The sequence below is a fragment of the Tachysurus fulvidraco genome, chromosome 23 (genome assembly GCF_022655615.1).
Source record: "Tachysurus fulvidraco isolate hzauxx_2018 chromosome 23, HZAU_PFXX_2.0, whole genome shotgun sequence".
Classification (NCBI taxonomy): Eukaryota; Metazoa; Chordata; class Actinopteri; order Siluriformes; family Bagridae; genus Tachysurus; species Tachysurus fulvidraco.
In genome coordinates this window covers 2,707,547-2,779,635 of record NC_062540.1, presented here as the reverse complement: position 1 = coordinate 2,779,635, position 72,089 = coordinate 2,707,547, and the positions used below count along the sequence as shown (strand labels likewise).

General features: G+C 39.4%; 5 protein-coding genes and 1 long non-coding RNA gene across 25 annotated transcripts in view; 2 read left to right on the top strand and 4 right to left on the bottom strand.

The window, feature by feature from the left end:
* The window catches only part of cc2d2a (coiled-coil and C2 domain containing 2A), an 18,683-nt gene extending 13,816 nt beyond the window's left edge, over positions 1-4,867 (bottom strand). For 2 of the 7 annotated variants that reach the window (XM_027145098.2, XM_027145107.2), the window contains exons 1-7: positions 4,765-4,867; positions 3,513-3,613; positions 3,011-3,086; positions 2,638-2,694; positions 2,060-2,140; positions 1,791-1,929; positions 712-803 (exon numbers count right to left, since the gene is read on the bottom strand). In XM_027145098.2, the coding sequence (XP_027000899.2) occupies positions 712-803; positions 1,791-1,929; positions 2,060-2,140; positions 2,638-2,694; positions 3,011-3,086; positions 3,513-3,526 (459 nt within the window). In that variant the 5' untranslated portion in view covers positions 3,527-3,613; positions 4,765-4,867. Of the gene's footprint in view, positions 1-711; positions 804-1,790; positions 1,930-2,059; positions 2,141-2,637; positions 2,719-3,010; positions 3,087-3,512; positions 3,614-4,497; positions 4,717-4,764 lie in introns of those variants that run through there. The other 5 variants (XM_027145100.2, XM_047807264.1, XM_027145099.2 and 2 more) reach the window with 5 other exon arrangements.
* A 1,929-nt stretch (positions 4,868-6,796) lies between these two features.
* Positions 6,797-12,203, bottom strand: LOC113641705 (complement C1q tumor necrosis factor-related protein 7). Its single transcript, XM_027144618.2, has 3 exons — positions 11,767-12,203; positions 8,846-9,085; positions 6,797-8,173 (listed from the first exon to the last, which is right to left on the bottom strand). Exons 1-3 carry the CDS (start codon positions 11,783-11,785, stop codon positions 7,545-7,547), a joined length of 888 nt encoding a protein of 295 aa, XP_027000419.1. The 5' UTR covers positions 11,786-12,203; the 3' UTR covers positions 6,797-7,544.
* A 1,900-nt stretch (positions 12,204-14,103) lies between these two features.
* Positions 14,104-23,552, bottom strand: LOC113641703 (NACHT, LRR and PYD domains-containing protein 3-like). Of its 8 annotated transcripts, none has more exons than XM_027144616.2 (15): positions 23,415-23,552; positions 22,471-22,615; positions 21,580-21,705; positions 21,299-21,409; positions 21,082-21,189; positions 20,240-20,350; positions 19,979-20,126; positions 19,661-19,859; positions 17,116-18,892; positions 16,830-17,003; positions 16,533-16,700; positions 16,261-16,434; positions 15,891-16,064; positions 15,224-15,391; positions 14,104-14,617 (listed from the first exon to the last, which is right to left on the bottom strand). In XM_027144616.2, the coding sequence occupies exons 2-15, from the start codon at positions 22,590-22,592 to the stop codon at positions 14,455-14,457; spliced, it is 3,723 nt and encodes a 1,240-aa protein (XP_027000417.2). In that variant the 5' UTR covers positions 22,593-22,615; positions 23,415-23,552; the 3' UTR covers positions 14,104-14,454. The 8 variants fall into 8 exon arrangements, with proteins under 8 accessions (XP_027000417.2, XP_047663355.1, XP_047663354.1 ...); XM_047807398.1 differs by having other exon boundaries at positions 14,105-14,617; positions 21,082-21,186; XM_047807399.1 differs by lacking the exon at positions 21,580-21,705.
* Positions 23,553-25,066: 1,514 nt separating this feature from the next.
* cpeb2 (cytoplasmic polyadenylation element binding protein 2) lies at positions 25,067-48,448 on the bottom strand. 4 transcript variants are annotated; one of them, XM_047806990.1, is made up of 11 exons: positions 47,126-48,448; positions 43,180-43,443; positions 40,077-40,167; positions 39,382-39,432; positions 34,289-34,312; positions 33,864-34,034; positions 33,692-33,781; positions 32,490-32,608; positions 31,285-31,399; positions 30,601-30,782; positions 25,067-29,838 (listed from the first exon to the last, which is right to left on the bottom strand). In XM_047806990.1, exons 1-11 carry the CDS (start codon positions 48,062-48,064, stop codon positions 29,611-29,613), a joined length of 2,274 nt encoding a protein of 757 aa, XP_047662946.1. In that variant the 5' UTR covers positions 48,065-48,448; the 3' UTR covers positions 25,067-29,610. The 4 variants fall into 4 exon arrangements, with proteins under 4 accessions (XP_047662946.1, XP_027000418.2, XP_047662947.1 ...); XM_027144617.2 differs by lacking the exon at positions 34,289-34,312; XM_047806991.1 differs by lacking the exon at positions 39,382-39,432.
* LOC125140032 lies at positions 36,225-42,104 on the top strand. Its single transcript, XR_007139239.1, has 3 exons — positions 36,225-36,329; positions 36,698-36,785; positions 41,887-42,104. It is a non-coding gene; the product is annotated as an uncharacterized LOC125140032 (long non-coding RNA).
* Positions 48,449-65,600: 17,152 nt separating the features above from the next.
* ndnf (neuron-derived neurotrophic factor) overlaps positions 65,601-72,089 on the top strand; it is a 15,979-nt gene continuing 9,490 nt past the window's right edge. The window contains exons 1-2 of one of the 4 annotated variants that reach the window (XM_027145330.2): positions 65,602-65,802; positions 65,909-66,033. The gene's annotated coding sequence lies outside the window, so the exon portion shown is untranslated. Of the gene's footprint in view, positions 66,034-72,089 lie in introns of all 4 variants that reach the window. The other 3 variants (XM_027145332.2, XM_027145331.2, XM_027145328.2) reach the window with 3 other exon arrangements.

Below are 72,089 nucleotides of genomic sequence, written 5' to 3'. Positions count from 1 at the left end.
ACTAGAGACTCCTTCCTTAAATGTTGTATAAACTCTCATTTTCTTACAGAAAAGCCCCAATAGATCGGCTGCTTATTATTATTATTATTACTATTATTATTATTATCGTTTAATAAGGATTATGTAGCACGTCCATCGTGCACGTCCCTATGAAGGAGCTGTTACTATAGAAACCATACATTAATGCGAACCTGTGGTTACTACAGTAGTCACAGTATTGAGTAGAATTGAATTCTAATCAAGCATTCAGCAGAAATGTGGCATAAGACCTATTAAAATCATTATATTGGCCCTAATTTAAACATGCTGCTCCATATTTGGCAGCTGAAAGCATCTTTTATGTGGAAAGAGAAGAGCTATTTCCTAAAAACCTTAATTTGATTAAAGCACAGCTGGATTGCAGAGAGATAAAAAAAAAAATCAGTTCCTGATCACATTCCTGTTTGAGTGTGAGTTATACAGCCTGGTGTACACACAGATCTGCTCAGTGTGTAAACAGGTCGTGTTAATCTGCCTCGCTGACTCCGCTTGGCCGGCAGCCGGCGTGTTTCTGTGTCACAAACAAATCCTCCACAGCACTAAAGTAAATGCTTTCATTACAGCCTCCTCTTTTCTCATCCTTTTTCTCCTTTCGGTCTGCCCCAAAAAAGCTTTCAGAACGTTGACTTTTTGACTCTCAGTTATTTCCTGGTGTTGCTCAAGTTCGCTCACCCTGGCCTCTCTCAGCTTCTCCCTCATACGCTGCCTCACAGAGCTCTCGGACAGACTCGAGTCGGCCCTCGACACAGGGAGAGGAGGAAGGTCTGGGGGGGGGACAGACAGAGAGAGAGAGAGAGAGATAGAGAGAGAAAGAGAGAGAGAGACACACACAGTGAGAGAGAGAGAGAGACAGAGAGGGGGGGAGATGGAGAGAGAGAGAGAGACACACACACACAGTGAGAGAGAGACAGTGAGCGAGAAAGAGAGACAGTGAGAGAGAGAGAGAGTGTGTGAGCGAGAGAGACAGTGAGCGAGAGAGAGAGAGAGCGTGAGAGACACACAGTGAGAGAGAGAGAGACAGTGAGCGAGAGAGAGAGAGAGAGAGAGCGTGAGAGACACACAGTGAGAGAGAGAGAGACAGTGAGCGAGAGAGTGAATTTTAAACCTGAATTTTATCTTTTATCTCTGTATAGATGTTAGGATATAGAATATGATTTGAATAGGATATGATTCTGATACATTACAATGCCAATGAGTCAAATATCATTTTGATTCATAAAACTGTGATTCATTATATTTACAATCAAAAAATATCATCTTAGTTTGATTCATAGGGCAATGATTCGATTCAGCAATACATCTGATTCAGCTATAATACAGTACTACATTACATTATTATTACATTAGGCGATATTACCATTTTGATTCCTAAGCTCATGATTCGTTATTTGACCAGACATTAATTTGACTAGGATGTGATTTTAATTCATAAGGCAGCAATATGACTCATAAATTCAATACATGAATTCAATTTCAATACTAATTTTGATTCATCAAAGCATAATTTGATAATTGACGATGCTACTTACTCTAATACGATATACTTCAATTATAGGGGGCAAAGATTCAGTACATGATGATAACCAGTAAATCTGCTGCCATACAATTCTGAAACATATCTCTAAATTATATTCTGTGTTTGTTTTTGCTAAACAGTAAAATAAACTGCACATACAAACCTCTGTTACAAAACCTATGTCCCTACGTGTAATAGTGAAACATCGGAGTCTAATCCTAATCCAGATTTTCACCTCTGTGTACTCCAGCCAAGCGATCTCCTCCTGCCCACATGTCTTCCACATGCTCCTCCTGCAGCTTCTGCACAACCGTGACCTCTTCCTCCACCACCTCGTCCTCTGGAGGAACCTCCAAAGCCATCTCTTTCAACAGCTGGAAGAAGAAGAAAAAAAGAAGAGCAGATTTTAAAAGAGAGACAAGCGAGAGGCATGTTGCTCTAAAGCTACACTCACTACACACAATACAATAATAAATTGATGGTGGTGCTTTTTTTTTTTTTTACCTTCTTCTTCTTCTTCATCCTCTGCGCTTTCAGTGAGTGCCGCAGGGTTTCACTGGGGTCCTCCTCTCTGCCCGTCATTTCCTGGAGCATTACATAGTGAGAAAATCAGAAACTACACCAGAGACCAGAGCACGTCCCCTAATATACTACTGCACACTATCAGAGAAATGTACGTTGTTTTTGCTTCACATGAGTGTTAAGAAACTCTTAATTGGTCATTTCCGACTTCCTGTTTCACTGGAGTATATATACACGAGGTGACACAAAGGCCAAATTCCCTAAAATATCTAATATTAAAGAACATTACTGAATACACAAATGTGATGAAAGTGTGTAATTCAACTTCATAAAATAAATAAAAATCAAGAGTTTCTGCACACATGTAACAAAGGAAGAGAGCCAGGGTTTATCTCATCCAAAGCACAGCAAACACTGAAAACAGGAAAGAAAAAAGGATGAAAAGAAAAAGGATTTGGACCATTAAATAAGAAAAAAAAGATGTTTGTAGGGCTCGTGTGAAGTTTGAAGAACGAGGAAAGCAAGGGTCTAGAATTTAACATGAGGAGATGAAAACCAACCTCCACCGCGGTGCGATCGCTCTCCTTAGTAGCGCCGGAGTCGGGAGGAACCAGAGCCTAGCAGGCAGAGCACACAGCATACTGTCTTACCACAGCATGTGTGTGTGTGTTAGTGTGTGTTAGTGTGTGATCATGCATCCCAGGCACCTCAGTCAGTGTGTCGAGTCATGCTTCCTACGACAATGCATGTTCACCTCAGACAAAATGCTTGTTAAAATGAAGCTCATGGACTGGGTTCAGGTTAACTAAAAATGAATCACTAATTTGTTGATTAATATACAGAATTTTCTACAGTTGTAAATAGTTTGTCTACTTTTCCTTTTCTGATTTAAGAACAGAACACCAACAAGGTTCAATCGGTGAGATTACAGACCTGCGTGTCGTCCCTCACTTTCACCAAAGTCTCCTGAAGCGCTCGACGCTTCTTGCGCAGCTTCTCACGGATATCGCTGGGAGAAAAAAAAATGAATGCGTTAAAAACTTTGAATCGTGTTCTAGTCAACTAAGACAAATCGGTTTCAAAAATGTAAAACACACAAAAATACAACAAACAGATCTTTTCCAGTGTAACCGTCACTTCAATCATTAAGAGGTAAGGAGCTTGAGTTGTGCATATTATTTCTGTCGGGTTCTCTGGTTTCCTACACATCTTTGTGGGGTTTATTGCCCTTTGTTGTAAATGTGTTAACGTGTGTCTGTGTGTGTGTGTGTGTATGATGTGTTTACGATGTGCAATAACAAACTGGTGTCCAGTTCAGGAAGCATAACACCCAGCGTTCCCAGTATCGCCTCAGAACCGAACCTGGTCAGGATAAAGTGGGTAATGAAGATGGTAACGATGACGATTGTTTGGATTACTGACAGGAAATAATCACCTGGATGTAGACATAATGCGGGAAGTTCCCTGGGAGATCTTTGTGTCTTAGACAGTGTTATAAATCAGGAGAAGTTTCAGTGTCAGAATGGTCCATGCTTTCTGGTTCAGAGAAACATTTATACAAAAAATAACGTTAATCAGCAGCTAAACTCTAAATACATATATAAGCTCTCTCTCTCTCTCTCTCTCTCTCTCTCACACACACACACACACACACACAGTCTCTCTCTCTCTCTCTCACACACACACACACACACAGTCTCTCTCTCTCTCTCTCTCTCACACACTCACACACACACACACACACACACACAGTCTCTCTCTCTCTCTCACACACTCACACACACACACACACACACAGTCTCTCTCTCTCTCTCTCTCTCACACACACACACACACACACACACACACACACACACACACACACACACACACACACACAGTCTCTCTCTCTCTCTCACACACACACACACAGTCTCTCTCTCTCACACACTCACACACACACACAGTCTCTCTCTCTCTCTCTCACACACACACACACACACACACAGTCTCTCTCTCTCTCTCACACACACACACACAGTCTCTCTCTCTCTCTCTCTCTCTCTCTCACACACACACACAGTCTCTCTCTCTCTCTCTCACACACACACACACACACACAGTCTCTCTCTCTCTCTCACACACTCACACACACACACAGTCTCTCTCTCTCTCTCTCTCTCTCTCACACACACACACACACACACAGTCTCTCTCTCTCTCTCTCTCACACAAAAACACACACACACACAGTCTCTCTCTCTCTCTCTCTCTCTCTCTCTCTCACACACACACACACACACACACACACACACACACACACACACACACACACACACACACACAGTCTCTCTCTCTCTTATTGTCTCTCACATTGTCTCTCTCACTGTCTCTCTCTCTCTCTCACAAACATTATCTCTCTCTCTCACACACACACACACACTGTATCTCTCACTGTCTCTCTCGCTCTCATGCTCTCCCCCTTCCATATACCTACATTATAAGGAAAATGTATTAATGCTGTTAATTATGAAAAGTCATTTAAAAGATAAACAGTACTTCACTACAATAACAACACAAACATTGTGGATATGTATTCTATACAACCAAAACACGCTAAACAACATATTCAAATAATACACATGTTTGTTTTACAAACTTTATATCAGTAAAACATAAAGACCAGATAAGGACTAAAAGCTCTTTACCGACATCATTTCTCTTCGCTGCTTGGTAACGGAGAGAAACTACACTGCAACCAAACTATAAGCGCGGCGCAGAGAAAAGCGTGACTGATGGAGGCGGGATCACGGCTTCTGATTTGTCAGATTTGATGACGTAACAGTAAGAAACTCATCAATGTTTGGTTAGTTTCTAGTTCTTTGCTTGTTTGCTTTGTTGTTGTTTTTTTCAGTTTTAGGCAAATCTCAATACTAAGAGATATAAAATTTAAAAAAATTATAAAACAAACTACAAACCTGATGCAAAATAACGATACAATTATATTAGGATACGAAAACGAGCAAATTAATAGTCAAATAATTATATGTGTAATAATGTGGAATTATGTTTTTTCATTAAAAAAATAAATAATAATAATTAATATTTAAAACTATTTTCCTAGAATAACTCCATTATGTAGTTTATACATAGTTTGAAACCTGATTTCCGATCCAGAATGTTTAATTTATTTACCTTGGCTGCCTGTCAGTCATTTTTTTAGACACGCCCCCATCGGCCAATCACGTCCTCATCAGTGGTTATCATGATTCTGCATATTAATTAACTTATAACTCGTAGTAGAGGTTGAATGTCTGTGTCTGCTCATGGTTGTTACAGTATGTCATGATTGTTTACTATTGTGGACGTTTAGAATTTAGTACAATAGAATTTTTGCTATGAAAAAAAGTCACATACAAAGAATTTCATCATTTCTATGCCTTGGTGTAGACATTATATGGTTTAACAATTAATTCCACTTTTTAAACCTGATTTTTGGTGTTAACATTCTCACATCATTCAGCGGTACTTAAAGGTGGGGTGCACGATGTTTGAAAAAATGCTTCAGAAAACCGAGTTGGGCCGACAATCAAAACAAACATGTCGGCAATTAGCAGAAAGGGGCGTGTCTTGTCAATACGCGGCGGAGAAAGTGTTCAGTGCGCATGTCTGACATTAGCCGAAAGCGATTGAAACATTGACATGGCGGATACCTGTCGTTACCTCTGCCTCGGGTCCTAGGTGTTGAACGTCGTCTTCCTCGTGAAACTGAGCTAAACCTTTCACGGTACAACACACAGTACTATAAATACACATTTGACCTGTATTACCATAGTATTACTCATTGTGTTCATTTAACGATAAAAATATCCCCTCGGCCAGATGCCCCAGCAGGTGCCGCCATAATAGTGGGCCTGGGTTACGTATGTATGTGTGGGGTGGAGTTATCAAAACAGGGGTGACACCCATTTGAGTTAGGGTCGTGTTTGTTTTGGTGATTTCAAATGTCAACATTTGCTTTTAAACATTGTACACTGCACCTTTAAATAACATTGTATATGTAACATGAACTCAGTGGAACCCGCTGCCATCTTACAGCTCCAGCGTTTCTATTAAACTGCCTGTGTGTGGATACACATACTCAGAGGTTCCGCATGGTTTTCTAGTTTCCTCTATAGCCTCGATGAAAACGAGTGAAGACTGTGTTGACATGGCGGTAGTTGTTTTAGACACATCACCGGTGGTATCTGAACTAAAATCTCCAGCACATGAGGAAAATAATACATGAGAAAACAGTTGAATGATATATGTACACATAATTGTGGCCATGTATTGTGAGTATTAAGACCATGTGCAGCCTGGCTTTAGGTACTGTAGATTACTGAACACTCTTCATAGAGGAGACATTTTTATGCTCTGTTTTCCATTTTGTTGGGTTGCTTTCTATTTTTTCCCCACGTGGATAATTAAATTTAGATTGATTTAAGTTTTGAAGTATGCACATTGTTATACACAACTATCCGCTCTGTTTAGGAAATTGAGTTTGGACAAGATTACTGTGATGTTAGCAGGACAGCAATGAATCAAAAATGATTGAACAGATCTTTCACATGTACGAAAAGTAGACTCACTGATTATTTAAAGAATTCAGCTGTTCAATATCACAGGAGGTAAAATGCTTACAGAGATGAAGCTGCTTGTTAGAACGGATGACATTTGGACTCATTTACACACTTGTAGTGTTTTTATTAGACAGAAAATGCAGAATCCAGAAGACAGCCATCACAAGTAGGAGAAAATTTAATCATCCGCCAGTTTTCTGTGAGTATAAACAGGTATCTTTTGGTCAATGGCTCATGTGATTTGCTTTTCTTTGAAGAATTCAGATGGAAGTTTCAGCTTTATATTATTACAGAACTACATAAACAGTTTTCAGCAATTCTGCTAAAAAGATTTGTGTTCGTTAGGAAAAATGTACTGGTAATATTAATCTGGAAATATATACTGTATATATACATCAAAGATTCAGCACCTGCATCATGGGGGAACAAGCAGGGATTCTATCCCAAGTACAGGAGGGTTTAGATGGAAGACCTACAGTATATATCATTTACAAGCATCCATCCATCCATCCATCCATCCATTTTTGGTACTGCTTATCCTACCCAAGGTTGTGGGGAACCTAGAGTCTATCTTAGGAAGGGTACACCATGTATGGGGCACCAGTCCATCGCAGGGTACAAACACACATACACACTGATGGTAATTTAGAGATGTCCATCAGCCTACAAAGCATGACTCTGGACTGGAGAGCTTGGAAGGAACATCCAAAGGACAGGAAGAACAGCAAACTCCAAGCACACAGAACCCCCAACCCCAGAGGTGTGTTTCTAACACTCTAACCACTAGTCATCTGTTTATACTGAAAATAATTTTGTAATACAAGCCCACAGAGTTCACCTTAATATAATTTTAATCCTTAAAGGATCTAAGAATAGTCCTCTGACAGTGCATCCAGGTAATTAGTATCTGCATAGAGGAGAAACCCTGAGAAGAGACTGTCTGCCCAGCTGGGATCGGAAAACAAGCCGTTCTGGTCTTTAAAGAAGATCTCCAGCCACACTTCATCCTCCGGGTTGAGGAATATCACAGTCGAGGCAGAAGCGACGTCATGATTCCCCGTATTGGCATCGTATGTCTTAATGCGGTACACCCCGTTCTGTACCAGGCTGATGGCTAAGTGCTTATTGGCCAACGTGATGTCATAGGAGAAGTAATAGATGCCAGGGTATGCACATATAAATTTTCCTGTCTGTGGGTTGTAATGGCCTCCTTCGTTGAAAAGGACTTTGTTGAACTTGATTGGTACTTTCTCAGCTGGGTAGCTGCTGGTGATGGCTACAGAGAAGGCTGACTTGGGTACCAGGCTGCCACAGAGGCACTTGCCTGGCACTCCTTGTGGACCCCTGTGGCCCTTTTCTCCTCTCAATCCAGGCTTTCCTTCAAGTCCTGGATGTCCTGTGTCTCCTCTGTCGCCCTCTGGGCCACGCTTACCGGTCGGACCTCTTTCCCCACGCTCACCGATTTTCCCGGCCGGTCCAACTTTTCCTTTAATTCCTGCATAGGTCAAAGACAGGACAATGAATCTACTTTCCATACCTTTGGGGTAAATATTCTGATTTATTTTCATACTATATAATTAAAGAGTGAGCCACAACTCAATGAGAGAATTTAAGGTCATTTGGGTCCATTCATTTTCACCGTTTCTATGTGTGTGTATACTGTATGTCTGTCTGTCTATCTATCTATCTATCTATCTATCTATCTATCTATCTATCTATCTATCTATCTATCTATCTATCTATCTATCTATCTATCTATCTATCTATCTATCTATCTACGTAAATGGTTCCTCAGACAAATCCCATGGTGTATTTTTTTCTCTGATAGATATGTTGATATTAAAACCATGCTCCAAGTGTTGAGCCCAAAACATGTGAATAAAGTCATCAGAAGAAAACCACTCTAAGCCTTTATAACTTTCTTAACTCCATCTGTTAGAGAAACTCTGGAGAGAAATCAAAGAAAAATAAATGACATTTATGGGATTTGAAGCACAGCAATCATTTCAAGCTTATTAACTGAAATATCTGCCAGATTTGATCACTATGGGACAAAAAGGATTAATTTTCTGCTGTTGTGCAGCATTTTTTTCACATGTCTGCAGAATGTTAGTGTTACTAGATGTTTAGTTACTAGATGTTTAGTTAAGCACTGTGCCTACTGTACCTGTTTCCCCTTTCTCGCCTTTGTCTCCTTTACGACCGTCCCTTCCGTCCCTTCCTGGAATTCCAACTTGGCCTTCAAGCCCTGAAGGCCCGGGTGGTCCCGGCTTCCCCGGCGTACCTGGTAGACCTGGGACACTGCAAATGAATCGTGGTGAAGTTGTCTTCGCTTTGGCCAACAACAGCTGGCTGACGACACACTGGCACAGACACATGATGCCCACAATCGCTCGCATATTCAGACCTAGATAGTACACAGACACATCATGTGTGCAAATGGTAAAGCCTTCTCGAAGGAAGTAGGGCTTGATTGATGAGGACTATCTCTTCTTTTGACTGCTATATTGGTCTTGTAGTAGTATTTGAGAATATTTATAAGTCCACTCCCAAAAATATTCCAACCAATCTCGCTCACTCCTGTAGAAAAATGTACCAATCCAGCCTGTTCGCCAACAACATTCTGACCCATCCCACACACACCACTGCAAGTTGGACAAATCTTTCTTAATCTAATCACATGTCATCAGTTATGTTCTCAGATAATTCGAGAACTAGCGCTCATATGGTGCAAACATTCTCAGCCATGTTTCTTGTTTCACTCTCTCTCTCTCTCTCTCTCTCTCTCTCTCTCTCTCTTTTTCAGAACAAGCTGAACTCCTTTGGGAAAAGAACAGGATTACATATCACACTTAGCACTTGGCTAGCCACACACCAAGGCCAGATGTGTGCTCGAATGGGTAGAATGATGCACTGGAACATGTAAGATGCAAACACACACCCACTAACAGTCAGGGATTCCCTTACTGGCCTGTGTTTCCACACATACATGTTTTCCCATGCCATGACATTGGATCGCTGGATTAGTTGCAGCATTGATCATTTACAAAGCTTAAACTGCATCCAGAACCTTGCAGCTGCCAAGACTCGGAGTTTATTGTTGAGTAATATCGCTATTAATCTCACAGTTGTGTCTATGTGTATAAAAAAGCTTATTTTTTAATAAAAAAGTTATTCCAGTGAGACTTTGAGAGCAGTGTGGGCTGAGGTCACAGGATGTTGAGGTGTTAGATGTAATCTCAAACATAAGACATAATGGCTAATTTGTTAGCTCTTAAACTATTTTCCAGCCCAACAGCAAAATAATAAGAGCTCGAGCGTAGAAGTAGCACAAGACTACTTGTTATAAAGTTATTCAATGGAGCTGCAACAGAACCTCAACTTCACTAGTCAGCAATCCTCAAGATGACGGTGTTTATTATTAACCTATCCTGAAACTAGATAACTGTGCATTGATCTGAATTAAAGCTATTAATCATAAACTCTAAGCAAATGCTTGCATGAATTCGAATAAAACGCAATCATTGCTGGTCTTGATTGAATATGTGACGGATTTGTGACTACAGGTACACCAGCCAAATCTGTGCAGCGTCAAACTGGATCAGAAGCGTGCATCATTTGTGATGCGTGATGTCATTCATTAATAATTGTCAGTAGTTGGATTCACTGAATTACTTGCTAATGAATCTCTATTGGTTATTTGGAACGTCAGTGAACGATGACATGCGACATCTGCGATCCAGAAAGCAATTTCAAGCAGGATGGAAATGCAAGAAGACACACAGCATGTACAACACAAGAGATCTTATTAGAGAATTTAGACTGACACACAATGGGCCTCGGTTATCCAGCTTTCTAGGGCCCGATTCATTCATAAAACATTTCCAGGAGAGCTGGAGAAATAATTTTGGTGAAACTCCAGTAAGTTTAAAAGAATGCCTTCAGAGATTGTGTAAATTTACATGTGCGTAGATGCATTTCCATCGTTTGGCTTATGATCGTGACTGTGATTTTATATATGTTGTCAAATTTAAATCCAATTCATTTTACTTACATACTTACAATTACAATTACAAGAAATCCAATATAGGAAATCCAATCCAAAACTAATGCAATATATTAAGACAAATAAACGGTTCATTTATTAGATTAAAGGAAATGGTGCCCAATAAAAAAGATCATGAGGTCTCTTGACAGATATTTGCATACTCTTGTACACTGTCTGGTTTTGTATTGGATGTCACAAACGCTCCACTCCAGCAGGTGGTGCTGTTTTTACGATTACAGGAAGGAGATATAGCAGTCATTCGTCTTTAGATGAAACAACTTGGGCATAGCACATTACTAATGATAAAACACAGACTCGGTTCGTGTAGACTCGGTGTCCTTCCATAGAATTCGGCTGACTGCCGGTACACACACATTGAGCAAAACCCCAGTGCGATGTGATTGTCTTCACCGTAATGGCCAAGCTGCATTTTTGCTTTACTGTTTAGCCGTCATTTTGTCTTCGTTATCTGTCAGCTTGGCCTTTTATGGAGTTTTGGAGGTGTGACTGAATGCAAATATTCCATGAACAAGTTTAATTTACAGATTTCATAGCGTGTGTCAACATACGCACGCGAGAATAAAGAAAATCTGTGAAACTTTTAGAAATCTGTTACTTACGAAAACATTTACACATAACATGATGAAAGAAGCCTGGCTTTAACCAGCACACGCTTCTGCCATCCAGCTGTGCATACACAAGCACAAGTGCGCTGTACAGAAAAAAGTGTCCCCATGAGTACTCAGAGTAATTCAAATGACTCATGGCCTCTCAGTATGTGCCAGTCATCACAGCCAAGTTCTCAGCATTCAGTTCAAACTTGCATGACTTGTAGTAGAGCTCAATAACATTAAACATAAACCTTAACATTGTGTAACAAATAACATCACGTCAGCTATTACAAGCCCTACAGTGTAATGCAATCAGATCAGAGTCTTGATATTACAGTTTAAAAAGTCTCATGCAGTTTAAAGTAGGTTTGAATGTTGCACATTGTTGTGATTCCTAAGGAAATAAATGCCAAAAAAAAAAAAAAGTACCTTTTTTGTTTTTTCCCATAAGTCCAGTCTTGCTGCAGTAATGATTCCTAAGGATTTTTTTGGTCTTATGAGGTCATGGGCATTTCAGCAGCTCCCTTTGGCCTGTTCTGTCAGGACTCGTCTTCTTCTCGTTCATCTATGTTTTGCGACATCTGTTTATGTAGATGGTTTGTGAGGCCCACATTGGAAAAGCAAGCGTCTCCAGAGTTCTATCAACTGCTGTAATCTCGGCATCTGTCTCACAGAACTCTGCCCTTCCCTACCCTACGCCTTGTTTTGAACCCTCCCTTCTCAATGATCTCCTCCTCTTCATGCATCATCGAGCCAGGAAGACAGATGGACTGATCTCAAAAGCCAGTTCACGTTTATATTATCGATAATACAGCTCATGCTGAATTGACTGGAGTGGTCCAGAACACAGGCATTTTTAGATTAGATTAGATTAGATTAGATTAGATTCAACTTTATTGTCATTACACATGTACAAGTACAAGGCAAGATTTGCAGTTTGGGTCTGAGTGCAATAGCAGCAAGTGCAGGATATACACTCTCACTCACTCACTCGTTTCTACCGCTTATCCGAACTTCTCGGGTCACGGGGAGCCTGTGCCTATGTCAGGCGTCATCGGGCATCGAGGCAGGATACACCCGGGACGGAGTGCAACCCATCGCAGGGCACATACACACTCTCATTCACTCACGCAATCACACACTACGGACAATTTTCCAGAGATGCCAATCAACCTACCATGCATGTCTTTGGACCGGGGGAGGAAACCGGAGTACCCGGAGGAAACCCCCGAGGCACGGGGAGAACATGCAAACCACAAACACAAGGTGGAGGCGGGAATCGAACCCCGACCCTGGAGGTGTGAGGCAAACGTGCTACAGGATATACAATTTCTCAGAAATCTTACTGACTGCTACAAAGTGCTGACACTGAAGGCACCTTACATCGATGTTAATGATCCATCTAATCACAGAAAACATCACCATATCAATGATAACACACTGAGAAACATTTCATATTTACAGAAGGATCCTCCAGACTTTGGAGCAGGCAGTAAGCTTCACGTTTCTTTTCAAAAAACATCCACATGTAACTATTGATATGGTGATTTTCTGCGACATTTACATTTTACAGAAACAGTTACAGAAATATAGTCTACAGCATCATTGCTTTGGAGCAAGAAGGAAGATGGGGAAGTCTTGTTAAAATGACAAGATAGATCTCGTTAACTTCTCGTGAGAAGCAAAAAAACAAGAACAAATAAAAATGTATCCATTGGTAAAAATCCTGTAGTATAAGACGGACAAAACAAATCGGACACATTTATAATAATAATAATAATAATAATAATAATAATAATAATAATAATAACCCTTATTTTATATAGCGCCTTTAAAAGAACATCTCAAAGTGCTTTACAAAAGCACAATAAAAACAACAAAAAATACACATAATATAAAGATTAAAATTTAAGCAACAAAAATAGACATTAAAATTAAAAAATTAAAAAATAGACATAAAATAAGCATTACGTAAAATTTCAGTTAGTCAAATTAAAAGCTACGCTAAAAAAATGAGTTTTGAGTTGAGATTTAAAAGTGCAGAGAGATGTTGCTTGCCTTACCTCAGTTGAAGAGAAAGCCCTATCACCCATCGATTTTAAACGAGTTAAAGGAACAGTTAAAAGACCAGTTTCAGAAGAATGAAGGTTGCGAGATGGAATATAAGGAATTAAAAGATCAGCCAAATATTGAGGAGCTAACCCATGTAAGGCTTTGTAGGTAAGCATCAGAATCTTAAAATCAACCCTAAATCTAACGGGGAGCCAGTGCAAGGACTCCAAAACTCTAGCCACTGAACTTTGCACTACCTGTAATTTGTTTAAGGTAGGATTTACTTATCAGTGTCTCACTACCATGGATGATTCTGCTAGCCGACCACCAGAGATCGCCATTACCAATAGTTTATACTGCTTCATCTGTTGGTTGCGATGTTTCTCCCTTGTTAATTCTCACCTGTTTTGTATTGTCTTATTAGTCATGCTGTTTCGTGCTGTTCCCTGTTTGCTTGTTGGCTCAGTAAACTTCATCTGCTTAACTTTATCCGTGTTTGCGTTTGCACTGTATGTAGCTCGTGTGTTCAAGTTCTCCTAGCTTAGCCTAAACTAGCTCTTGCGTTCTGGCTGTCTTCTCTTCCAAGCTCTGTTTGTTCTTCCCACATTAAAAACATTTTTTTTGCCTCTGTATCATGACTTGACTGTTTTATTCCTTGAATATTTGTTCATTTTTAAAAGAATCTAAAAAAATAAAACGAACGATCTTTTTAAATATACTGTTTTTTTATTTACAAACAGATTTGAAAAATTATTGCTTCTAAATGATTTTAACAATTGTAAGTGCACTTTTTAACCCTTACCTCAGGTAAACTTTATAAAATTCTTCATCAAAACTGTACAGAAACTATAATATAATATATAGATATGTAGATATAATTCTTATATAATATATTGATATAATATTTACATATGACGAAAAAGTCCTAAACTCGGTTCTTTCCATTTTTATCACTTTAACATACCAGATCATGAAGGTTTTGAGAATTAGATAATTGATTCAATTTAGTGTGGTTGCTATAAAACTATGCACTGGGATTAAAAAAGACGTATCTCACAGTATATATCACAGTATAAAATTTATGTACGATATCGAGCACAGGAAACTGGCTCTGTCTTGGCTGAGGTTGTTACTGCTCAGGTCCAGCTCTGACAGGCCGACGGTGTTCGGGCTTAGCGCAGGGGCCAAGAAATCACAAATGCTGTCAGTCAGGGAACAATTAGCCAGCCTGTAGCAGAGAAGATGTGAGGACAATCGTTATTGGACAGAAACACTGTCAGCAAAACAAAAAAAACCATAATCATCTTTTACATAGTAATGTGAATGGAGTGTATGATGAGAGTTTGAAGAGTTGGAGAAACTGAAATTGAAAGATATTCTGAATTTGAATGTTGTTTTTCTAAAATTGAATTTTCACATTTTTAAAAATGTGAAATTCTGAAATTTGGAAATTTGTGGTTTGCAAATGAGTAATATTTTACAGAGATGGAGATGGTGAGTCCCGATTCATGAAGGATTTCAGTTATTGGTAGCCAGGAATCCAACAGAGCAAAAGCCATTCACAATGACACTAGCATCTTCTGCATAAATAAGCTCAAGGGTGCCCGTGATTGGCTAGTGTTAGTGTGACTGACAGAGAAGACGGAGTAACATCAGCTCCCAATCAAAGAGCCATAACAGTACCTCCCAATCAAAGAGACAATTTTGCTTCCACGATAGCTGTGGCATTGTCAGGATTTTCAAAAGGTACTAAACTGGTGTGATTTGATTCAAAACAAACAATCGATTAGTGAATGATTTTGTTATAAGAGATTTAAATTGTATTCAGCTCTACCTCAGGATCTTCAGAGTACATCGTCTATTCTTTAGGCCAGTGAAGATTGTCCTTACTCCCACATCTCCGAGATTGTTATGGCTCAGACTCAGCTCTCTCAGACTCGAGTTCTGAAGCGTTTTGACCAGAGAGGGGCATATTTCTGAGTCAAGGTCACATCTGTCCAAACTGTATGAACAAATTCAATGATCAGTCAGCACCATTTCAATCATCTTTTATCATTTAATATTTCCTCCTAATCCAGTACAGCAGATGTACCTGTACCAGTACATCATGTATCTTGTATCTGACAGGATGCACATAGTTGTACCTTAAATTCGCTTTGCTACACTTAGGTTATTCTTTCTTTCTTGTTAATTAACCTTAACTCGTGTTTAATAAATATCGAGTGCTGTTATGAATCTTTTGTTGTACTTTCTTTTCTCTTTTCTCAGGTAAGTTGAAGAGTTTGATGCTTTTCTTTTCTACTTGAGTAAACATCAGGTGTAAAATTTGAAGCTACACATTAGCAATTTGGCTACTTTTAAATCTCTGGACACTTAAAGTGTTGATCGCTTAATTTCTGTCTGTTATAATTCTGGCTCCATCTATTGATGATCCCTATTTAAAGGTACTTTGACGTCCAGTCTGTACAGCTTCAGTCTAAAAATTGCTACACGGTGTTCACCATAATGTCTGAAGAGTGCAGGAGGGCTGTCTGATAGCTGCACACAGCTTCTCCATCGCAGCCTTGCCAGGGAAATTCTTACTTAGATCCAGGTATCTCAGGCATGTGTTGTTTGATTTCAGACCCGAAGCAATGTCAAAGAATCCTCGCTCTGTGAATTCGCAAGATGAGAGCCTGAACACAAAGAACAGCCTCTTAAGATCTCAATCTTCTCATGATACAAAAAGCACCTTAATAATATGCTCAAGATATTATTACATAAATCTTATCCAATCTCTTTCCAAGAGTTTGGCATAATTCTGTTGCCCAGTTATTTATCAGACAGATATGTTCTTTGACATACCACGTTGCCAACATCTGTATGCCTTACCTCAGGGACTGAAGTTTACAATTTGTATTGCTCAGTAATTCAGGGAAGACTCTTGCTCCCAAGTCTCCGATGGTGTTCTCGCTCAGATCCAAGTGTTTAAGGTGAAACGACGTGGTATTTGCAGCCGAGGCTAGAAAAGCACACCATTCCTTTTTGATGTTACAATGCACAAGCCTGTAAAACATACATCATTTCTAGAATGAGAATATATGTTGAGGTCTTGGCATTAATCCAAATAATAAAGGGGTCGAAGGGACATTTTCATGCATCACCTCAGTGTTTCGATCCTGCTGTCGGGAGGTAAAGCCACAAGCTCAGTAAGAGCTTCACTTCCTATAAGATTGTAGCTCAGGTCCAGCTCTCTCAGGTGGCCAGGGTTTGAACGTAGAGCAGATGCTATATGAGACCAGCCAGTTTTTGTCAATCCGCAAAATGCCAGTCTAGAATAAAAGACAAATATTCAATAATGTATGTATATGCTCTTGTCAAGCTTAAATGAATAGAATGTCATGCATGAATGTCTAGGGAAACCCACTAGAGGGTGAGAAGTGCATAAAGTAGGTTCTTACTTCAGCACCTTCAGTCGACAGTTTGAATTCAACAATCCTCTGCTCAATTGCGCCACTCCTTTGTCCTGCAGGGGATTGTAACTTAAATCTAGCTCTCTTATAGCACAAGCCTTCAACATAAGAATGCTGGCCAGTGAGTGACAGATGTTCTTTGTTAGGTTGCATGAAGAGAATCTGAAAAGCAAAATCACTGAAGCTCAAAACACCACCATTATACCTGCCGATATGTTGCCTTCGATCTCTGATCTATATACTGCAAAATTAATGCAATCATAATCATACTAACATGACAGTCCGGGATGCCTTGGCTACAGGTTTTAACCGCTTGTATCCTTCATCTGACTTGATGTATTTTCTTAGGTCAAACACCTCCAGGTTCTCATTGGTCAGCAACACAAACACCAAAGCGGACCACAGTGCTGGCGAGAGCTCTTCTGCCGAAAGACTCTTCGTGTTTAGGTAGGTTTGAATTTCCTGTACTAGAGAATGATCATTAAGCTCTTGCAGACAGTAGAACAAGTTAATAGCGCTCTCAGGCCTAATGTATTCCCCAAGCATGAACTTTATGTAGGTCACGGTTTCCTGGCAGGTATCAGTGCTCACTTTCTTCTGTAGTAAATTGCACAACATCTCCTGATTGGATTCCAGAGACAATCCGAGTAGGAACCGGAGGAAAAGGTCGAAGTGGCCTTGCTTTGATTTCAAAGCCAAGTCCAGTGCACTCTTGTGCAAATCAAAAATGGTTGAATCAAGGCAAAGTTTCTGAAGGTTATGATCTTGAACCTGGTCAGATTCAGTGATGCCAGTCCAGCATAGGTGGACAAATAAAGCTGCAAGATATTCCTGAAAGCTCAAATGCACAAAGCTGTAGAACTTTTTCTGGAATAGTGCAAATTCCTCTTTGAAGATCTGTGTGCAAACTCCAGAATAGACAGATGCCTCTTTGATGTCAATGCCACATTCCTGCAAGTCTTCTTCATAGAAGATCAAGTCACCCTTAGAAAGTTGCTGGAATGCTAGCTTTCCAAGTGAAAGAAGGTTTTTCTTAGTCAAGCAAGGCTGCAGGTCTTTTCCTCTTGCATATTTCTCATGTCTCTGTACTGTCTGGAAGATCAAGAAATGGGTGTACATTTCAGTTAGTGATTTGGGCATGTGATGATGGTCTGATTCACTCAACCTCCTCTCAAGCACTGTAGCAGAGATCCAGCAGAATACAGGAATATGGCACATGATATGAAGGCTTCTGAAGGACTTTACATGATGGATTATTTTGTTGGCCAGACTTGGGTCACTGATTCTCTTATGGAAATACTCCTCTTTCTGTAGGTCATTAAATCCTCTCACCTCTGTTACCTGGTCAATGTAGTGAGCTGGTAGCTGGTTAGCGGCTGCTGGTCGGGAAGTGATCCAAATCAGAGAGCATGGAAGCAGGTTCCCTGCTATAAGGTTTGTCAGAATTATCTCCAGAGACGCTGGTTTGGTTATATCCGAACATCTTTCGTAGTTTCTAAAGTCTAGAGGAAATCGACATTCGTCCAGGCCATCAAAGATGAAAATCACCTTGTAATTTTGGAGTTCTGACAGTGGGAAGTTCTTAATATCCTTGAAAAAGCAGTGAAGAAGACCCTCCAAGGTTTGCTTCTCCTCTCTCATGAGATTTAGCTCCCTAAAAGGCAACGGAAACAAGAAATGTACATCTTGGTTGGCTTTTCCTTCAGCCCAGTCCAGGATAAATTTCTGGACCGAGACTGTTTTACCGATGCCAGCTACACCGTTGGTCAGGACAGTCCTGATGCATTTGTCTTGCCCTGGTAAAGGTTTAAAGATTTCCTTGCATCTGATCGCCGTTTCTTGTGCTGTTGGAACTCTGTTCAATGACTCAATCTGTCTCACTTCATGTTCATCATTGGGGGTTCCACATCCTCCCTCTGTGATGTAGAGCTCAGTGTAAATCTTGTTGAGAAGGGCCGGGTTACCTTGCTTAGCGATTCCTTCAAACACATGCTGGCTCTTGTGCTTCAGGCTGAATTGGAGTTTTTTCTGAAGCATATGTACATGTTCAACTAAAAATGAAAAAAAAAAAAAAACATTCATTATACAACATGTAGGCTACAGTTTACATTATATCCATGTGATTTTAATTAATAGAAGCAATGGTGTAGTCTGCGTGATACGCAGGTATACGCCGTATACCCACTAGGAAAGGCCAAGGATTTCCGTAAACCCACTTAAAAAGCGTGAGGATACGTAACAACATCGTTTTGTGACAGAACTTTCATTCATAAATTCACCCCGTCTGTGTTGCGAACACAGACTGTGGTTTCGATTGCGAATCACTAACGTTTTTGGACCATTGGGGCTTCCGTGGACTGTGACCCGATCTGACGTCACCTACCGAGGAGGAAAATCAGTTGCTTGGCGGTCTTTTTTGGCGCAAATTTGAAATTAACTAACTAATGTAAAAGAAGATATGAAACGAAAGCAGACTCAAACTACACTCTTTGAGTGATTTTCATTTTTGGTTGAACTTTATACCTTTAAGAGCTACATTTAGCCTTAAATGTTATATGAATATGGGACCTGGAGCACAGGTTTTATCAGCTGACTGTCTTTTGTTGCTAATAATAAATTGGAATGTTGATAACACATAACAGTCTTTAATAATGCTCTAAATTACATGTAGATGCATATTTTATGCATTAGTGAGTGTGGTGGTGCCTATGGGGTGTCGCTCTAGGATGGGTGCGTATGAGGCTGGGAGGGGGGGGATCACAGTATACTCACTACAAAAAACTAGACTACACCACTGAATGGATGAGTGAATGGCTTACATTTTTTCAGCTTTTCAACCAGGTCTTTTTCTTTCATGTCTCTTAAAATGTGATGGGCGATCTTCAGAGATGCTTCTCTAACATCATTGCTGTCCTGATCTTCTGAAATTTCCACAGATGCACCATAACCTGGGCTGAGAATCTGGCTGATTTTCTTCATCTCCCGTTTCATCAAGCTCATAAACCTCTCCTCAAAGCTCTAATTTGAACATTTAAATCCATTAGACAGGAATGATACAAGTCATTTTACATTTTTTGCATGACCTCTAATTTAAACATTTTGTACTTAGATTGTCAACATTTACTTGATAGCTTTACCCTTAATGTGGCAGAAGGATACAACTTTTCACTCTGGTCGGATTGTCTTTCATGAACAAAGATCTCCTCTTTAAAGGAGGCTGATGGATCCATGGAATGTTCACTCTTCATTAACAGGCAGCTGGGACCATATGAGCTATCCTTTACTCTTGTAGTTAAAAGTAACCAGACAGAGAAGAGAGACGTGTAAATAACCTTAAAATCTACCAATAGAAGAAAAGGAACTATCCATTTATACATCAAATATAAACAGTACTGTACAATTGTTCAGAAGTTGCTCCGTCTTTAAATTTGAATGGTGGATCCATTGATTGGTGACTCCTTATGGACAAGCAACCTGGAGGATATGAGCTGGTTGTCTGTTCAAAGCCCCTTAAGCATAAAACAGCATTGAATTATTTCTACTTTATTATGTAACTGAGGCAATTGTCATTCTATCATGTACATTAACCTTATAAGTGCACATTGTAGAAGTATAAATACTGACTAGTTCACCTGATGTACCTCTATATACCTTGGCTTTTAGTTTATGAACAATGGAATGCAATGAGTGGAATTTACATCCAGAAATCTTACATTTTTGTTACATGCTTGCCTAGCATGTGAGCAAGGAATGCAAGACAACTGAAGTGGGCTGTCAAACACAACAGCTCTAAACCTTTATTAAATATGCAGCTTATACAGTAAGTGTATCCCATTTCCAACTTCCAATGACAGCAACTTATTCTACCTTCCTAGTTTGCTCTTAATGGAATTCCCTTAGACCAACCTGATGTCCTCCCATTTATAGCATTTGGCAGATGCATTTATCCAGAGCGACTAACAAATATGTTAATCTTATACAAGTGAGCAGTTGAGGTTTATAGGCCTTGTTCAGCCTAACAATGGTGGGATGTGAACTCATCCCCTTATGATCAGTAGTCCAACATCTTTTGTAAATGCATTTTTACAACGTGCACTAATATGATATGTGTAAAGTACATGACAATAGCAACAATAAACTGTTGACTTGGTGAAGAATACAATCAGGACGCAATGAGTTTCACACAAAGCTCAAAAATAGAGCTGATTGTGTAAAGAATGAGATGAATATACATATATACCTTTGCTGAAGTGTGTTATCTGCTTGCTTTAGTGTAACTGGGAGCTCCATGGAACAGTTACTCTTCATAGACAGGCAGCTGGGACTGTATGGGCTGTCCTGCATTCTGCTAGTTAAAAGTGCACAGATAGAGAGGAGAGTGTAAATAACCTTTAAATCTACCAATAGAAGGAAAGGAATATAACCATCTATATAATCACACAAGAACTGTACTGTACATTTGTTCAGCAGGTGCTCCGTCTTTAAATTTGAAGGGTGGATCCATTGACTGGTGACTCCTTATGGACAGACAACTTGGGGGATTAGAGCTCGTTGTCTGTTCAAAGCCCCTTAAACATAAAGCAGAACTGATGTATTTCCACTTCATACATGGCAATAACTACAATAAACTGTTGACTCTGCCGAAGAATACAATCAGGACACAATGAGTTTCACACAAAATTTTGAGATCAAAAATAGAGCTAATTATGTAAAGAATGAGATGGATATATGGATATACCGTTGCTGAAGTGTGTTATCTGCTTGCTTTAGTGTAAGTGGGAGCTCCATGGAGCAGTCGCTCTTCATGGACAAGCAACTGGGGACCGGTGAGCATGATCTCCCGTGCTGTATGACAGCATAAGCACTGGATGGTGGTAAAAATAAAGAAAACTAAAGAAATAATGTTTTTTTTTCCCATCATTTTTAAGCGTTCTTTGATTTAGTAAAACAATGTTTTGTTTTTCTACTTTGCTCAAGTTCTCATGAACATTAGAATGACTTTCAAATTGCATCACAGCCCTCGGCCACATAACTAAAAACATTCGGTAAAATCCTGACAAGTATGTTAATCAATTTTGACCTTTGTTTATGTTATGAATAAATTCAATCACGTTTTATTTCACTGGAAAACCATTTCATTTCCTCACTATTGAAACAGATGTCCATTTGGGTAATACAATAATGGTTCCCTCAGGATATCAGGAACACTTATTAAAATGCATGGTGTATTCTTTAAACATCTGGCGCTTCGGTAAGCATTTAATATTAACATTATATGGACATGAATGTAATGTTTTTGACCCACTCTGGGATTTGAGGTTATTTTATATCAGTCGTCACTTAGTGGTCTGACATCCACTCACATATCATCTGAAGTGATTGGATATGTGTAAAAATTATTGTTTTGAAGCCAGGAACACATCATGCTAAAATAAAACGGAGAGGAATATTATTGCTTCCAGACTGTTGACTTTGGGTCACAGCCGTGTGGTTTTTGTGCTGTTTATCAATACCGAATGATAGACAGAGTGAGTTTTTGGACGGTCGAGTTGAGGTTGGAAGAGATTTTCTGACAAATGTCTGACATTGTCAATGTGTACATAAAGTACAGAAACACACAGTCTCTTACCTTTCTGCACCAAGAACCTTTGCAGGCTTTGTAGGTAAACTTCCTTCATCTTTGTAGTCCTCTTTTATGTCAGGGACATTGTCACATTCCTGGTCTTCAGTGGGAACCCATATGCTGTCCATCCTCCTTCACACACCTGCATCACCTGTATGGATTAAATACAGTCCCACTGTGAACTACCATTGGAAACATCTAAAAATTAATAAACAAGTAATAAAAGCCTTGGGAAAAGAACTTTAGGATCAAAAGAATCGACACAGCAATATCGATTCACTCACTTCTAACGTGTGTTTAGGTTTGTAAGCCAGTTTTATTTTCGAATTTTACATTATTATTATTATTAGTAGTAGTAGTAATAGTAGTAGAAGTAGTAGTAGTATGTCTTAACAACCGGTTTTATGTATAAAACCGGCAGGATTTTTTAGTATAAAAGCCCTGACCTTGATTGACTCAAAAACTCGATTCATTCCTGTTTGTGAATCGATTCACCTGGTTTATTTAAATCGACTATTGAAGAATATCAATTCGCGACATTTCCCTCACCTCGAGCGGTTTCTAAAACAAACTTTATTCCTTTCTCACCACACATATATAAACAGGAACAAAGATACTTCCATTATATTACGGAAAAGAAGAAAGATTTGTTCCTGCTTGTGAATCGATTCACATGATTCACTTCATAGAATCGTTGAGGAATACGACAACAACTCCGTTTCTAAAGCAAACTAAGTTACTTTACACATATTTACAAACGCCAAACCTTTCAATATTTTAAGTGTATTCATGTAAAGTCCGTGAAACAAACATATTTGGATTATTTTACCGAAATGTATGTCAGCACTCATTAACCTCATAATAATCCCATAATAATAATATTATTAATATAATAATGTGTCTGTAAAAGTGATAATCCGCTGATTTAACGATCACTGAAGGTTACTTACTTGTCAGATTCTTCACTAGACCCTTCTGTTTAAGTGATCTTACTTGTTATGTAAGTTTCGGTTTCGGTTCTTGTCCCTTTAAAAGAATTAACTCTTTCTATGCCAAACTAATTCTTTCTCTAGTACCAAACAAATTCTCCTCAGTGATTCTTCCAGTGCTGACAGGTTCACATTAATAGACTAATTATTATGCATTATTATTGTTTTTATTGTATAACAGCTCATTCACAGAGACATGCATGACAGATGCTGCTCTTCAGGATGGGCGACATGGACTTTCCAGCTTATCATCATCACCATGACCAAGTTTTGGTTTTATTTTGTTCTTTACTTAAGGAGGAAGCAAAAGCGAGGCTTGACTTCACAATAGCTAGCAGGAACTTTCTTCTAAAATAGAAAAAAAAGATCTTAGAAAAAGATTCAGCTACAGACCCTACACTTACACCATCCTATCCTTAACGATAGTGGGATGTGGAAGCTCAGTGGTTAAGGTGTTGGACTACTGATTGGAAGGTCATGGGTTTGTACTCCAGAACCAAGCTGCCACTGCTGGGCCACCGAGCAAGGCACCCTCAATTGCTCAGTTGAAAGTCACTATGAATAAGAGTGTCTGCTAAATGCCGTAAATGTAAATGTAATGATTTTATATGATTTTAACTATTATAGCATGTGTTTTGTTCCACACAGATATCAATAAACACAGCATACTTGGAACATATAATGGATCTTTGGTCTAGTACAATTTAACTAAAAAAGGGTTTGAACGCAAATGCGTTTAGCTGAGTCTATTTACTTATTATAACATATTAACTAATTAGCTAATTAAATGAGTTCTTATTTAGACAAAATCTCTTAAACTAAATATCTGAATGTTGTGCTGTGTTGGTTGTTTACTCGAGTATTTTGGCCTGGCAATGTTGGTCTTTCATTTATTTTTATATTATATTCATATTTTATAGAATTATAATTTATAGAATTCATAAATGCTTGTGTACTGATATTTCTATTGTTAGTACCATATTATTATTATTAATTATTTAAACCTAGTCTAATTTATATTTGTTTTGGTGCATACATATAACCATATACTATTTTCCCCCAATTTGTCTTTAAATTCAAGTCCCCAGCAAACTTCGATATTAAAATGAACATGTAAAGGCTCCAGCTGTGTCCGAACAGAACATCTCTTTATTCATCAAACTGAAATACGAAACAAAAGATTGGAATCAACACCCCATTTAAATACAAAAAATAATAATAATAATAATAATATTAATAATATAATAGTAATAACCATACCTAAATAAAAATCAATGTCATATTCATTTTGCATATCAAAGATCCATTCAGTAATAATTACAATCTGAACACTTCATATACCGCTCGAGCAGATCTGTACACAAACTCTGATTTAGAAACTAGTAACATTAACGATATTACAAAGATCTCATCTTGAAAAATAATTCAAATGAATAACATCTTAGCAATTAGCATCATAAAATTAGATATTTATATATCTCCACATAAAAATACAAAATAATGTTAATGACATGTATGAAAATTATTCCAAGTATTTTTCGACACTATTAAAGTGAAATAAAAAAAAGGATAAAACAAGATGAAATGAAATAGAAATGCATGAAAAAGTCTCCTTTGTTTTTTTTTTCTTAGCAAAAACGCTATCCAAAATAAACTACAATCATTTACATCGTTACAAAGAGATCTGGGTTGTTGTTGTTCTTTCTTGTTTTTTTTTTGTTTTTTTTTTTAAAAATAGTCGCAATGAAAAAAAGGGGTTTGTCTTTTAGTTTTCCGACCATAAAAAAATGACAACCGTGAATCGGAACTCTGCAAAATAGGCAATGACAAAAATAAATCTGCGTTTAAAAAGGTATACACTGTAATTCTCACTATTCTTTTATACAAACGTTAGAAACGGTATTGCACGACACGACACAGATCCGAGGTTAGTCAGCCTTTCAAAGTGTGTTCAAGTTTCTGCACGTCAGTGAGGGGGAGAGACGGAGAGGCTCAAGTGTTTTCCATAAAAATTAATAATAATAATAATAATATTAAAAAAAACCTTCAAAATATATAATAAAATAACTCAATATATTAGGTTTAAATCACATTAAAATGTTCAAAAGCAACTATATATTAACGAATCTAAGACTGTACACGTCATTGCATGGGTGGTTTGATTGAACGTGTTTTTTTTTCTCTTCTCATATATTTCCACCTGATGAATCATAAATAATTGGGGGGGGGGGCGATGAATAAGTGAAATAGAAAAATACAATCCAATCTACAAAAATAGAAATAAATATGACTTCGTACAAAAGACAAGGAGAGATAAAACAAAACAGAAAAAAATATCGGGGGAGAGAGAGAGAGAGAGAGAGAGAGAGAGAGAGAGAGAGAGAGAGAGAGAGAGAGAGAGAGAGAGAGAGAGAGAGAGGACATAGTACTGAGCACAATGTCCAGCTACAGCAGTGTTAAAGGGATTACGTGACACTATTAGAACGTTCCTTCATCTCATTCGGGACACGGGTCTTTTTTTCTCTCTTCTCTCTTCAACCATCGTTCACATCCCATAATAGATACGACTCAATCACACTCTATTGTGTGCACCAAATTTCAAATAAGTTAGCACGAATAAACATTTTTTAAATAATCTGGTATAGTTAATAAAAAGGTAGTTTTTCAAAGACGCTAAATAAAACGTGAATAAAGGTGTAAATTTGTGTGTGTGTGTGTGTGTGTGTGTGTGTGTGTGTGTGTGTGTGTGTGTGTGTGTGTGTGTTGGAGTGTACAGTAGACTTCAGTATCGATCCGATAACATCGATGTGCTATGGACGTAGAGTACAGTAGTGCACGTGATCGTGTGACGACAGACGTGAATAAATATTCAACAATAAATAGTTAATAACAATAAAAACGCAAACAGATGCAAATCAAGGTCACTGAGCACACAAAGGGCACTGAACATATTACCAACGCCACAAGCACGGCGAGAAAGGACTCTAGCTAGATTAGCTAGATGCACAGAGAGAGACTACATTGAGTACAGTACCGAAACGTGGTGTAGATCGCCGGCCGGCGTCCACAGATTGTCCCTAACACTGTCACAGAGTTGCACTTCATTACAGAGACGAAACAAAGAAAATTTGTGCAGAAAACTACAAACAAAAATATATCAAGTTACTGAGTTGCTTTTAATCGAAAACTTAAAAATCCTTCTTTTAGGTCCATGTGTGCCTGTACTAAGTCTACTCGACGTCTCTGCTTAGTTATTTGTCAACAGTGTGGAAGAAGAAGAAGACGAGAACAACATCCATCACAAAAGACAAATATCAGCTCCGCACGCTCGGGTAGCTACACAGCTAAAGCTACGACTGATGTCTAGTTAGGGCTACGGTTAATACGCCGCTAGAACATCGTCCGTTTGAGAAACGATCTCTCCTCGTTTCTTGATAGTCGTTTTTCACACAGTGTAGTCTCACTGGATGAAGGAGGTTTGAGTATTCCTCGTAATGAGAACTTTCTTGGTTGTTTATTTCGCATGATGCAGAGGTGTCAACGTTGAGAAAATCCTAGTATATAAAATATATCCAAATATATTAAAATATCTTTTTTGTCTGCTTTTTGAAACAAAACTATAAGATAAGCGCAAGACAATAATGAAAATCATAATTGTCTGGTACCTAGCAAGTGGACAAAAATCTAAACAAAAACGCTAGGCTGAACATGTAAATATATTGGCACCTCTGCACAATGTTTTACAAACGCAACGTTCAAAATACGCAGAATATAGCGTAGCATAAGTACGATGCTCTGTCCTTCAGGCTACGATAAGCTACGATGTTCTGTCCTTCAGGCTATGAAGCAAGCTACCTGGGCTAATTATCCTTTTAGCTTGCTATTGAACTTCTGTAGTTATTAAGTCAAGTTGAATGGTCCAGTGAACAACAAAGTTTCATCAGCAGTGTTAACAAGAACTCTGAGGAATAAAAAACAAAACAAAAAAAAAAACACTAGCATCCTGGTTACATTAGCTCATATGTGTGTTAAAAACCATCAGCTAGCTAATGAATACGCTAGATATGATGTTTTAACTTTCTAGCGATTCTTTTTTTGACTCAGTATTCAGTGAGTTGAGTTTTCTGTTCAACAATCACGTTAGCATGAATGCTAGTAAAACCCTAGCATCCACAGCTCCTCTGTGTAGTAAAAAAAAAGATCAGGGAGCTATCGAATATAACATTTCTTTTTCTTTCTTTCTTCTTTTTGAGTCAATTTTCAAATTCAAATTGTATTCCATTGATTTTGTTAAAGAAAAAAAAGTCATATGTATGGGCTTATAAATAATTTTCAGCTAGCAACAGCTGACCTGCGTGAGTGACAGGAGCACCGAAACTAGCGATGGTGAAACGTTCCGCTATGTACATTATTTCTAATCTAAATACTGACATGAATACACACACACACACACACACACACACACACACACACACACACACACACACACACAAAGACGGACAAGAGCACTATACGGCACACTGATTCTTCATTAAGTGATACACTAAATAGCGCTAACCGAAAAGCTAATGACGCTATTTGTGTCAACAAATGACCATCTCGAAGCATGCAAAGGTGTTTAGTACGCATTTTCGACACAATATTCTTTAATGCTTACCGTTAGCGATAGTATCTTGCACTTGAGAGAAAATATCTTTTTAAATCTCTCGTGCTACATATTGACATGAGTGATAAATTGAATCCCGTGTGTCTTTCTCGCTCTAGAAGCCTAACGCATGCAAACGATGCAAAGACACACGCAAGCGTGAGTTATACGTAATAATGGCGTTATATAATCGCAACAAGAAGTTATAGCAGCAAAGCTTATCATATACCTCGCTTGAGATTCAAATGTGACACAGGCGTTAGCAATAAGCTATTAGTCAGGCCAATTAAAGAAATTAAAATTTTGTTTTTGAATTTTTTTAAACCTCTTAAAGGGACGGGCTGGAAAGAAATTGAAGGTGTTTTTCGTTTAGTGTAAACGAAGTCGATTAGCAAGACAAGCTCGACGTTGAATAAAAAAAATCTATTGCTGCTCAAACGTAAGTGTTAACATGAACAAACCTGCTTTGATTACGTTCTGCAACATTATATGTAACTTGGATTGGATAAAACCTACAGTGTGTCATTGTTTAATAAATAAAACACCGCCATGCTTGGAATAAAACACGACAAGACATGACGTTAACGTGGGAAAAAACAGCGGTCAGTGGTTCTTTTCCTAGAGCAACATGTCCTGTTGTGTTTTATTTCATACATAGAGTCCAGCTACATTTACGCTCTGAAACTTTAGCCGATTGAGCCGAAGGGGGATGAATGATAAACTGTGATAAGGAAAAAAAATGTGTTGTCCAAGATGGTGAGCTGCATGATGATAACAATAATCTGCCTCAGAAATATATAGAAATATTTGTGGAAAAAAAAAATTTGGTTTGTTAATTGATTAGATTTTTGCTCCTGGCTGATTGACTACTTTTGAAATAGCGCATATTAGATTTGTTTTTTTTTTTCCCCAAAACCTTTTCAAAATTGACATAATAAAGGTGAGAATATTACTTTTTTCGCTACCTTTGGTAAGGACCCTCGGCAGGTTTCTATGTCAGCAGGGGAGCTTACTGATATCTCCGCTCCTAGTTCAGCACGAGTTTGCGTTTTTCCCGATGACGATGGGGCTCCCCAGAATCACATCAAGTGTTTATCAAGAGACGATTGCGCACTTTGCCCTCAGCGTTTTTTTTTTCTCGTTTGTTTGTTTGTTTTTTTTTAGCAGCAGGCAGACAGACAGACTGCCCTCTCATGCAAAAGACATTCTCATATTTACTTGTTAAATCTGACATATAAAAATAATTCGAAAAAAAAAAAAAAACTCTTCTGTTATTTTCCTAAAAAAAAAAAACTAAACTAAATACCGAAGTACTACAAAGGCCTGAGATGTAGGGACTGAGGATAGGGTAGAGGAGAAAAGTGTGTGATTTGGTGAAACGAATGAGGCATGTAGTGTTTCTGGCTGCTACAAAAGATAAAGATAAATATATCCATAGATCTCTATATACTGTTAGGTGATCTATACTGATAGCACAGGCTCGAAGGCGGCGCTTTGTTTCCTGGTGGTTTGTTAGTTCCAGCGGAAGTGAATCTGGCGCGGCCGGTCGGCTCCCTCTTTGACCAACGGCTTATGGAACTCTCGACCAGCACGCGAGTGGATGTTTGCCCAACAGAACTCGCAGTAGTACTGCAGACATGTGACATTTGCGCAGAAGAAGGGCGCGAACTTGCCTCCACAGCGAGCCCCCTGACACTCGTCACACAGCTGGTCGTCCAAAACGTAGGGCTTCACCTCCACCTGATACGAGACACAATTCAACTGAGATCAACTGCTCACTGGTGAATATCACGGCTCTGCTACAAACATGGAAGATGATACCACAGGAATAACAAACTTTGTGTAACAACGTGACTCAAAGCAAACTGGAATTACTTTTTTTTAGTAGCTTATTATTTTCCGGAAAAGCACACAACCTGACAAAATGGAAACGATTCGTTTTTATCCTTTAATAGCTACATTAAATGCTGTGGAAGTCGGTTCATGTTATCGCTTACGCTCCAGCAGTTATATAAACAGTCATTTCATCACCACTGTCTGTTGTTCTTTTTCTCTTAAAATGATTTTATTTATGCAGATAAATGTTCCAAACTGTCATTTTCAAAGCACTGATGCCGGAGATTTCTTTAGTAAACGTATATACTCAAATTCTGCCGTACTTCCTTTTTCTTTGTTTGTTAAATCGTAGCTGAGTCACGGCTGCCGCTGTAGGAGACGAAGTGTAATGAGGCCGTCTGGTAAGAGGAACGGCAATGACTAGGGAAATAGTTGCTCTGCTATAATAAGATTTTTGTTGACGTTTTTAAATCTTTTATTTGCACTGCGTCAGCATGCTGAGTTTGAGATTGTAAAATAATATTTGGAGAGCCAGGTCAGTTACGGCTGAGGTTTGAGTCAGTGGTCTATCATATTTGCAGACTTACGTGGATGATTCATCAAAGGTCAAATTTGCTACAGATTATTTCAGTATTCAGCCACATGAGCTCGGATCGGTTTTCTTACCCGTTTGTCAATGTCTCCATGCTGCAGCTGGACGAATCGGGCACTGATGGCAGCGATGTAGCTCTGCTGATTGGAGAAGGCCACTCGGCCCGCCCCTTTCGGGTACTTCAGCTCGGGGTCAGTGTCGATCCCGGCGTAACACACGCCGCCGTACAGACGGTCCATGATCATCGCCAACTCAACTGCAGAGTTTAAAAGAAGATTCACATTTTGAAAAAAGACCCAAAAAATCAAGCAATCTTTGCCACAACAGTCACAAAAAAGACTGAAAGGGACTGAACAATATACAACGAGTCGTATTTATTGTAGGGCTTGAACGCCGTGTACCACCAGGAGGCGCCGTCAGACCAAAAAATGCCAGGATAGTTTCAGTAAATCAGGATTATTTTGCTTGGAAATGTTGTTGTAATATAAAATTATTATTATCAGACCGTTTCATGAGCAAACAAAACGGCCTGTTAACGAAAATACGTTTGCGGCCTGGCTTGACAAGGAATGAGTCTTAATCCAGCTTTAAAGCAATCCCATCTTAAAGCCGTGCCACTGATGGAGATGACGATGGGCTCGGCTCTGGTTGCACGTGTACACAAGTCATCCCAAACACAAGATCATATACGTCTCCAACGAGGCGTCTCGACACCTTTAGGCTCCTTTTGAAATCAGTGAAAAGCCTGAAGGTGTTACCTGCTCTCAGAGGACGAGGAACTCCGCCTACAAAGATGGTCTTGCGAGGGTCGAGAGGCTGAGAGCCGTCCATCACAAAATCACTGTCACTCAGGTTCCACGGGCGGATCTGAACCTGAAAACACGTGGATGTCAGACCACAATTAATCACACACACACACACACACACACACACACACACACACACACACACACGCACACACACACACACACACCTACATGCATCCGCAAAATCTTCAGACACAGGGAGGACATGTAGATGTGGTAATCTACCGGTTTAGGTACTGGACTACAAATTGGAATACAGTAAGTTCAAATCCCAGGTCCACCAAGCTGCCACTGCTGGGCCCCTGAGTAAGGCCCCTAACCCTCAATTGTATCAAAAAAATTAAACAAAGGGATAAATGTAAGTCACTCTGGATAAGGCTGTCTGCCAAAGGGTGTCCTTAGGTCGATCCACACCCTGACATTAACACTATCAACACTATTAACAATACAAAATATTCACTTCTTCAGAGAAATGGGAACAGGAAGTCCTGATCCCCGAAAGAAGCGACGGAATCGAGTGTGTATTAATGTCTTGTGCTGTTCTACAGTAATGCGGCGCTTTAATGGTGTCATACTGTATGTTGAGTACGGAAACAAACAAACTCCTCTGTGCCTCCCTCAAATAATCTTTACTGATAATTTATCTTAATGATTCAATGATTAATTAATAAATAAATGAATGAATAAACAAACAAACAAACAAATAAATAGATTCGGTTTGAAATTCTCAAACTTTGAAACAAAAACAGAATAATCCATAAATACAATTGAAATAGAAATTAAATTTTCTGTACAGTGGGGGAAAAAATCTAAAAAATTATATATATATATATATAGATGAATATGAATAGATTATTTATTTTATCATCTCTGTGTTTTTTTATTTTTAAGAATTCTTTATTTTTAATGCGATCAATTTTCCGTCAATTTTTCATGCTGCTTGTACTCATGCCTTCGTTTCCTTTCACTTTGAGCCGCATTGTAAAATATATTAATATGTAACTCATTATAATATAATATAATTCCTTATTCGTATAATAAATGTTATTCATTATTATTGTTGTTCTTATTACTGGTGTTTATGAATATTTCGCTTCTATTAGAACACTGCTTTCAGGCAGATAGTTCTAGTAAACTAGGCGTATTTTGGGACTCACGGGCTTGTCCTTGATGGTGGGACTGGACACACACAGGTAGAGTTTGTTGTCTTCCTCCATACAGGCTTCGATCAGCGCCTGCACCGAGCTCTCTTCTTGGAAAAGCAGGAAGGCATAACCTTGAAGTGAGAACAAAAAGATGTTAGAATAATAACATCTGCCCTTCATTCCTTCAACACGTCCTGAATCCACCAGTTTTTCAAGTGATCTAAAATATTGTGATTGACAGGTATTTGTTGTTGCCAAGGTGAGAGAGAGAGAGAGAGAGAGAGAGAGAGAGAGAGAGAGAGAGAGAGATAGAAAAACAGAGGGGGGAAGATCAAGAGAGCCAGAGAAAAAGAGAGAGAGAGACAAAAAGAAAGAGAAAGTGACAGACAGAGAGAGAGAGAGAGAGAGAGAGAGAGAGAGAGAGAGAGAGAACAAGCAAGGGTGACAGAAAGAGAGAACAGGCAGAGCGAGAGAGAAAGAGAGACAGAGAGAAAGGGGACAGAGAGAGACTGAGAAGGGACAGACAAAGCAAGAGAGAGAGAGAGAGAGAGAGAGAGAGGGAGAGGGAGAGGGAGAGAGAGAGAGAGAGAGAGAGAGAGAGAGGGAGAGAGAGAGAATACATAAGCTACAAGCTAATCTACTAGAAACGTAATTGAACTCATGGTCAACTGATAAAAGCCTGTTTTTATTCTTAAGGAAAACTGAACACTGCATTTAGTAAATCATCAAATCTGCCAACCATCACACTTTTTCATTCATTACTGTACGTGTGTGTGTGTGTGTGTGTGTGTGTGTGTGTGTGTGTGTGTGTGTGTGTGTGTGTGTGTGTGTGTGTGTGTGTAGGTTTCATTCCAATCCTGCAGGAGCCACACCCGAGCCCTGGTTAGTCAGCTGATCTCAGTGCCTTCAGTAGACTCAGGTGTGGCTTCAGTTTGGTTGGAATGTAAACCTGCAGCCACCCAGCAGGCGCTTTGTCGACGAGACCGAACACACCTGAGCTTTAACATAAATACATAAAAGAACGAAGATTAAAAACCGCACGTGCTAAAAACGTACACAGGAACAGAACGCACAGATAGTAAGAGATAATATAAAGATAGGGATGGTGTGTATAAGAAAGTAAGCAGTGTGTGTGTGTGTGTGTGTGTGTGTGTGTGATAATGACAAAAACTATTAGTAGTACTATGATTATTATTATTAATATTTCTCATTACCTTTTGGAGGAAAGTAGGATTTGCTCTCTGCCTTGTGTGGCCAATCAACCACCAGGTGACCGAAGCGGCGAAAACTGGATGTGATCTCATCTGCATGTGTACAGAGACAGAAAACGTTAAGAAAATGTTTGACTAATCTGTAAAGTCCGTAAACAATCTGACACTCGATCACCTTCGTCTATATCGGGGGGCAGACCGCCCACAAACACCTTCCGCGAGAACCTCTCAATGCGCTCGCCGTTCTGATGCGGATAACCGGAAGACCCCAGAACTCCGTGTACGCCATGGTTGCCGTGGCTGTCGTCAAGGAGACCGTCGTCAATCGGAAAGAGTGAGGAGCGTCCTAGAGAAAAGATAAAGATAAACATGAATAAACAAACGGGAATTGTTCCATCGCTCTAACGACACCTGTGATGACGTATGTTTATGTTGATTTTGGGTCACGTGATAAACAAGCCCTGATTGGCTGAATTGAATCTAACCACCCAATCAGTGGTGGTGGTGGTGGTGGAGATTTTAACAGCTGACCCAGAGTATGGGGTAAGAAAGATAAGAGCATGGTGGAGGGACAAAGACGGTGCAGGATGTGGAGTTTACCTCGTCGTCTGCCGTAACTCCTCGCTGCATGTAAACAAAACAGAGTAGAAAAAGCTGAAACGTTTAGTTTGAAGAAAAAAATCAATTTCACACGTTTGCTGTTTCACCCAGACGTTCATAAGCCGAGGTGTGTTCGGGTGTCTGACTTTTGAGAAACATAAGAAACTTAAGTCTCTTCCAGGCTAAACCTTTTCGGTAGAAATATACAGCCGAAGACTTTCTTAATTTTATTATTTTTGTAAATGAATAATAATTAAGATATAATATAATTATTACATATTACTAATAATATTACTTTTATATATTTTATATAATTACTACTATATAATAATTAGTATAATTATTAAATAATTTTTTATTAAATACACACTTATGCTAATATATTTTTTGCATAAAATGTTGTGTCTGCATCAGTCCCTCGATACGTTCCGACCAATCAGAATCCAGAATTCAACCTCGTGCTTAAACGTATGACAAACACAGAGGAAGTTACAGTTTGAGAAAACAAAAATTTATTAAAATTAAATTGACTTTTCACTCATGTACACAAACACAAACAGCACACACTGAAAACACAGTACACACTGTACACAGGGTACACACTGTACACAGGGTACACACTGTACATACGGTACACACTGTACACTCGGGACACACTGTACACACTGTACACTTGGGACACACTGTACCCTCGGGACACACAGTACACACTGTACACTCGGGACACACAGTACACACTGTACCCTCGGGACACACTGTACACTCGGTACACACGGTACACACTGTACACTCGGGACACACTGTACACACTGTACACTCGGGACACACTGTACACACTGTACACTCGGGACACACTGTACACACTGTACACACTGTACACTCGGGACACACTGTACACTCGGGACACACTGTACCCTCGGGACACACAGTACACACTGTACACTCCGGACACACAGTTTACTCGGGACACATTGTACCCTCGAGACACACTGTACACTCGGGACACACTGTACACACTGTACACTCGGGACACACTGTACACACTGTACACACTGTACACACTGTACACTCTGTACACTCGGGACACACTGTACACTCGGGACACACAGTATACTCGGGACACACGGTACACTCAGGACACACTGTACACTCGGGACACACAGTACACACTGTACACTCGGGACACACAGTATACTCGGGACACACGGTACACTCGGGACACACTGTACACTCGGGACACACAGTACACACTGTACACTCGGGACACACAGTATACTCGGGACACACGGTACACTCGGGACACACTGTACACTCGGGACACACAGTATACTCGGGACACACGGTACACTCGGCACACACTGTACACTCGGGACACACAGTACACACTGTACACTCGGGACACACAGTATACTCGGGACACACGGTACACTCGGGACACACTGTACACTCGGGACACACAGTATACTCGGGACACACGGTACACTCGGGACACACTGTACACTCGGGACACACAGTACACACTGTACACTCGGGACACACAGTACACTCGGGACACACGGTACACTCGGGACACACGGTACACTCGGGACACACAGTATACTCGGGACACACGGTACATTCGGACACACTGTACACACTGTACACTCGGGACACACTGTACACTCGGGACACACAGTATTCTCGGGACACACGGTACACTCGGGACACACTGTACACTCGGGACACACAGTATACTCGGGACACACTGTACACACTGTACACTCGGTACACACGGTACACTCGGGACACACTGTACACTCGGGACACACAGTATACTCGGGACACACGGTACATTCGGGACACACTGTACACACTGTACACTCGGGACACACAGTACACTCGATACAAACATATAAATGCAAGGAAGAAAGGGGAACATTACAAGCTTCAGTTTTCCCAACATCACAGAGGAGCCACTGATGAAACCCTTAACCATCACCACAGGATTGGAATAAGCATCTTGGTTTTTTTTTCATCTTGTAGTGTTTGCTGTTTTTCTGAGGTAAAGCTCCAATAATAACATGTAACAACATGGCTGCCATCAACACACCCCATATTTTTTGGAAAACTTTTCACATCTCACCAATTATCCGTGTATATTTATTTTATTTGGAGTTTGTCCAACTGTCCAACTGTTTTGTAAGCTAATTTTTCGCCTCAGACTTGCTCGTTAGAGAAGGGATAGATGTTAGCGATAAACAGAAGAGAATATTGATCGCTTTAGGATATTCCAGAAAACCTGCCGGAGTTTGGTGAAGCTTAACTTTAAAGGTAATCAAAAACATCTCTCTCTCTCTCACACACACACACATATATACACACACACACACACACACACACACACACACACACACACACACACACACACAGGTCATATGAGCCACCATCGTGCAGCCGGTCACATGACCACGCCTGAATGCTCATGCACATGTGACCTCGTCAGTCATGTGACAAACTGGTGAGTCTGTGTGTGTGTGTGTGTGTGTGTGTGTGTGTGTGTGTGTGTGTGTGTGTGTGTGTGTGTAAAGAGAAAAGAAAAAACAAGCTGCTTTGAAAACAAAACGCTTTCCTGGAACATATTCCACACCTTTATGCTAACATACATGTGAATAAACAGTGATAAGGGCCTAGTTTGCTGCTTGGGGCTGTATTTGCTTCTTTCCTGTGAGAAGTTAGCGGCCGTGTGTCGCTCTGAGCGTTGTGTCTGTTAGATGTTTTAATTTCCTTCATCTCTGCTTTGGCTTTGTGTTCATTTCTCTCTCTCACACACACACACACACACAAACACACACACACAGAGGATCTCTCGTTAGGAAAGAAAGAAAGCAGCTGCTTCTGACATAAACCCTGCCAGAGTAAAGCGCTAAAAATACAGACTGGATCTGAAGCGAGTGTCTCAGCTGAAGCAGACGCTCCGCTCTGCTATAAATGGACAAGAATTGTTAGGCCAAACTCTCCGAGTGACGAGAAAGCCGATTGGCTGGTGCAGGATTTCCTTAACTGGTCGCATGATAGATACGGAAGTTCTCTGGATTCTCATTTTTTTTGGTCGGAGCTCTTGACTCTTGATCTACGGAATGTTCCATTTGTCTTTAAAGCCGTCTGGTGGAATACTGAAGCAGAGCCACGATAATAAAGCAGCGTTTATTTATGTATTTATTTTTTACGTCACTGATTAAAACTGTGTATTAGTGTGGTAAATAATTGTACAGTGCACATTGTTTAGTCGTTGGACATCTGAAAGTTACTGTTCTAAACCTGGTCATTAATCCCGGGTACAGGAGCGTTTCACACATAATGTAGAAGCTGCTCTAAAGAAGTACAGCGTTAACCCTACACTGCCGTGTGAGACGTGTACAGTGTGAAACAATGCGCTGTTAGCTGCTTAGCGACAGACATCCAATCAGAGACGGAACAGCGTGGCTCGTACCGCAAGCTTTGTACGATCACAGAAACCTTGTGTGTTGTTGCGTGTAGCGCAGGACGGAAAAAAACAACATCAAATATTAAGGAACATGATGAATTATTTTACGTCTGAATTCTCACATTGGGACGTAACCCCTTGTGCCGTAAATAAGCGCTAGCATTTTGTTGGGATTGTGAAGAAATTTCACTCGCGATCGCATCCTAACTAACTTTGCATCCTGCACACTGTGTAACTATTATAAAGGTTTGTAAATATTATAGAGAAACTACACACTAAAGCAAAGCCCTGCACTGATCAATCTAATTCATATCTATTTCATAAAACAGCACTGAAGGATGAAAAAGTCATCTGAAGATGGAGATCTGATCTGATCTGGAGTAAGTGCTGTTACAGTGCAGTGCACCGGAGTAATCACATTGAGGTTTTCAGACTTCGGAGTGACGACACGTGATCCACAGCTTCGATGTCTAATAACGAAAAAGCACTTTACTCTAATTTGATTTGTTTTTATGCTCAATTTGATTGTAATATTTTTCTGTCAGATGCTTAGGGAGCCAGACTAGGATACAATGAGCACCCCCCCCCCCCCCAGTTCAACCTTCGACCTTTGGACAGTCCTTCCCGCTGGCCCCAGGTGGCTGCAAGTGATAAGGCCATGCTATAAAAAGCGGTTGCTTGAAACACCCCCCCCCCCACCCCGTTATGACCCGTATAAAATGTCTAAATGTGCTTGTGGCGCTATTTAAAGGAATATGCTTTTAAAATAGAACGAACGCTTGTGGGGTTTTATGTGAATGAAAATCAGGTCAGAAATGTACAGTAAAAAAAAAACACAGCTACATTTACCGAACAGACCGATCGTGGCAGTGTGTGGGCGTGGCCTAATATTCTAATCGCCTCACTCAGTTCTAGCCACCAACACCAATCAAACAGAACAAAACATTCAGGCGTGTCAGCGCGAGTCAAGCTGCCAGATTAGCTTTCGTTCGTTGCTTTGCTTTCATTTACTGGTTAAAGGTTTGTTCGCTGATTGTTATTATGCTTCTGTTATGCTTCGTAAGGTTTTTTTTTATTCTTTCCCTATTTTGCTTTAAACTCGGTTTGCTTTCGCATATTGGTTTTAACTTTCGTTCGCTTGTTCACCTTCACGCTCATGTTTCTTTTCGCTAATTAGTTTGCAAGCTGGTTTTGCTTTTGTTCTTCGGGTTCCTGCACGGCTTTGTGTTCATCTGCTGGTTAGCTTGACTTAGCCGGTTTGCTTCTAGTTTCACTTTAGCATACGCACCTTGCTTGCTAATTTGCTTGCGCTCACAAACATTTTATTAGCAAATGGAAATGACAACATTTTGTCTTCTACTTTCAGGGAAAATTTAGGTTTCGTCTTAAGACCAACATTTTAAAGTTGTAGTATCCAGCACCTAATGCGCCTCGTATAATATCGGCTGATTAGCAAGTTACGTATAAATCTGTCTGATGCTGGTAATGTCATACGACTGTATTAAACTATGACACGCAGTTCGGCGCTGGAATGGAAACAGATACTGTGTAAAATAGAGTGTGATTAGGTTACAGATGATGGGGTCAGAAGGAAGGAGCACAGAAAGATGTGCTTGGCTGATGTAATTACCATTGAGCATGAGCAGGCCATCGGCGCCAGGGTGTGGGCATCCCATGCGGCCTGGACGAGAGAGAGAGAGAGCGAGAGAGAGAGACACCACAAACACAGAGAGCTGAGTGACACACCACGATGAGCTCCCATGGCATCTTTAGAAAACTCCACGGACAGGAATAACAGAACATATTATTCAGACTAGGTTCTATTGTAAAGGTTCTTCCTCGTGCCATCTCGGGGAGTTTTTCTGTCCTTCTGGATCTAACCCTGCATCAGGGATTTCTGTAAAGCGGCTTCATACCGATGTCTATTGTAATTAACGCTAAACAAAAAAAACTGTGTCAGTCAGAGAACCAAAAAAAATCTCATCGGTGAAACGACACAAAGAGTGAAGACAGAAAACCTGTTGCCTTGACAACACACACACACACACACCCACACCCACACACACACACACATTAAAAGCCAGCATTGTTTCAGTCCCATACAAATATTTAACACTGCATGGATTGAGAATATCAGCATGTGGAATTTTTTTGTGCCTTAAACACGACGATGTTATCAGTGGCTATGTTTCCGAGCCTCCTATTAATCCGTCTGAAATACGTAAGGATACGACAGCATTCTAAACATTCTAAGCATTCTAAATATTCTATATAAACAGAGAGCCCAGGAAGTAGGAAGCAGGAAGTGTGAAGTGTGAAGCTCACCTTTCAGAGGGTCCTGCTCGGCCCGGATGATGTCGATCAGAGAGCTCTCCAGTGAGTGCATGTTCAGACTGTCGTACATCCTGCTGCGATCCTAACAACAGAGATACAGAGTCAGTTTTCCGGCTCGGACGAATTCACGTGATGAACCCAGTGATTTGTGTAGTGAATGTACGCTTTTACAAAAACATAAAATGACTATCTAAAACTTCTAGAGTCTCCAGTGCCAGTGCTTATACACACAGGTTTATAGCTACTGTAACATAAGCGGTAACAGGATCAAACTTGTTCTTTGGTGTTACACATCTTTAAACGGAAGAAGAAATGAATACAAAGTATGATGTGTTGCTTTTAAGACATAAATAAAAACGATTAAGCAAATTTGATGTGATATGTAATAAATAACACGATAATTCCGGATGTGTTAGTATCAGAACTGACAGAATTTCAGTCTCAGCCTAGCAAGTGCGGCTTTGCTTTGGTTCACGTGAGCGACATGTTTATAACCACTGCTGAAGTGGATCCCCTTTATTCCTGGAACGCTGACCTTATGGACGGTAACAATGTGTGTGTGTGTGCGCGCGCGTGTGTGTGTGTGCGTGTGTGTGTGTACTGGCTAACATCTCTTTCTGCTTTGCTATAAATGTCAGAAAGGTATCCTGACAAAAGAAAATCCACCGATGCATGTGGACAGTGAGGGGAATGTTTACTGCGCACACACACACACACACACACACACACACACACACACACACGCGCGCGCACACACACAGGATACTGACAGTGTGCATGTGGAAACTTGCTTGCACGTGTCAAGCAGGACCGTAAATAACTAAGGACTCCGTCTGCTTCCTACAAGTCTGATCATTTTACCGCATTTCCCGTGTCCCACTTTTCAGATTTAACTCAGGTCTGGATAATGTTACGTCGTTAACAATGACTACATCTCATAAATTGCATAAACGTGTCCTGAATCTAGAACAGTTTGTTGAACATTTGTTGCAGGGGAACCACAGTACTAGTGGTGCGCACAGATTTCTAATGTACAGACCTTCCTGATTTTGACGGCACGATGAACGGAAAAAGAAAAAAAAAGACATTCAAGGCTGTATCATGTGTTTCATCTCTCTCTCTCTCTCTCTCTCTCTCTCTCTCTCTCTCTCTCTCCACCACACTAGAGCAGCCGTGATCTTTATCCCTCTTCTTCAGCATTTTAGCACTGGCCCCGTTTAAGCTTTTACACCACCGTGGAGAAAAGCTTGCTTGTCTTATTCCTACTTAATCCCTCCCTCGATACAAACCGCTTTGCGCTTAGCATCAAATATTGTCTCAATTGATGCAAATTAGCAAGCATCCTAAATACTGAATATACTGAACCAGCAGCTTAGCTGTTAACATTAGCTAACATTAATAAAACCTAACATGACTTGGTTTGGTTTGACGTAGCAGGGCTGTTTATACATTTAGCTAGCAAGCTAACAAACACGGAGCTATAAAAGGGCTAATCAGGCATTTTGTTTTTCCCTTCTCTAGCATGCTTTTAAACCTCCTACACTGTTTTGTTATTAAACATTCACCGCTGCATTTAAGGCACTACCTGGAAACACTATACATAGCGTTAGCACCAGCCTCCAAAAATAACTGGTGAGAAGCCGCTGAGCATGATGTGACGAGACAAGTGTGGAGTCTGAGCCTCGTGTTTTTATTACTGACAGCTTTTAAGCCATCTGGGGTCTGTAAGCGGTTTAGCAAAGTGTTTGGTAGCTTGGTATCAAACACTCCACACACACTGTTGTTTTTTTTTCTCGCTTAGCTTTCTAGCTTTCTAACCCTTCCTTTCCGACACTTGGATGTGCCTGGATCACTTTCTCTAACCATGACGCATGTAGCCCAGTTCGGAAGAATGAGGCAGGAAGGAAGGACACGAGGAATGTGTGGAATTCCAACGAGCAGGAAGGGAGCGAGATCGAGGATGAGGAAAAAGTCGTCTGCGAGACTGAGGCTCGTGGATGGGCTCTCGAGAGCATTGTGAACATGATATAATGACATATTCATTGTTAATTTATCACTATTGTAATTATTATTATTATTATTATTGTTGTTGTTGTTGTTGTTATTATTATTATTATTGTTATTATTATTATTGTTGTTGTTGTTATTATTATTATTATTATTGTTGTTATTGTTATTATCCACATCTCATGCACATCACTTTCATCCTGTTCTTCTGGTTTTTCATTCTTGAACGAATCAGTATTTTTGAACGAATCTTTTATGTGAACGAATCCTTCTCGGTCACTTCCATGCACCGAATCCTACAAGTTTTTTTTTCGACTGATACTCGAAGTTGCCTCTTGAAATCATGCTGTTTTTAAATGGACGGAATCAAAAGATTCGACTCACTAGGATGAATCAAATTGACCATCTCTACTCGGTTCACTTCTAGAAAGCGATTCGACTCTGAATCGACTCTTCCTGAGTGACCGGAAAAAGCTATTTCTAGAATTAGGGAATTAATTTATTGAGTGCCGGCACCATTGTTCTTGGAAATTGGTCATTTTTTAGAGGGTTTAAAAGTTATAGCACCCCATCATCATCCATCCATCCATCCATCTTCTACAGCTTAATTGAGGGATGTCACGGATTCCCCGGATCACCACAAAGAATCCCAGTCAGCTCGATTCGTTTCTTTAAGATGATTATGTAATAATTATTACGACATGTCGCAGGCAACCGTGTGCTACTTTGGCCGAGGTGGGTCACGTTAATCTGATTACTGATATGCAGCTGATGTAGTAAACAGTTTATAACACAGTGTTTGTTACTGAGTTTTAATATATAGGTTTATTTTACTGAAAGCAGTTTCACAGGAATGTGATACTGTGTGATAAAAGAATAAAACAGGCTCTGTCAGGTGACTGTGTGAATACAGACCAGTGAATCCAGGTGCTCATGCACATTCATATGCAAATAAGGAAGCCTTTCTCTCTCTCTCTCTCTCTCTCTCTCTCTCTCTCTCTCTCTCTCTCTCTCTCTCTCTCTCTCTCACACACACACACACACACACACACACACACACACACACACACACACACATGGTCTGTACCTGCAGAGGCAGCAGTGTATTGCTGTTGTTGTCTGTGCGGAACACGTTGTCATCACTCCATGTCTTGGGGACGAGTGACGCCCCTGAGCGTGGGAACTTGGGTGGGGCGATGACGCTCCCGCTGCTAAACGGCTTCTTCATGGGTGAGATCTGGCCGAGCGAGACGGGAATGGCCATTCCCACACCACGCCCTCGATGGTCCCTGCCCCAGGGCACGCCCGCCGAGTTCCAGCCGCTGCCCCACAGAGACTGTTTCATCAGGGGCTGTGAAGACAGATAAAGAGATGGATAGATAGATAGATAGATAGATAGATAGAGAGAGAGAGAGAGAGAGAGAGAGAGAGAGAGCGTTACACTAATGAACCGAGACACTAAGTGAGATGGAGAGAATACATACATTAAGAAAAAAGCAATAAAAATGGCAAAACATGACAAGCCGAGACAGAGTGAGAGAGAAGAGGAGGGGAAATGTGGGGAAAGAGAAGGGCAAGAAAAAACAGAGCGGAGGGGAAAAGGTAGAATATAGAATAAAAAAGGAGAGCAAGGAAGAGAAAATAATGGAAAGATAGAAATAGAAATAGAAAAGCAAGAAGGATAAAGAGGAAAAAGGAATGAAGATGTGGACAGAAAGGCACAGAATAGCAAAAGGGAGACAAGAAACACAATGAACACAAGGAAAAGAAACACAATGAACTGTATCAAGTCAGAATGGGTGTGTATATTAATGAGTGTGTATGTGTGTGTGTGTGTGTGTGTGTGTGTGTGTGTGTGTGTGTGTGGGTGGGTGGGTATGAAGTCAAGAAAAGCTTAAAAGCAAACCCTCTCTGCGCAGGTAACACACACACACACACACACACACACACACACACACACACACACACACACACACACACACACAGAAAAAACACCCAAACATATCCGGTTATATAAAGTGCAAATATGTGCACAGATTAAAGTGTGTACTTTTGCGTTCTCTCTGTAAGCTCTGTGCGTGTGTGTGTGTGTGTGTGTGTGTGTGTGTGTGTGTGTGTGTGTGTGTGTGTGTGTTTACATACGAGTGTGTGTGTTGGTTTTTCACTCTGTGTACTCTTCCCATCTCTACTGTGCATATTCACCACACCCAACTATACAACCTACAGTGCCTTGTGTGTATAATTAGAAACCAGGCTGTGTGTGTGTGTGTGTGGACAAGATGAGTGTTTTGGAGTAAATGACTGATAATAATGTCGCCGTCTAGACGATGGGAACGAAAACATGAGCTGCCTCCACAATAAGCTGTAATGCCTGGATTCTGAACACAACACACAACACACAACTCACAAAACACAACTCACAAAACACAACTCACAACATGCTCATTGTGGACTAAGGTAGAAGACTAATCTATAGATTTAGAACAATTTTCAGCAGGTTTATTCTTAAAAGAAACATTGATGTTAAAATTCAAATGCTAATTGTTTAAAATGCTAAAATAAATGGAACTAAATTAGCCAGCAAGCTAACACCTCCATAAAAAATGCCAATTTAGTTTTATTTCTTTGTTGAAAGTCATATTTTAGTCATTTGTTAATTAAAAATGTAACTGTTCACTAAAAGTATTACATTAAAAAATAGCTAGCTTAAAACAAATAGCTGGCTAATTTAGCTAAAAATAAGCTCCATAAAACAGTATAACGGTTTATTTTCTAATATGTTAATGAATCTTATTTACTTCATTTTTTTAATCATTTCAAAATAATATCTAAACATCATATACTTTTAGAATTTTTAAAAAATATTTCAGTCATATTTTATCATGGACAGACAACAACGACAAGGAAATGTCGCTTCACTTGTGTCAAGACAACAACAACAACAACAACGAGAAAAACAATACCAGAAAAAAAGCATTAAATGAAATTAGCTGACAACACGGATAAGATGTCGTTGTATTAGCCCGAATGACATTCTCGCTAAAAAAATAACTAGCTTGTTATTCAGCCGTTAAGGCCTTATAAAAGAATGTATTTATTGTTTTATGACGTATCCAGCTAACTTTTGATAATATATGAACATTCTGTAATGTATTTGACAGTTTTTAGTAACATTAAGGTTGGCTGTAATGTTGCTAAACACGTTCAGAGACCATGTGTGGTGATTCTGGACTCAACAAGGTCATGTTACCCTTATCAGTTACCTGAGAGGAAAAAAAAAACATGTTGTTCTTAAATAGTGCATGAAAACTCAAAGTAGAAATGGGAGCAGAATATAATATTAACCAATAATATGTCATGATGTTTCACCTTCCTAACCTCAGACTCCATGTTCATTCCAATCCAATCCAATCCAATCAAACCCTGACGGACAGAACCCACGACAAGCCGTATATTAACTCCCACACAAACATCCTGTGATACTCTACACATTTATAACAAATAGATTGTACTGCAGAAAGCAAAAGCGTTCAGGTTTCTGTCTGATATCTTTAAACCTAACAAGCTTCTTACAAAATGGCCGCCGTTAAAGAACAAGTTCTCCTGAAAATTATTTTCCTATTAACCGAAAAACAAACTGAAACCCTCCAGTGTAATTATGGGTTTAATCAACTACACACACTCACTGCACAACACACACACACACACATCCTAGAAGCCTGTACATAACATCGTAATGGCAAGTGTAATAGCAAAGTACTGACGTTGCTACGGACAGAGAATTTTATCAAAGAAATGTAAAGTTTTGTAATAAATAAATAAATTAAATAATTAAAAACATTAATACAATTAAGTAACGGAATTATATTAATTAAAAAAACGAACTTTTACTTTGCAATACGTTTGCTAATCTTGAATAACTCACATTACTGAACACATTAAGCAGTTTGAAGATTATTACTGAGATAAATATTTGTCATGCTATCTGATGTTTAACCACACACACACACACACACACACACACACACACACACACACACACACACACACACACTTTCCATGCTGATAGGCTGATCCCAGCTCACAATGTTCGACCGCCATCAAGTTCATGGCATGATCTATTTCTAATAATAAAGACTGACAATATATACCGTGTCGATGGTTACACGATAATTATAGTCGGACAATCGTACTGGCTGAGTTTAATAACAAAAGCCCTTAACAAAAGCCCTGTGATCTATTATTCAGTACTTATGCACAGATGAAGATGCTGATTAAATGAAAGGTTGCCAGATTGGCCAGGTTCCAACACAATTATGATTTTAATCCTTATCCACCCCTCTAAAGCAGCCTACGAATGCACAATATGGTAAATATATATATATATATATATATATATATATATATATATATATATATATATATATATATATATATATATATATATATAATTACACGTACACATATGGTCTAGACTTCTTTCCTCAGAGTTACACGTACTCTGTGTCAGGGTGTGTTCCTTAATCGTAATCATGGTAATGATTACATGGTAATGAGTTTCAGTAGCTGATATAAACACCTTTTTTATAAGATTGTGTCAGTTGAATATTATGGTTTGTTACTTATCCAGTAAAACATGCACATATAGTCAGACTGCTTGATATATTGATTCCAAACCGGTATGACGGTACTGGGCTTTGCCATACTAAGAGTTTATACGTGGACTTTAATGTGACGTGGACGTGTTACAATTTCAGAACTGAATTAATTAAAATGAAAAAATGTATATACTTAAAACAATATGTTTTTTTTCTCAACACCGTGTAGCTCTGATGCCTCTTACAGTGATCCTGTGCAATGTCTGACAATGTAGTTAATAAGCATGTATTATTAAAGCGACATAGATAGATATCGCTCTTCAAATATGCACCAGAATACACTGATTTGCATTGATATAGAAACTTAATATCATGGTAATAAACGATATATTGCGCATCCTCGGAAGAGGCTCGCTAGGTGGTCTGTTGTGTCACCTGCTGCTGGTTGTAGCTGTTTCTCTGCTGCAGGAAGGTGCCATGCTGCGGGCTGAGCGGGGAGCGGCGGCTGGGCGCGTGCTGCGGCGGAGCGCCGCCCATCTGCGGCGAGAACGGAGCGCCGAAGCCGTGCGCGTTCACACCGGGTGAGTAGCTCTGAAAGAAGCCGGGATTCACCGAGGACGGGATTCCTGGGTAGAATCCTCCATCGGGTTCCGTTCCAGGCATAATGTGACTCCCGTTATTGGATACAGGCGGAGGGGGGGAGCTCGTGTGCACCGACCACGGTGCACCGAACCCGGGCAGGGAGGGTGAAGCAGCCGTGGTGTCGTGATGCGGGAGGCTCGTAAAAGCAGCTGCGAGATGCGCACTTGTGGGCTCCATTCGGATCTGGACCTTGTTGGGACTCACGGATGCGCTCAATGGCGGCGCAACATCGGTCAGAGCGTCCACTGGGAGCTGCCCGGGGCCTTCCGTGGCGCACTCAGACTCTGTGTGCTGATTTTCGTTTCTCTCTCTCTCAAGGTCACGTAGTGACGCGACAGCACCGAATCGGCCTTGTCCGGTCTTAAAGTCGCTGAAGTCGTAGTCCGTGTGGCTAAGGCCGGTCCCGTTGTCGCAGCCGCCGGTGGGTGGCGATCGCTCGGCCGCCGCGTTTCCGGCCTCGTCGCTCGACTCGGTGGACGGGACCTGACGCCGCGAGGCTGTCACCCCCGCGGGCTCATCCTGCATGATTCGCCGGGGCGCAGCGGCCGACGGGAAGAGCGGGGACGCTGCTGTACTGCTGCTGCGTGAGAGAGACTGCGGAGAGGCGGTGGGGAGGAGGAGGTCACCGGTGACCGGGGAGAGGCTCGAATAGGACGATCTGAATGCGCCGAACAGCGCGCTGCTGCTGTCGAGACTTGCTGTCTGTAACAAGCCGAAGCCGTAATCACCCATTTATTAGCGTCAAAATACGGGAATAAAAACGGGAGCTCGCGATTAGTCGCGGCCTTTTTTTCCCCCAAGAACAAAAACGGGAGCGCGCAGACGGAGTGACCTTTAACTTCCTATACAGCGTATAGAGGAGGAGCTGTAGGGGGTCTCGGTCGCCGATAAATCGTCCTTACACGGTCCTCCGCGTGTACACTCTTATTACTAGGATTAATCTGTGGCTATTTTATTTTTGTTATTGTTATTTTACGGACCGTTTTCTGCCGACCGACCGACCGATTGCACACCCCCCCTTCCTCGGTGTTACCCGGCCGCTCATCTGATCTGCTGCGGCAGCGGATTAAAAACTCATCCGCTTGCGTCATGGCCATAATTTAAACAAACCACGCCCACCTCTGTTCAACTAAACGGGCTCTTCGCCGCAGTGCACGTCACCTCATGAATTATTCACAAGGTGCAGCAGCAAGCACGAGGCTTTGCCCTTACAGCTCGGGCTGTGTCCTAAACCGCAAGCTCGCGCACTAAGAGCCTAGTGTTTCACTCTAATATTTTGACATATGACGAGCGATTTGACGCCATTTGAGCCTTTGCATGGATTAAATGTAGGCTATTAGAGCAGACATGTTTGCAGTCCCTGCTTAAAGTGCATGCGACCTGAATAACCAGCCAAAGCACCTGTCATTTGCTTGATTTAAAAAATTATGTTCTGTGTAAAATTGTCAAATAGGTGTTGCTATTTGCATGGTTTTTCTTTTCTAAACCCATATTTAGACTGCAGGCCTTGTTTGTACTGTGAAGCCATATGCTATCCTACAACATACACTGAATAAGACAGGGATTGACACAGCGCATGCGCACAAGTCAATGCGCACTACTCCAGTGCTATAAATAGCTTATTAAAAAATCTAACCTGATTGTCCATGCATGCTGAAACATCAGCATCATCCTAACACACCTCAAGGAAATCACTTCAAGCAATAGTTTTTAAGCAAAGAGCTGCATGTTCCAGCCCTCCAATGTGGCTTTTGTTATAGATTAATCAAAGCAAAAGTTTCAATGGCTGACATTTCTATCGCCCTAACCAGCACCAAGCCACGATCCTTCTTTGTGATAATAGAAAGATTCTAATTGTTCAGAATGAAAGTCAAGAGGTGAAAAAATGTAGAGAGAAACCGAAAGACGGTCGGCGTCTGATGGGGCGAAAGTCAGTGCATTGTTTTCACACTGAACTGCTCTTTTGTGTGACTGATGGACTTACACATGAACAGCCATTTCATCAGGTCATATTGAGCAATCATTACCGTAAGCCAATCACACACACACACACACACACACACACACACACACACACACACACACACACACACACACACACACATACACACGTGATGGTGGTAAGTTCAGACACATCCCATTTGCTGAACTGAGTTATAGTCGGTTCATCAGGAAAGTTCCACTATCTAGTGATGAGATAATGATAGCATTTACATTTAATGTACAATAGGTGAAGGATTTCTACAGGTACTTACGATACGTATTAGGTATTAAGTAAGCAACTAAACTGATTAAAGTGATGATTAATTCCTCTTATACAAAAACGTTTATTTATGACATAATAATACACTGTACGTTTTATCCTGCAAGTAACTTCCTGTTATCTCTTATGTTACAACAACTACAAGCAGTTTTTTCTTTCTTTCATCGCTTGTCATGTTCCTAAGAAACCAGGAAGTGCAAATCCGTCCGTCCTGACCACTTCCCCGTCTTGCTAACTACAACCGGAGACTCTTTCTGTAAATATTTAACAAACGTCTGCTAACAGAAAGCGTGACCAGATCATGGTTTATACGTTTTTTTCTTTTGTATTTGTTTTTTATTAGCCTTAGTTTAGGTGGAACGTCCACCTTAACAAGTCCCTGAATAATTGTTCTTATAGGGCGATTATAAATCTTTTTATGGTTGTTATAGAAAAAGGAATACACAGATTATTGTATTTACATTGTAATATCATGAGGGAAAAAAAAACAAAACAATTTAACAACGCTGACCAGACAAACAGTTAAACATTAAAGATCTATAGTAATAATTATACATATAATTAGAATTTATCATTTAAATACGTTTGTAATATGAAGACGGATCATATGATCACCGTGAGGTCCAAGCCGAGTGTTCTGAGCCATCGGTCTTGGTCCGACGGTAACATGATCAGCAGAAAACACACCACACACACACATACACACCATATATACACAATCTAATTTATGCATTGTCATCTTATAGACATGAGATAACGCCGTTTTTACCTACAACTAACGACCAGCTGGCCTTTTCATTGTTTGTGTGTGTGTGTGTGTGTGTGTGTGTGTGTGTGTGTGTGTGTGTGTGTGTGTGTGTGTGTGTGTGTTTGTGCGTGTGTGTGTGTGGTGGGGGGTGGAGAAGAAGCAGACACACAGTAGGATTGAATGATCCTGATCCCGTTAGTGAGCAGAAGCACTATAATATAACCAAACAGCCATCTGCTTTTTTCACACAGCTCTCTCGCCATTTTGAAAATCAACGTTCATCAGCTCGGTAGAAATGTGTTTAACGCCTTTGGAACGTCCCCGAACACGATTAACACACAATGATGTAAAAGTAAATATTTTGATGAAGCGAATGTAAGATGTAAGTATACAACATTTAGTGTATAAAGATAGATACAAAAGATAAAATTGTAAAATTTTTAGAAGTTTTTTTAAATTTAATAAACACTGTATTAATCATGTAGCATGGGATATAATTATAACGTTAATAACAATAATGTTAATAATAATAATAATAATAATAATAATAATAATAATAATAATAATAATAATAATAATAACTAAAATAAATAAAAATAATACAAAAAGTATGAGCCTGGTATAAAATATTACGTTTGGCATATCAGAATTGCTGTTTGAATGCAGGTTATTCTTGTTTGTTTGTTTGTTTGTTTGTTTGTTTTTTGAACCAAGCTCAACAGCACCACCAATGGCCATAAAAATAACACACATGGGGCTGAGAAGTAAGAAGCTGAGACTGATTTCTTTCATGCTCAAACTGTAGATTCATTCATCTTATCAGCAGCAATCAAGCCAGGTGTTTACACTCGGCGGACACATTATTAGGAACACCACAGTCATACTGGTGCCCATAAAACCCACATCTTCAGCCTGCTTGTTGTTGTCATCACATGAATCCACGAACCCAACCATGAACTGTGGTGTAATTGGGGGGGGGAACGTTACATAACCAGCGTGTATAAATGTTTTCCATTCGAAATGTTTGTACAATTCTAGATCTGTAAATGTCATTTTTTTTCTATAGCTAACAGAGACAGGAGATTTTACACTTTCTAATGACAAATAGACAAAAACATCAGATTATCCGTCGGTTTTATTTATTTATTTATTTTTTGGTAGCTAGCATAATGCAGTTGACGAGGCTAGGATGATGTAAGTGGACAATATGTGTTAGGACGGCCATCTTTATATACCGCAGAGTTCATTCACAAAGACACATGTGCTGTGTGTTTGTCCCCCACCTAAGACTCTTTTTTCATTCATCCCTATTTCCTGACACACACACACATTTACACAGAGACACACTTACCCCAGATGGGACAGTCGCACCAGTCAGAGGGCAGGTGTGGCAGTTCAGACCGGTGCTGTGCAATCATTGGCTGTGATTAGTCTATGTAAGTTCTGGGTGGAGTTGTGTGTGTGTGTGTGTGTGTGTGTGTGTGTGTGCGGGGGCTGCCGTAATGGGGCAGGCTGCCAGCTGCTGCCCCCCCCCCCACTCAATGTATACACTTCTTAAATACAGAGGGGGATACGTGTGTGTGTGTTTGTGTGTGTGTGTGTGTGTGTGTGTGTGTGTGTGTGTGTGTGTGTGTGTGTGTGTGTGTGTGTTTGTGTGTGTGTGTTTGTGTGTATGGGGGTTTCTACGGCTTTTCAGTGTCCCAGCTGCCTAGGTCTCTTCGACAAACCGAATATGAAACCTCAGTATGATGATGAGCAGTGCACACACACACACACACACACACACACACACACACACACACACACACACACACACACACACACACACACACACACACACAGAGTTAATATTTAAGCACAGTTACATGGGTGTGTAGGTTCACACCTTGGCTGTAAATTAGTGCAGTTTATGCAACACTTCTATATTTAGCTTAAGACAGGTTCTTCTTAGCTTTACTATACAAATCACACACACACACACACACACACACACACACACACACACACACACACACACACACACACACACACACACAGTAATGATGTTGAATGCACCTGTTCCTCTTGACTGGGCTTATCTTAATAACAGAGATGTCATCAGGTCATTTTGTGTCTAGTCCTTTAAGGTGTGTAACATTTATAATAACAATATTCCTCTTTCACAGCAGATTATTTTCTGTTTTTTTGTCTCGACCCGGATTTGTCTGGCTCGTTTTGTGGAACAGAACACAATGAGGCCACCAACGGTAGTACAAAATACACAACAAAATCATATGAAGAAGCGAGAAGCAAAACTGCGACTGATTTCTTTTAATCCCAGGCTGTAGTCCTGCAGTGTATGAGTGACAGATGATCACACAGAGTGACGCCTGAAATCTGGACTTACTACATTCAGGAGTAATTACAGCCTGCTTCACTGATACACATCCAGGAACCATTTTCCCCTCAACATGCTTTTGTAGGAAAAGTTAACAATTGTGCAATCAGAGTACAGACTACACAACAAATTCACATCCCTTTCCCTGTCAGTGAATCAGCGTTTATTTATTGTGGGTCTGACGACTGCTTTCACCCAAACAAAGAAAAACAAAACCACAACAACAAAAAAACCCACAAAACTGTAGACATATGAACAGAGCTGCGTGTGTATCCTGTGTCTCCACATGGGCAGGTAAAATAAAAACAAATAGCACTCTCACACAATCACATACATACACACACTCACTCACACACACACTCTCTCACACACACACACACACACACACACACACACACACACACACACACACACACACACACACACACACTCACTCACACACACTCATTGACACACAGTGCTATAATCATTATTGTTGGTTACGCTACAGCAGTTTGATTGAAATTTGGAAAGTCAAGGGAACGAATCACCAACAGAGGGGGAGGGCGGGAAGTGTGTGTGTGTGTGTGTGTGTGTGTGTGTGTGTGTGTGTGTGTGTGTGTGTGTGTGTGTGTGTGTGTGTGACAGTGAGGTGTTAACGAGATGAGGACTTCTGAAAGAGCAGAAGGGAGTGGAGGTTAAAGGTCAGTGGAGATAATCAACTTCTCAATCAAGACTGTCTGAGTGACAGTGAACACACACACACACACACACACACACACACACACACACACACACACACACACACACACACACACTGTGATGAGCATCTTCACCATGTTCATCATCATCATCAGGGTCATCCTTGTTATCCAGCCTGGTAATAATGCTGGTTGACAACTAAATAAATAAATGAATGAATGAATAAATAAATAAATGAATGAATGAATGAATTAATGACCTCATCGACACTCCAGTGACAGGCAGTTTTACGTCTGTATATTATTTATAAACCTGTAATTATATTTGCATGATGTGATTAAATACAATATGTGCTTATATAAAATATTAAAAATGAATTAAGAGCTCATATGAAGATCGCTCGCTCTTTAGAATACAGCCTTTAGGTTTCGAGCAGGAGGTCAAAGGTCAACAAGTGTCTTTCAGCTCTGGCTCCATTCTGCCGGTGAGCAGGTGCAAAGGGAGAAGAGCATTGTGTGTAACAGGTTTCAGAACCACAGATAAACAATAAACCACAAAACACACTCGTCTCTTATCTTGGACATGGGCCAGAAAAAAGCAGCTGAGAGAAGAAGCTGGAGGAGGAGGAGGAGGAGGAGGAAGGATCATTAAATCTATATAATTTATGTCATTCATGACTTTTGTTTAAAAGGAAAAAACCCTCATTTCGTTCGGCATGAAATCACAGTGTGTGAGTGTCGTGTGTTTTTATTCTCGCAGCTCTAACATGGCTGTAATCTGCAATGACACACATTTGAAGTCAAACATCGCTGATATTTCAGGGTTTATGTTTCCATATTCCAGGGTTTATGTTTTCCTCATATTTAATTATATATAATTTATCAGCCTGATAATAATTCTGAAGGTCTTAACAGTACAGTGTGTAATTTTTGTAATGAAGAAAAAAGGTTTTATTTATTTGTTTGTTTGTTTATTTGTTTATTTATTACAGCCTACAGATGCAGAGACAGTTTAGTGCTTCATGGAGCAATAAATGTAAGATACAGCAAGCGAAGATGGCAGATTTGCTTTGAATATGAACCTGAGACGTGAAACGAGCATCAGACGCTGCTGTGTTACTACAAGCGATGGAAAAACAGACCTCTCTCTGAATAATGCAGCCAGTAACTCAAACCTCTGAGTGTAAATTATGTACTGTATGGCTGCTTTCCTTCACACACACACACACACACACACACACACACACACACACACACACACACACACACACACACACACACACACACTCAGGTGCACAGACAGCAACCCTCAAGCTTCTGTAAAAAAAAAAAAAAGAGGACATTTATAATTTAAAAGGACAATTTTTTTTACATTATATTTATTTTATAATTAAGGTATGTCAATATAATAATATTTTTTTATTTAATTTAAAAATTATAGAATTTTATACATTTTTTTACCTTTATTTTTTTATTAAAAAATATACTATAAACTCCACATCCCTTAATTCTAAAATAAATATCAATTGATTTAGCAAAAAAGTCATTTCGCTCGAACACATACAGCATCTGGGACAATTCCCGAAACTCGTATTTATTGTAAATATGTTTCCGATATTTATTAGAAGGTATAAAAATCAAGCATTTAATTTAACTTAATTTTAAAACATTTCAAATATGCAGTGTTTATGATTTCGGTTTGAAATTTGACTGTAATTCTCTATGTTTTGTCTCCCCCTGTAGGTGAACAATGGTACTGTCTCATACACCTCCATACATTCATCACCTTTTATATCAACTTTTAAAAATGAATTTAAAAATGTCCTGTCATGCATAGAAATTGTAGCATGTACATTTCTTCTTCTTCTTTTTCTCGTTATCATTATTATTATCATGATTATGATGATGATGATGATGATGATGATGATTATTATTATTATTATTATTATTATTATTATTATTATTATTATTATTATTATTATTATTATAGTATTGTACTATATTCGGTCCAAAATTAACTTCTTGGACGTTAATAAAACTCTTTTTTAACATCATGTGTGCAAAACATTTCTGTTAAAGGCTACACTTAAATATGTGTGCATATGCTATAGATAGGTTATTATATATATAATAAATAATATAATAGACATTATATAAACAATAATATAAATAGACATTAAAAACCTATTTGTTGTGTTTATTCTGTGTGTGTTTTTGTCCCTATTTAAATATTGTCTCGCTTACAATATGATATGGTTTGAGTTCATTTTTTCTAAAGCACTTAAACCTCGACTTATTGGATGTTTAGTGCATCATCTCATGCAGTGTCTAATGAACTGGTAACTCGTTTTATATGAATATGTGTCGACTACAGTGGCAGATAAACCCGTGGCTTCATAGCTACATAAACTGAAGTTTTTATCTTAAAACTCTCAGATTCATGACATTTGATTTATATGCTTGGTTTCTTCTAACAAACTTCACCGCTAATAAACAGTTCACTTTTCTGTTCTGCCACTAGGGGGCCGCTAATAAACAGTTCACTTCTCTTTTCTGCCACTAGGGGGCCGCTAATAAACAGTTCAATTCTCTTTTCTGCCACTAGAAGGCCGCTAATAAACAGTTCAATTCTCTTTTCTGCCACTAGAAGGCCGCTAATAAACAGTTCACTTCTCTTTTCTGCCACTAGAGGGCCGCTAATAAACAGTTCACTTCTCTTTTCTGCCACTGGGGGCCGCTAAAACAGTTAATTTCTCTTTTCTGCCACTAGAGGGTCGCTAATAAACAGTTCAATTCTCTTTTCTGCCACTAGAGGGCCGCGAATAAACAGTTCACTTCTCTTTTCTGCCACTAGAGGGTCGCTAATAAACAGTTCACTTCTCTTTTCTACCACTAGAGGGCCGCTAATAAACAGTTCACTTCTCTTTTCTACCACTAGGGGGCAATCTAAGCCTGAGTAACCCAAGCTAGGTCAGTGTTATGAATTGGTCTAAGGTTTAGAGAGTTGATATTTTTTGGTCAAACAAATTATACAAGCTATTGTATGGAATTATTCCAGAATACAAATGCTGCATGAAAGCTCTCTGGACTCTCTAACCCTAGGTGGCAGAAAAACTAAGATCTGTAAAATGTATGAACTCCAGTAACTGTGAGATAGTCAAAGTCATGTGCTGGAGGGTTTTAAATTCAAATCTCAGGTCTGCCTGGAGCCATTAAAATAAATCCTTTACGAAAAGCTGAAGCACAGATATAAACTCTTTACCCAGATAGCAAAGAAAGTTAGTTTTAGCTCATTTTGGGCTTTGACATCACACACAAAGTTATTAAAATTTTCCATTGTTGTTGTTTTTACTGGCTATAATACAGGGAACTACAAATTGCAACAGGAACACAGCAGAAGTAACAACAGCTTTGTCGCTAATTGTTGCTAGCATGCTAATAATGTTGACTTTACAAACTAGCTAAAAAGTTGTTGAGGCTAAATTGTCACTTTCTGACTTTGCAAGTATATGATTGTAAAGAAATGTTGTGAGGTTTGAAAATGTAGAGAAAAGAAAATATAATATTTTGTTCCTAAAATTAGAAAGGAAAGTTTCTGACACCGTAAAAAAGTAATGGCACCTCTGCCACTTTCTCGTTCTCCAGTTCCTAGACATCTAGGCTACATTTTTGCGTTCTTGTTTTCGTTTCTCGTCTTGACATAACCTGACATCATCTACATGAATAACAGGCATAACTTTCATCAGATTATCTCGTCTGCTTGCACGCCTGCTACGGATTATGACCGCTATTTGAGGAAAAGACTACACATACGTCCAACTGTCTACGGCTCACTATTGTTTCAGTATCCACGTATTTTGTGCACTTGCTCACAGCTGCCTGCACGTCAGCCCTGTGTTGTTATTGGATCATGTCTCGCTAAAGTCATTTTTTACTGCCTGGGTGCATTTTAGGGACAAACTGTGGTGTTGTGTTTCAGCTGATCCTATGGTGACCACAAATCTCATAAATCCGGAGCATCTCACTGGGATAACTGATGTCTGAAACTCATAAACATCTCGGACTCGCTCTGCGTGTGTGTGTGTGTGTGTGTGCTCGGCTGGAGTGCGCTAAAACGTTTGGCTTGTACTGAACATAAACTGTTTTCTTGCTCAGTTTCCCACACAGACACATAAACTGTTCTGCTTTACCACACCGTCTGTCATGTGTGAATCTGTGAACTGAAAAAAAGAATAGCATCATAAAAAAAGAATAAAGATAAATAAAAGGTTTCCATATAAACCGCTGCTTATGAACTTTGCAATAATAACTGAACTCGTTTAAACAACCCCACTATTGACATGGGATATTGAGTTGAATTTATTTATTACCACATCAGAGAGAAAGAAATCTCTTGTATCAGTAAGATTTAAACCTTTTGCTTACTTTCTGATTAAAAATAGTGATGCAGCAGGGCTTTAATCTTTTAGTGTGTCTCCTCATCTGTAGACTCTTCCAAAGCTTCATCACTGACCCTGATTCCACAGGTGACAACATCACGCTTGTGGATCGCTAAATAATAATAATTATAAGAAGAAACCTTTATTTGTCACATGTACATTAAGGTTTGGTTACTGATCGGAAGGTTGTGAGTTCGAATTCCAGATCCACTATGTTTGAGTTTGATGTGTAAGGTCCCAGAATTCCAAGTGAGGTATCATCAGCCGGGAATGTCCTGGTCGGGGAATGTACGGACACGGCACTCCAAGGACCTCAGCGCTCATTGCTGTCACATTGACTGAGGACCTGGGGCTTAGCATGACGTATTCGCTGATGGATTACAGGGATAGCGTGTTTCTAAAAGGAGCAGCACACAAACCACACGTGGAAGCTGCCAGGTATCGACTCTAACACATACACACACGTTTTCCCAACGTTTTTTTTTTTCTATCTGTCTATTGGCTGTTTTTACTAGATATATTTTTTAAAAGAAATATTTATCTGTAATTTAATTCATTCTTTGATTTCCTCTTTTTATTTCTTTGAATTTGTATTATTTTTTAAAGAAAACAAACATTTTTCTTTTTTCTGTGGTATCATTTGCAGCTCTCACAGTATTGTAAAGACCTGAAGAAAAATGTTTTTTACTTTTCAAGTTGATTTGTTAAATCGGTTTTAAACGAACAATTAAAAAGAAAAACAAAACATTCGTAAAACATCAGTCACTAAAAAAGAGCCCTGGCTTTTGAACAAAGAACCACTGAGATGATTCTGAAAACCACTTTATATTAGATCATAGAAGACATTTCTCTGCTCTCTCTCTCTCTCTCTCTCTCTCTCTCTCTCTCTCTCTCTCTCTCTCTCTCTCGACCCCATTCTTCTGTCTTTGGTGTGCTTTCATGTTCCTTGCAGTTCTTCCTTCCACAGAATGCCACCATGAACATGAAGGCCTCAGCACTCAGATGTTCCGATACAACCCTGGACCACTTCTAAGAATGTTTAGATGCCTCAATTTGACATATTCTATCTTTCTAAATACACATGTTAGAAGTTTAGATGAGTCAAATCGCCATATTCTGTCTTTCTAAAAACACACTTGGCACAGAGTCGCTCTTTGCTCTCAGATGGAACTGTTTATGATGAAACCTTCAGATATTTCTTATCAGATAGATTCCCTTTTCTTTGAGATCTGGCTCGTACAATCACGCAAACACACACTTATACCTGCTGGGAGTGTAAGAGCGTGTGCAGGTTTGCCTAGAAATGAAATTTGCATGGCTCTTACTCATCTTTTAGCCTGCAGTCTGACACTGGAATCACTGGCATGCAGCAGCCTGATTGGATAACGAGATAAAATTGTGCTCTACCAAACTGCACACTTATTGGATAATCGAATGAAGTCAAGACTCTGGAGTCCTTCTCGTCTTTTCCCCTTTCATCTGGACCCAGTCGAGGCTTCTACCACTTTGTTTTTTCCCCTCACAGTGTCTTCTCATCTTCTCATCTTTCCCAGGAGAAAAGGAAACTTTGAAAAAAAGAGCGTCTAATTTTGGAACCCGGCTAACGGCTCATGTCAACAGACACCGGAGCAATGTTATCTCTGTGTGAGAGAGAGCAAATGTTTATGCTTGCCTCCGAGGCTTGTGTGGCTTGCTGCCATTACCTGGAGAGTTTGTAAGTGTGTGTGAAAAAAGACAGAAAGGGGAAAGTATCTGTGCATCCTGAACGCTTCGGATAAAAATTCTTTCCCACAAGAAAAAAAAAACATTAAAGAACATTGTTTTGAAGAGTTTGCATAGATACACTCTCGAAAAGTAGAGCGACTTTATAGAGAGTAGAGAGAATCACTTTGTCTGGTTTGATCAAGCTGTTTTATTTGTCAAAGGTTATGTTAATATTTATACAGATTTTATTTAGAATAAAATGCTTTAAAGCATTTTACTTAATTTTCTAGAATTTGAGGCAAATTATTTTTTATTTATTTATTTATTTTTGTAAATAATATTATATTAATTATAAAGGTTTTAAGTATATTTTATTATTTTATTTTTTTTGTCCAATTAAATCTTTCTATTTATTTATTTATTTATTTATTTATTTGTTTATTTATTTATTTATTTACATTTTTATTTTTATTCAAAGCTAATAACTGTCAGATAAAAAAAATCTAAGAACCAATAAATTTTTAATTTTATTTGTCAAAGATTATGTTAATATTTATACAGATTTTATTTAGAATAAAATGCTTTAAATCAATTTATTTAATTTTCTAGTATTTGACGCAAATTATATTTTATTTATTTATTTTTGTAAACAATATTATATTATTTATAAATGTTTTAATTATATTTTATTATTATATTTATTTTTTATTCAATTAAATCATTTTATTTGTTTATTTATTTACATTTTTATTTTTATTCAAGGCTAATAACTGTCAGATAAAAAAAACTAAGAACCAATATATATATTTTTTAAACAAGAAATAAACTGAAGGAAAGGTTAAATATCATAAATATTAGATATTTTAATATTCTGGATTCGATGCCTCGATTGTATGCTAAATTTTATAGAAATATTTCCCCACTCACTCCATTTTGCTCAGTTTATTTCTGATCGATTTTGGACTGAACAATAATGTATTCAGTTCAAAGAGGCTCTGGATCCACCATGATGTTGACCAGGATCAAGCAGATACTGTTGGGAACAGAGTCTAGATGGGATACCAGTCCATTGCAGGGCAGCATTCCCACATTCATTTACACTGAGGGGCAATTTAGTATCGCAAATCCACCTCGGGGCATGTTTTTTAAAGGTGGGAGGAAACCAGGGAACCCAGAGGAAACCCATACACACATGAGGAGAACATGTGAAGACAGACGGAAACCTGAGCCCAGGATCGAACCCTGCGGATGTGAGAAAACATCTTTGTTTTTTTTTTTTTGTTTTTTTTTAAATAATAAAAATCCTTCTTTTTTAAAGTTTTCCACTTTTCATCCATTCACTTCTTCTTCTTTTTTTTTTGTTTTGGATGTTTTTGTATGTTTGTCCGGGTTCACATAGTAAAACCTGCACTGCGGGGTTGACAGGGGCAATAGGGGTGAAGGTCAAAGGTCACGTATTGTCTCCATTGTGCCCATAAGCCAAAATAGGCAGGAAGAGGAAACCATAAACATTGTGCAGGCTGTTTACAGAAGGACAGGTCGCCGTGGAGACGGGCTTGAAAGAGTTAATGATTAGACAGTTCGAACCGTTAGCCTGAACGATGAGCATCCTGTCGTTCATGACTGGCATTCCACGGAGATGAAGGGTGACAGAGGTGGGATCTGGCTCAGAGAGAAAAGCAGACACAGATGGAGAATTGTGTGTGTGTGTGTGTGTGTGTGTGTGTGTGTGTGTGTGTGTGTGTGTGTGTGTGTGTGTGTGTGTGTGTGTGTGTGTGTGTATGTGTTTGAGTGTTAGTGTTTCTGATGGCTTACACTACCTCCAAATCCCTCCTGTCTCTGTTATCACTCAAGCGGTGTGAGAAGCTTCTTCCACATTCCATTACCCTAAGATAAGATATCAGTTCTTGACTCTCCTCAGAGCAGCGAGCTCCAATTAGGCTACACAAAGCTCAGAACGACACCAACACAACCTGAGTGCTGAGCAACAAACACAGACACGCAGCTCTTCCAGAGGCTGCTACTCATCTCTCACGGGAAGGAGCAGAATCTGAGAGCCAGACGCAGGTGTCGGGTCAGTCCCAATCTTCCTGAAGTATGAAAACTGGTTAAAGCTAAATATCTGGATGCAAAGTGTTCAAGATATACGAAGAGTATTTATTCATACATGTATATTGAAGAAAAACGTATAAGAATACCAAGACACTGTACCATTCCCATTAATTACACACTTCAACCTTGACAGAAACAGAAAATGTCATTAAATTAGATTAATTTCCTAAATAATCTCAGTCTTCAAAACCAAAGATTTGAAATTGCTTTACTTTGAGATTTTTCTGAAGACACCTCGGTCTAAATCTGACCGGGTCAGAAGGTTTGTGGCATCCGTAAACACAGGTTTTAGTGCCGCTCTTTCAAAACACTGATGAAGTGAACGACAGGTTTCAAGCATGGGGCTGTTAGTGAACACAGACATCTGGTAGTGAATGAAGTCATTTAGTCTTTTTGTAAGACGTCACCTCTTTCAAAACATCGTCCCACTCACCATGTATTTATCGAGTCTTTGATTGACCTCATTACCAAACAGCGTTGTAAATGCAGTTTATTTTCAGAAGCGATGATAAAGCGGAGGCTCATTTCCTTGTCAAGACACTATAAAAACAGTACAGATGTTACAAATGAATTTAGTTTCTTTATTAATCTGTGCACACTTTATATGAATAATCAGACTATTCTAATAATAATAATAATAATAATAATAATAATAATAATAATAATAATAATAATAATAATAATAATAATAATAATAATAATAATAATAATAATCAGTTTGCATCAGCATATGAATATAAATTTGCAATTATACATTTTTTTTATTATATTTTTTTTTTTGAGATTTTAATTCATGAGAGTTTGCATTTAGGATTTAGGATTTTTTTTTAATTTTAGTTATTTTTTTTACTAAAAAAAGTTTATACACACACACACACACACACACACACACACACACACACACACACACACACACACACACACACACACACACACATATATATATATAGTTCAAATCTTGAACATTGGTAAAAAATAATATATTAAATATACCACAGAAAAACAGGAAAATTTGAATATACAAAATGAAATACATATTCGATTCAATTAAATTTCAATTCAGTTTATTTGTTTAGCACTTTTAACAATTCACATTGTCTTAAAATTTAAAGTTTAAATCAAGTTACTATTTATCTCTAATATTTATCACTAATGATCAAGACCGAGGTGACGGTGGTGAGATAAAACTCCCTGAGACGACATGAGGCAGAAACCTTGAGAGGAACTTCATCCTCATTTGGGTGACACTGGACAGGAAATAATGTCAATGTAAATAATGTTCTTTCTACAACAGTTTATAGTCGAGTGGAAAAATACTTGAAATGCTTTCAGACCTTGTAAGATTTGTGTTTTTAACACAGATATTCAGAGCAAACAAATTGATAAGTGACATATTCAAACCCATTTTTCCCCCCAGCTCCACAAGTTCCATAAACTTATTGGGTTAGTTACGAATGTACAAAATTTATAATCATGGCATCACTACAAAAACAATCCAGTTCCATTTCTCCACCTTTATCACTAGATGGCGCTGGTGCACCGAGGCCACACTTAAAAACATTACAACATCAATGACAAGATATTAAATAAGATTAAAATAGGATAGAAACTTTAAATAGTGACAGACATTTTCTTAAAGAGGGGACAAGTAACGAAAAACTAGGCTGTTGTAAACACTTTACTCTGTATTTGAGTATCATAAACAGACTTTATGAGCCCTGAAGAAGTCATGGTCTTCGCGAGTCATAAATACAGACATAATTACTTTCTGTCAGGGGCAGAATTTGGTCTGGTGGGTCTTGTCTTTTATAAATATTTACTTTCCCTGGGTTACAACAGGGCTACACACAAAAGAGTGCCACTGTGGGGGTTTCACACCTTTGAGTTTGCTCTGAATATCTGTGTGAAAAACAACATTAGCCACTAGATCTGTTGTAGGACAGTCAACAACATGTGATCGTATTTCATCTCAAACAGTGGTAGAAGAATTTAAAGTATTTCAACTTCACCCTGAGACGCATTAAATATGTTTAGATCGAAATATTTGTGATGAGTTTGGTAGCAGTTTTGTTTCTTGCTGTTGATAAAAGTTGATGTCACTGCTATCGCTAGCACAGTTACAACTGTGATCTCAAACCTAAGTGATAACAGGTAACGTTTATGTTTATCTCCGAGAGACAGAAGGCATTTCCAACAATGTTTCATATTTTAATGGGAAAGTTCTGACAGAGAAAGTTGCAGTGACGCTGATGAGAGTGTTAGCATGAAACCTGAAGGGGTTTGGGTTTGAGCAGAATGTACAGCGGAAGACGAAGACGAAGATAAAGACGAAGACGTTGTTTATTCCTACATTCTATAACCTTGTCACCATCGTTCACTGTTAATGATATGCAAATCCTTTGGCGTCTTTGCTAAGCTACACATTAGCTGTTTCTGGTGTACAAGATCAAGATTAGATTTAGATTAGATTTTTTTCCTAAGAACTATAAATTAAATGCCATCCAGCAGCACGAGTGTATAACGACCTTGTCATATACCTGACAAGGCTACTTTGAGGAAAACAAAGCATTCTTCACGTAACCCCCACATAGCAAACCGTTGTTTGTAGAACTGAATTAAAAAAAAAGGCAAAGACACAAAAGAGAGGAAGACAAAGACCAAGTAAAGAAGACGTGGGAATTTTCCCTCTTCCTCTCTCTTTCTTTGCCCCTAATTGACTTTCTCATTCACACACAGAGGCCCTGTCAGTGGCTCCATTCCAAACAGCTTCCTGCTCCCTACATATGGCCAATATAAAGCTGTCTGGGATTTAGACAGTATCTCAGGTGTTGTGCGCTACCTGCGGCTACAGGGAAAAATGGCTCAACTCTTCCGTTTACAGTAAACAGTTACGGGGGATCCCCAGTCTTACACGAACACCCTTTAATAAGGCAAAGTGTACAGCAGGAATGCTGACTAATCTAGATTATGGGTTCTCCAGACTGCAGCTCATCACAGCATGTCAAGTTCAAGAACACAAAATAGCACTGGTTACTTCAAAAACAGAAGGTTCCTGGACTTAAAAGCTCCATAAACCAAAAAAAACCCAAAAAAAAAAAAAAACATTTTTTTAAAAAAGCCTCCAGGGGCCTTGTTGAAAAGATTCTTGGCACATGAATGATTAGAAATGAACCATATAAATCTTTACATTAATATCTTATATTATAATGAATTTTACAAACTCCAGAACATGTCTTAATAATAATATGAATAACTTTTTTATAACTTTCTAAATACTGACAGTGTAGAAGAACAGTTTTTTCCCCTTAAACAAAAAAGTTTCACCCAAAAATATTTACATTCATTTGAAGGTTGTTTAGGGGGAAAAATGCAAAAGATTCTTGGAAACTTGCATCAAACATTATGCAAAGGCACTAAAGCATACTAAATTCTACATTTTTCTTCACTGCTGGATTGATATTTTAGTGTTTATGTTCTACTTTAAAGCTATATGTGTGGTTTCTTTTGTAGTTTTAACACTAAACACTGCACACACATGTCCATGTCCAAGTGAAAAGGGAAAAACCCAGCAACAAAAAAGGTACAGTGATTGTGTCAGACTGTAAGAAAAGATTACTGCTTATACTTTCTACACTTGTTCAGTGGTTGTTGAAGTTTGGATTAAGTTCTTTATTTTTATATGACGAACCTTAAACTTCAGTAATAATGCTTATAGACTGGTCGGATGAGTGAATGACGTGTTTAAAGTCCCTTTTCTGGCACCTTTATTTATGAAGAACGCAGCGGGTACAGATCATGTCAGATCAGGTCATTTCTTTTGGTAGATAGAGTTTGGGTAATGGTGTGTGTGTGTGTGTGTGTGTGTGTGTGTGTGTGTGTGTGTGTGTGTGTGTGTGTGTGTGTGTGCACGAAGTGGGCAGGCTCATGGGAGTCGCTTTTGCGAGCGCGCGGAACCAGAGGCTCGACAGCTCTCTGTCCTCTCTCACTTCAGTTCAGTCAGAGTCTGAATAACAGAGGGGAGAAAGAAACCTCAGGATAACCTCCCTGTCTCTCAGTTTGGAGTTTGGAGCGACCACAAACCCCGTCAGTGCCACAAACTGCGCACCGCAGCGCACCGCAGCGCACCGCATCACTCCTGTGTGCTCAAGTGAGTGGAGGAATCTACTGCTAAAAAGAGACAAAGGACAAACTTTACTGTTATCACACTTCTTCTTTAAGGCATCGGTTTGTGTGCTGTTTTTTTTTTTATTTAGTGTTTATCTTTTAATGCAATGCGTTCGAGTTGAAGATCTCGCGCTCCTGGTGGGGATCAAAACTAACTGACTTTTATCTGGGAAGCCTATTTAACATTCATCTGGTCCAAATAAAGCAGAATAAGGTAAAGTGTTATACATTCCTTTTTTTTTTATTCTGCATGCATACATCAGTTGTTGTGCAAAACAAGAAACCTCTTCTTATTCTTTATGTGGGTCTGCGGCTTTACAGGGAATACCATGTCCTTAACTTTATTTTGCATGATTGCAAAGTTTCCTGAATGCACTCTGAAGAACTTTCCTTCAGATCTTCACTGAACAGTTTGCTTTTTATAGCTTTGTGTGTGATTTTGCATTTCCGTCCTAAGCGTGAGTTTAAATCTCGTAAATTGCTTTTATTAGGAAAACTATGGGCATGTCGAGGAAGGGGGAAAAATAGCTCGGGACTCTCCGAGTACTAAAACTGCTCCCTTTGAAACTCGTGCCAGTGCGCGAGGGAACTGTTTTTTTTTTTGTTTTTTTTTTGTTGCGGTTTTTACAACTCAGGGTAGTTAAATTCAACCAAGCCCGAGCTCGCACGCGCTTTTAATTTAGCCCCACGCACCGGGTTGAGGTGGGAGAGATAAGGATGAAGAAAAGAGTAAAATAAGAAGCACGGTCTTTTAAAAACAGGTGAAACTGGACGCACGCGGGAATCAGGCAAAGCAGACAGGAGGCGCGCGCGCCCGGACAGCTCTGTGCGCGAGGCTGCACGTCAGAGTCTCACGCGCTCTCATCACAGGATCCTTTAATGTCACCGACATGTTGTTCGACAACCTGCAGCGTTTTAGCTCACATTTAGCTTAAATTTATATTGTTTTTACACCGTTTTCTGAGACAAAACGCCCGTTTCAGCCCGTTTGTATATTTAAAGACAGAAAGTTCGGCATCAACGCTAACTCCTTCTCTTATAGTAAACAAAAACATTTGGCGTTTTTTACAGTAAGCAATTTTTTATTGATTATTCAGTCATTGTTTTTGGCTTTTTTCCTTCAAAAGTATGAGTTTATATTCATCACTGTGATGGTTATTATAATATACTATTGTAGAGAATCTATTATAATGTTGATGGTTTATTTATTTATTTATTTATTTATTTATTTATTTATTTATTTATTTATTTTCCTCAGAAAAATACTCCAAAACCATCTCTACCAACAAACACAATATCATTTCATCAGGACAAAAAAAAAAAAATTCACGGCATTTGGTTTTGCACTGATTAAAAAAAAAAACTAGTTGAGCTATGACTTGTGGGTAAAAGCTTGATTTGTGGTTTCAGTCCATTGTTTTATTAAAGTGAAAACAAAAAGTCAAGGAAGCCGAATAATATCACATCTGTATGATGTCTGTTTTTTTATACAGTTTTATTTAGTGTCTAATAAGAAGAAAGATTTGTTGACTTTTTTTCATTTATTTTTCATTATTTTAAACTACCAGAATAATGAACTAATTATTACTATTTGAGTTATTTATTTGCCTGCCTGACCTGCTCTGGTAAATGTGATATTTTCTGTTCATTCTGTAAAGAAAAAGCAGACAGAGAGAAGAGGATTTGAATAAGTGTATTTAACAGCGAGGCCAAGTCATTGTTCCTTCTCTCTCTCTCTCTCTCTCTCTCTCTCTCTCTCTCTCTCTCTCTCTCTCTCTCTCTCTCTCTCTCTGTCTCTGTCTCTATCTCTCTCTCTCTCTCTCTCTCTCTCTCTCTCTCTGTCTCTGTCTCTATCTCTATCTCTGTTTATCTCTCTCTCTCTCTCTCTCTCTCTCTCTCTCTTTCTTTCTCTCTGTCTCTGTCTCTATCTCCGTCTCTCTCTCTCTGTCTCTCTCTCTCTCTCCCTCTCTCTCTCTCTCTCTCTCTCTCTCTCTCTCTCTCTGTCTCTCTCTCTCTTTCTCTTCCATGCTCTTTCTCAGAGAGGCAATGAAAAGTGGAACAAAAGTGTGAAAATGGGCAAGGCCTGTGTCACATAGCGTGTCTAAACCCTCCATTTGCATATGAAAACTGCTGTGCAGAAAGAATCCCGCCACTGTTGCAATGGCCGTGTGTGTGTCCGGCAAGTGTGACAGGACGCCGTCGGTATGCAGCGCCTGTTTGGGTCACTGTTTGGGTCGCACTGCTCCCCAGGTCTCCGTGTCAAGTTCTATAGGTACAGAATCAGGGGTTTCCCACTTACTTCTTTTCACTCTGTTACCCCTCATTTCCATACCTGTTCAGCTCGTAATGCTGCTGAATATTCCATCTGGAATGCTCTTTCCCAGCGGGTTCCATACAAACAGCTCAGCTTACGGTTCTCACACACCCTCTGAACGGTGCCTCTGTGCTCTCTGGGTGGAAACACAGAAAAGGCGGCCATGGACCGAATTCCCACTGCGCCTTCTTGTCACCTTGGTCTTGATATGGTGATGTGCAGCAAGCTTTTACTTGAGGCTGAAGTGACTAAGACCTAATTTAGAGCAGGGAAATGCTGACTTAGGCAGAACTGAAGCTTGGCAGGATTTTGAGATGTCAGACTGAAAAGCTCTCTCTCTCTCTCTCTCTCTCTCTCTCTCTCTCTCTCTCTCTCTCTCTCTCTCCATGCACACACTTCAAAACAAAGGCATGATTGACTCCAAAATTTGTTCACGCTTTTAATTTTGATAATGGATATGCACATGTTTTTGAAGAAGCTAGACATTTTGGTCTATAGATCTCTTCTCTCTTCATGGTCAACAGCGCCTCTTGACTCATAACCTTGGGGTCACTGGAACAAAACCTTAAGCACTGAGCTACAATTGTTCACACATCTTATCTCACCTCTCTCGTTCTGACCCTTTTGGAACCGACTGACAACTAATTTTCCCATCCACACTATTGTGCACAACAATGAGAAGATTTAATGATACAGCCATTGTGTATCTTTAGCACTCTAATACTTTGGCCTGGTTTTTGATCTACTCCACTGATGAATTTTATGCTGTGAATGTGTGTGACAATAAGGACACAGCTTGTCTTACAGCAAGCCACCGACCTGCCTGTGATCAAATAACAAGGCAACCGATACTTACTGTGAGGATGTCAGTGTTGGATCAGTATCGGGTATCGGCTGATGCTTGGAGATCTGATATTGGTATCGTATTAAAAATGGAAAAGTGGGACTGATGTATCCCTATTAGATCAGGGTTGTCTTTAATTCCACCTCTGTAAAAGCAGATCCTTTTGTAAGGTCATAATTACACATTCGTCTGGTGGTACCTTCAAACTGGCCTACTTATTTACCTTAAATTCTATTTTAATGTACACTTTGTCCATGTTTTCATGTGAAAGAGGAATATTAAAAGCCCGACAGTTGAGGGAATAACCCAGGTGACAGTTTTCCCTAAGATTTGATCTGACAGTATAAAAACTAGATCATCATCTGGCTAAAACTTCACACTGGACACATGCATGCAAACATCTATGAAGATCTATCATTTGCAGTGCACCACCTTGTGCCATACTAAGCACCTCTGTGTTGTTTGAGTCTTACACACTAATGATATTTTACTGTGTGAGCCTAGTGTAAACAGGCATGTAACAAACTTCACCAAACTCTCTCTAAGTTTAGCTTCTGCAAACGCCACCCTGAGCGCTGGCCAAGAGGATGAGAGCCTGGCAGCACAGCATTCCAGTGGTGTCTCTGGGGCTTTCGTGTTAGCCATCATTCTCTCTAGCTAGTGTGTGTGTGATTTGGCTGCCCAGGCAGAGTGGTGTTGCTTTGGTTTGGCAGTTAAATTGACATAAAATCCAGAGCTTTTAAGTGAGAGAATGGGACTAGCTGTTGTACTTCCATTGCCATCTTTTGAGTCCTGTCACGTTCCAGCCTCGCAATAATGATAAATGTTAGATTTAAAATGTTCAGATTTGTAATTAAGATCCAGGCAGGAATTTTAAGCACCATAGTCTTGGAATGCTGGATAAACCCCAAACTCTGTTCCTTTCTGTCCTTCCATATCTTCTGGATTTCCGTGTGCCGTGGCGTTGTAATATTTTCCTGCACACATTCCAAAGTGTAGATTGTGATCAGTGTTGTTGTAGAGAAATATTGTCTTAATGCCAGGTTTTGATGCCAAGTTGCTCTCCTCTCTTTTTTCTCTTCCACCCTACTGCCAGTGTATGTGGGTGTTGTGTGCATCAGAACACACACCCTGAGCTGTGAAAATCCACGGGAGTCAGTATGAATAACACACACACACATGTTAGTAATGATGGCTTTCTGGCGTTTGTGGGCAGCACTACTGGAGGGTGATTGGCATGTGGAAATACCCATGTGCTTCCGCACCGTTGGTGCTTCTCCTGTGTATGCTCTCTACATGTGCTCCTCATCTGTGTTTATGTGTGTGTATGTGTGTGTCCTAACAACCTGCTAGGAATAACCAAAGTCTCCAGTGAATAGCTACACTAAGCCAATCCTGGTTAAAAGGCGATTTACGGCACATTAACACCGCTCACAGATGAATCGACTTACTGAGTGATTGATGAAAGACATTGTCGATCTGAGCTGATTGAACTCTTTCATCCGGCCAGTGATGGATAACACGCTTTCCAAACAAGCACAATTAATTAATGACTGATCGTGTGCACTTATAACTTTGACCATTTGCACGTGGTCAAATTAGAGACCAAACCGCTCGTGCTTTTTTCTGTTCCGAACCCTATTTTTAGGAAAATATTTAAAAGTGACTTAATGGCTGAAAATCACTGTATTAGCTATGGAAACCAATCAGTCATGTTCCCAGTGTTAGGTCAGTTTTTGCGCAGCTGGTGAGGAGTAATTGTAATCCGTATGCTTGTTCTCTTTAATGGTTGCAGTGAGATCAGAGAAAAGGTTGCGGAATTGACATTTTTATTTCGATTTGGCTTTTATGTAAGCGATTAAGAGGGGATAAGTGATGGTCATGCAAACACTACGGACCATTACTGTGCTCAGAGAGTTTAAGCTGTTTAGAATTATCCTCCCTTAATCCTCCAGCCAACCTCATAACACACAGACACACACAAACACACAAATGCTCAGTTTGTCACGCATCTCATTTTCTATATGACCTAAAGGGTTACAAAAAGTTCTTGTATATTGTAGATCATATAAATAAAAAAAAACAAAAAACTAAACAAACAAACAAAAAAAAAAAAAAAAACAGCAGCAAAACAAGGTCGACACGATTGTGGTCGGCTCTGCCTTCAAATTATCCCCTCACAAATTATGATCAGACATTCTCCCTGGCTCTAATTAAACATTTAGTGTTATTTGTTCCAGATGGAGTTGTTTTGAAGTTTAATTTTAGCAAGAGAATACCCTCCATTGTGGGAAAGGCAACCGTATCCAAGGAATCTGACAGAATCCTGGTTTAATGTTCTCACGTTTTGTGACATTGTCAGAATCTGGGCGATGAATGTCCTGTGCTCTAAGAAGACTTCCAAGAAGACAGGGTTCCATAATTCTACAATGCCGCTTTGGTGTTCTCACTTTTTATGATATCATCAGAATCGGTCAGATGAGTCGCTTGGAACTAAAACTTCAAAGAAGCGATCAGACTGAATCGTCTTATTCAGTCTGTCAGGTTTCACAACTCTACCATATATCTATCAATACAACGGAAACCTAGTTCTCATATGTCCGATATTCTCAGTGTCCTACAACTAGAACTTTTTCATAACTCAACTGAATCTCTACCAAACCTGACAATCAAAAGTTTGAACGTTTCACGAGGGCCTACATTTTTTGTTTCCATAATGACTCATAACTGAAACAGGATGTAATCCATACATACAGCTAAACAGTTGGCTTACTTACTTACTGGTTCTTCAGGGATTTCCTTGGGAATTGATTCCAGCATTTTAAGACCTAACTTTGAACCTTAACGTCTAAGCTATTACTACTCAGTGGAATATAACAAGGCTACTACTCAGAAAGTTTCAGAGGAGTGGGATTTGAACCCACACGGATATAAATCCATTGGATCATCAACTGGTAATCTTCACAAAAAGCCTATCTCACTAATAAAGCCAAAGACTGTTAGTTACTCAGTAATACATTAAAATTATGCAATTAGCTTTTTGATTACTTTCAGACAGGGTTGCCAGTTCTCAGTACAAATTCCAGACCAACTATTTCACAGAAAGCATTCA

Coding starts and splice junctions, on each gene's coding strand:
- LOC113641705 (XM_027144618.2), bottom strand. Junction 8,174..8,845: donor AGGCGAGAAAGGGGAAACAG/GTACAGTAGGCA, acceptor TGACCTATGCAG/GAATTAAAGGAAAAGTTGGA.
- LOC113641703 (XM_027144616.2), bottom strand. CDS start 22,592: ATGGACAGCATATGGGTTCCCACTGAAGACCAGGAATGTGACAATGTC. Junction 21,706..22,470: donor AAGGTTCTTGGTGCAGAAAG/GTAAGAGACTGT, acceptor ACCACCATCCAG/TGCTTATGCTGTCATACAGC. Junction 21,190..21,298: donor GGAGCACCTGCTGAACAAAT/GTACAGTACAGT, acceptor ACTTTTAACTAG/CAGAATGCAGGACAGCCCAT.
- cpeb2 (XM_047806990.1), bottom strand. CDS start 48,064: ATGGGTGATTACGGCTTCGGCTTGTTACAGACAGCAAGTCTCGACAGC. Junction 40,168..43,179: donor ATACACTGCTGCCTCTGCAG/GTACAGACCATG, acceptor CTCTGTTGTTAG/GATCGCAGCAGGATGTACGA. Junction 31,400..32,489: donor CCACCATCAAGGACAAGCCC/GTGAGTCCCAAA, acceptor ACGTGTTTTCAG/GTTCAGATCCGCCCGTGGAA.